Source organism: Ovis aries, chromosome 15 (genome assembly GCF_016772045.2).
Source record: "Ovis aries strain OAR_USU_Benz2616 breed Rambouillet chromosome 15, ARS-UI_Ramb_v3.0, whole genome shotgun sequence".
In the NCBI taxonomy this organism is placed as follows: domain Eukaryota; kingdom Metazoa; phylum Chordata; class Mammalia; order Artiodactyla; family Bovidae; genus Ovis; species Ovis aries.
The window spans coordinates 79,125,796-79,197,884 of NC_056068.1; the positions used below are offsets into that span (position 1 = coordinate 79,125,796).

Below are 72,089 nucleotides of genomic sequence, written 5' to 3' on the forward strand. Positions count from 1 at the left end.
CGTCGTGTCCAACTCTTTGCAACCCCATGGTCTGTAGCCCACCAGGCTCCTCTGTCCATGGAATTTTCCAGGCAAGACTACTGGAATGGGTTGCCATTTCCTTCTCCAAGGGATCTTCCTGACCCAGGGATCAAACCTGGGTCTCCCACATTGCAGGCAGACGCTTTACCATCTGAGCCACAAGGGAAGCCCATTCTTGCGTTTACTGGTGAACTTTTCCATTTTGTAATTTTCTTATTTCTAGTTGTGGCCTTTTCTTCTCCACCTAGAGAAGTTCCTTTAGCATTTGTTGTAAAACTGGTTTGGTGGTGTTGAATTCTTTCAGCTTTTGCTTGTCTGTGAAGCTTTAGAGTTCTCCATCAAATCTGAATGAGAGTCCTGCTGCGTAGAGTATTCCTGGCTATCGGTTTTTCCCTTTCATCACTTTAGGTGCCACTCTCTTCTGGACTGTAGACTTTCTGCTGAAAAGTCAGCTGATAGCCTTGTGGGAGTTCCCTTTTGTGTTATTTGTTGCTTTCCCTTTATCACTTTTAACACTCTCTATCTTTAATTTCTGTCATTTGGATCACAATGTTTCAGCATATCCTTCTGTGGGTTAATCTTGTGTGTGACTCCCTGAGCTGCATGGACTTGAATGGCTATTTCCTTCCCCGGGTTAGGGAATTTTTCACCTATTAACTCTTCAGATGCTTTCTAAGCACTTTCTCTATTCTCTTTAGGGGCTCTTACAATGCAAATACTGGTGCTCTCGGTGTTGTTTCTGAGGCCTCTTAAGCGGCCTGCCTTTCTTTTCATTCTTTTTTCCCTCCAGCAGCGCTGACTGCCACTGAGCTGTCTTCTGGTTCACTGATCTGTTCTTCTGCCTCGTCAAGTCTACTGTTGGTTCCCGATGGTGTATTTTTTCATTTCAGTTACCGTATTCTTTAATTCTGTTTCATTATCTATGTTTTCTAATTCTGTGTTTAAAACTTCTGATGTTTCGTTCTGTGCTTCTGTTCTCTTCCTGAGGTCTCTGATCATTTTTACAATCATTACTGAAGCTCCAACACTTTGGCCACCTGATGCAAAGAACTGACTCATTGGGAAAGACTCTGATACTGGGAAAGATTGAAGTCAGGAGGAGAAGGGGACAATGGAGGATGAGATGGTTGGATGGCATCACCAACTTGATGGACATGAGTTTGAGCAAGCTCTGGGAGATGGTGATGGACAGGGAGGCCTGGCATGCTGCAGTCCATGAGGTCGCAAAGAGTCGGACACGACTGAGCGACTGCACTATCATTACTCTGAATCTTTCTCAGGTAGGTTGCCTATGTTCACATCATTTTGTTTTTCTCCTGGAGTTCAATCTTGTTCCTTCATCTGAAACACATTCCTCTGTCATCTCATTTTGCCTAAATTGCTCTTTGTATATTTATGTGCGTGGTACATTGGTTACATTTCTTGGCCTTGGAGAAGTGGCCCTCTGTGGAAGGCGCCCTATGCTTCCTAACAGTGCACTCCATGCCTGCCACCCAAGGGGTGATCTGCCTGCATCTCTGCGCTCAGTCTATAAGCTGCAGGACTGCAGTCTTCTTGCTTCTGCAAGAAAACTTTTCTTTCCCCTGGTGGGTGAGGCGGTCTGGAGGTTTATGCAGGCTTCCTGGTGGGAGGAGCCACTGACTGCTCCCTGGCGGGTGGAGCTGAGTCTTGGTGCTCTGGTGGTCTAGAGGTGGCTGTAGGCAGAGAGAGTCTTTAAGCAGCCTGTCTGCTCACTGGCGGGCTTCTTAGGTGGCTCAGTGGCAAAGAATCTGCCTGCCAATGCAGGAGACATAGGTTCGATCCCTGTTTCTGGAAGATCTCCTGAAGAAGAAAATAGCAACCCATTCCAGTCCTCTTGCCTAGGAAATCCCATGGGCAGAGAAAGCTGGAAGATAAACCATGGGGTCACAAAAAGTCAAACACAACCTAGCAACTAAACGACAGCCGCTCATGGATGGAGCTGTGTCCTGGCCCAGCTTGTATTTTGGCCTGAGGCATCCCAGCATGGGAGTCTACAGGCTGTCGCGTGGGGCCAGGTCTTGGTGCCAAAATGCCAGCCTCCAGAAGAGCTCACACGGATAAATGCTCCTCAGTACATCCCCACAGGGGGCCACCGCCACCCCCTGCCTCCCCAGGAGACCCTTCAAGGCCATCAAGTAGGTCTGGCCCAGGCTCCTATCACATGCTTCTTTTACCCTGTGTGCTGGAACATGTTAGTCACTCAGTCTTGTCCGACTCTTTGCGACCCATGGACTGTAGCCTGCCAGGCTCCTCTGTCCATGGAATTCTCCAGGCAAGAATATTGGAGCAGAAGGTTGTTCCCTTCTCCAGGAAACTTCCAGACCCAGGAATTGAACCCAGGTCTTCTACACTGCAAACACACTCTTTACCACTGAGCCACCTGGGGAAACCCTTCTTATATTTAGCGTAGCATTTTCAAGGATCCCTGGGGGCTCAGTGATAAAGAATCTGCCTGCTAATGCAGGAGACGTAGGTTGGATCCCTGTTTCAGGAAGATCCCTGGAAAAGGAAAGAGCAGCCCACTACAGTACTCTTGCTTGGGAAATCCCATGGACAGAGGAGTTTGGGAGGCTTCAGTCCATGAGATCGAAAAGAACTGGACATGACTGAGTGAAAGATGGACACTTTTATGCTGGTACACGTGGGATTCTGTGAGTGCTCTTGAAGCAAGAAGTCTCTTTTCCCTCCAATCTCAAGGAACTCCTGCAGTCAGTTCCCACTAGCCTTCAAAGCCAAATGCTCTGGGGGCTCCTCTTCTGAGTGCTGCCCTCCCAGCCTGGGGCAGCCGATGTGGGGCTGAGAATGCTCACTTATGTGGGAAAACCTCTGTAACATAATTGTTCCCCAGTTTGTGGGTCGCACACCCAGAGGAGAGGAGGGTGACAGTTGATCGCATCATGAGTCTGCTCCTCCTACTAGCATCATTTTGGTTCTGTCTTTATGTCTTTAGTTACAGAGGATCTTTTCTGGTAGGTATTGGTCTTTTTCAGCAATGGTTGTTATGCAGATTGCTGTGATTTTGGTGTGCTCATGAGAGAAGGCGACGTGGGATTCTGTGAGTGCTCTTGAAGCGAGAAGTCTCTTTTCCCTCCAATCTCGTGGAAATCCTGCAGTCAGTTCCCACTGGCCTTCAAAGCCAAATGCTTTGAAAGATGTAAATGACCGAGAGTTCAGCATGCATTAAGTTCCTTCTTCATTTACTCATACCCTCTTCCTCATACCATGTAAGTGTGTGTGTGTGTGTGTGTGTGTGTGTGTGCGTGCATGTAAGTAATAATCTAGACCAAAGAAGAGACTCATTAGAAAAGATTGATTCTGAGAGCAAAGAGTTAGGAGCTATATTATTAGGTCACTTAAGGTTCTATGCAGTTACTAAATGAACCTGACTTTGGCATTGACCTTCCTGATTGCCAAAACAAAAAAAGGAAATCAGTCACACGATCCTCAGTGTTCACACACATGCACACACACACACACAATCAGGTCTTCAGGACAAGCAAAACTTCCCCAGGCACTAATCCTGGAAGGGAATTGTTCTTGTAGGGGCACTGATTAATGCCCCAGGCAGTGTCCTTGACAAAGCCTCTGCAACAAATACGACAATGTAAGCCTTGAGGCTGGCTTTCTTTGTCAGTGTTCCTGGGAGAAAACCCAAGGGCACAATGCAGTAAAAACAATTTTCACAGACCAGAAAAACACTGTTTGAACCTATAAAGCCTAAGTCAGCCTAAAAATTAATGTCTAAACTATATTCTTCAAGTTGAGTATATGATATACCTTTCAGGCAATCCTTTATAAATATTACTTCTTAAAAAAAAAAAAATCAGGGAGCTTGAGCTCTCTCTGCAATAGAGGATCAGTTCTCTTTTACTTTATACACATTTCCTTTTGCTTTAACTCGTTTCCTTTAATGTCCAGAATATTTTGCAGGGCCTTTGCCTTCTGCCAGGGCTGTTCCCCTTCCCCCAGTCCCAGACTCTAATCTACAGCCTCTATATACAGCTCACTTTCCCTTTGCAGTACTAGGCAGCTTGGGTGACATGTATCCTCCCACTAGGAACTAAATTAAGACATCAAAATCTTGTCACATCAGGCACCTAATAATCACTAATTGTTTGCTAGCACTGTTCATCTGGGAGGAATTCAAAATTCTGATCCTGAAAGAAAGCTGCCAGTCTCCATTAACAGTCATAGTCAATACAAGCATCTTGGTAGCTAAAAAGGAGAAGCGGGCAGCGGAGGATGAGGCGGCTGGATAGCATCATCGACTCCATGGACGTGAATTTCAGCAAACTCTGGGAAGTGAAAGGCAGAGGAGCCTGACGTGCTACAGTCCACAGGTCACAAAGAGTCAGACACGACTGAGCGAGCGAGCAACAACGAAAGGGCAGAACACTGGTGGGATGAAGGGTCGGTGGGACTTTGCACTGTAAGCTGGCTTTGGTGAAACAGCGTTTAAGGCTTGGGGATCCAGCAGGTGGGGCTTTCCTGGTGGCTCAGATGGTAAAGAATCCTCCTGCAGTACGGGAGACCTGGGTTCAATCCGTGGGTTGGGGAGATCCCCTGGAGAAGGGAATGGCTACCCACTCCAGGATTTAAGGATTGGTGATCCTTCCTAGCAATAGCCTATTGGCCACTGTAACAGAAGATGGGGGGCAGGGTGCTGGGGACAAGCCTACAGCAATGACCTAGCCCACATAATCGGCACCAACCATGCCTGGCCTCTGCCTCCCATTTCCTCATCAGCCTTCTTTTTCATCTTAAGGCTCTTTCCTCTTCTCACTCGCTCATTGTCTTCCTCCTGCAACTAAAATGTAAAAATCTTTAAGTGCAAGGACTTTGCCTATACCATCCCCAGGGCCAAGAACCATGTCTGGCACTTAGTAGATGCTCAGTAAATGTGGGCTAGCTGGTTGAATGAGTAACTGAATAACTTTAAATCTTTCCCAGATGACTTCTTGATGGAAGTTAATCATTTTCCTTCTGTGGGCTTTTGTTTCTTCCTCTTTAAAAAGAGGGGTTGGGGTCAGTGTGGCTGAGACTGTGGGCAGAAAGTCCTCTCCCATTCTGCTATGGCAGGAGGGCTAGCTGGTCATTTGTCTGCCCTGCAATTGGTCATCCATGTGACTAAGTGCCTGCAATGGAACGTGAGTGGAAGTGATGGAGCCCTAAGACAACAAATGTGCTTTCTAGTTGCTCTCTTTCTCGTTTCCTTCCAACTGGAAACCGAGCGTAACCTCCACCCAGTCTCTAACAGGCAGGCAGTAGGCATGCCCAAGTGGATGCCAGAGCTGTCCAGCTCATCTGGACAGAGTCCACCGATCTACCCCACAGGAAAAATGAACCCTTGCATTTGGGGCATTTTTGTGACAGCTGCTTAACTTCCCCCTCTAGTGAATATAGCCTAGATAATCTCTGAAGACTCACTCTATTTCAAAAGGGCTTGATTCGTGATTGACTTCATCACATATAATCAGCCACTTCATTTAAGAAGTCTGTATTCTCAAGGACTATCAGCATGTAAAAAGGATTTACTTAACCCTTGATCTTCATATTGTTCCCCATTTATACAAATTCGTGTTTCTTAGAAACAAACTTTACTGTGCCTCTTTGAAACAACCGCCTATAACAGCCAGACAGAATGAGGGTTGAACGCTTGACTTCTTTACTAACCCCAAAAAGTGCAGTAGCAGTAATCATCAGTCACCATATGATTATATAGTCGCTATATAATTATACAATCACATAATCATTTCACATGCAGACAGCAGACACTACAGGTTCCATCACGGTATAGAGTGTATTCTAGCATCTTAGCACTTCTGCAGTTGCGGCAAGGATACTAAGAATGAGCTATTTTAGATACTAAGATGAGATATTTTAGGTGAGACATAAAGTATTTTTAAATTTAACAGCTATTTATTTTAATGTGTGCTTAATATATCCCCAATTCATGTCAAATGAATCTACTTCCCAATAAGTGGGATAGTATGCTGCTGCTGCTGCTAAGTCACTTCAGTCATGTCCGACTCTGTGTGACCCCATAGATGGCGGCCTACCAGGCTCCCCCGTCCCTGGGATTCTCCAGGCAAGAACACTGGAGTGGGTTGCCACTTCCTTCTCTAATGCATGAAAGTGAAAAGTGAAAGTGAAGTCGCTCAGTTGTGTCCGACTCTTTGTGACCCGATGTACTGCAGCCTTCCAGGCTCCTCCATCCATGGGATTTTCCAGGCAAGAGTACTGGAGTGGGGTGCCATTGCCTTCTCCCAAGTGGGATAGTATAGTTTTCCTTAAAACAAATTTATGTAAGTAACTGATTAACTCAAATGAGATTAATGATGCCTAGCAATCATAGGCAACTTTATGGCTTACAAAATGCATTTTTGCATTAATCTGCTTTAATTTCCAACTGAATGTGTTAAAATGTAGTATTTAAAACAAATGGAAAATAACCCAGAGTTCTATTTTTTAAAAGACCAAGTATGTGTTGTGTTGTTTATGGTACAGTGTTAGTAAAGAGATACTTTATGGGCTTTGGTAATGGAAGAACTGGGCTTCCCCAATGGCCCAGTGGTAAAGAATCTGCCTGCCAATACAGGAGGCACAGGAGACTCAGGTTTGATCTTGAGGTCAGGAGAATCCACTGGAATAGGAAATGGCAACCCACTCCAGCATTCTTGCCTGGAAATTTCCATGGACAGAGTGAGCCTGGCAGGCTACAGTCCATGGGGTCGCAAAGAGATGGCTACAACTGAACGACGGCTCACACATGCACACACCCCTGACATTTCAGACTCCTGTGCGATACTGTTCTTCACAGCACTGGGCTTTCACTGCCAGACGCATCCACAGCTGAGCATCATTTCTGCTTTGGCCAAGCTGCCTCATCCTTTCTGGAGCTATAGGTAACTGCCCTCCACTATTCCCCAGTAGCGTATTGGACACCTTCTGACATGGGGGGCTCGCCTTCTGGTGTCATATCTTTTGCCTTTTCATACTGTTCATGAACATATACACATTATTTATATAAAACAAGTAATTAACAAGGAACTACTGCGCCGCATAGGGACCTCTGCTCAACGCTCTATGGTGACTTGTGTGGGAGAAGAATCTGAAAAAGAAAAGACAGATGTGTGTGTGTGTGTATACATATATAATGAATCACTTTGCTGTACACCTGACACCAATACAACATTGTAAATCAACTATACAACACGTTGGAAAGAGGATACAGTCAAGTATAACTTAAGGTTTTTAGGTTGAAAATTGGAAGACTTGTTCAGTTGCTAAGCCTTGTCCGACTCTTTGCAACCCCGTGGACTGCAGCATGCCAGTCTCCTCTGCCCTCTACTATCACCCAGAGTTTGCTCAAATTCATGTCCACTAAGTCAGTGATGCTCTCTAACCATCTCATCCTCTGCTGCCCGCATTTTCCTTTTGCCTTCAATCTCTCCCAGCATCAGAGTCTTTTCCAATGAGTCGGCTCTCAGCATCAGGTGACCAAAGTATCGGCGCTTCAGAAACAGTCCTTCCAATGAATATTCAGGGTTGATCTCCTTTAGGATGGACTGGTTGGATCTCCTTGCAGACCAAGGGACTCTGAAGAGTCTTCTCCAACACCACAATTTGAAAGCATCAATTCTTCAGCGTCCAGCCTTCTTTATGGTCCAATTCTTATACAAGACTACTGGAAAAACTACAGCTATGAGAAGGTGTTGTTCTTAATCATATATTGTTATCAGAAAGGTCATTTGGTATGATAAAGCTGGGGCCACCATTCTGTAGAATGAAACCCATGTTCCCTGGGATAGCATTTGAAACACTTCACAGCTTTGCTCCAGTGTATCTTTCCAAACTCATCCCAGTGTTCTCCACCCACACGGAGCTCCTGGCTGTCCCTGAGCAAAACCACGCTCCGGTCCTCTGCACATGCTCTAGCTCCCCCACTGGGAGCGATTTTGCTGCCTCTACCGAGTTCCCGCTGAGTCTTGCTCAGATGTCCACTCCACAGGAAACATCAAGTTCAGCTCCCTCTCTGGGCTACTGATCATGTCCCTCTCTGCAGGCGCGAGTCTCTCCTTCTACCACCACCAGGTTACATGACTTCTCTCCCTCAAGTCTGAGGGCTCCCCCCAGAGCAGCGTGTTGGTTAAGGGCTCTGGCTTCGGAATCAGAAGGAATCAGGAATCTGGGTTCAAATTCACCTCCTACACACTCTACGTGGGCCATTTTGACTTTGGGAGAGATAATTAACCTTTCTAACTTTCAGTATTCTCATCTTGATCAGAAAGGCAATACTACTTACCTCTTCAGGCATTTAAAAGGATTAAACAACGTACTGTATATACAGCACCAAGCACAGAACCTGCCCCTTACTAAATGTCCAGTAGCTAGTGATTCTTACAATTATTGTTATTATTCACTCTTTATACCTATCATATCATACAGCACATTGCCAGAATTCAATAAATGTTTGCAGAATGAACTGATTCGGTTCTAATATACTACTCCTCTAAAAATAACATTTTTGAGAAAGAATCTCTAAACCCAGGATATCCTTGGAGAGAGAGCTATTGAGAGAGATATCAGTCTGAGGATTTTGATGGAGGTCTCCAGTGGCTTCCTGTAGACAGTTCACCCAGCCAAGCCCTGTCTGTGGCTCTCGACCACTTGGCATTAATCTGGATGGCCCAGATCTCAGATGAAGGACAACAGTCAGAAAAGCAGAGATGGCTGCACTTTTTATTCACGGTTCTGTGCCAGAATATAGATGATCCTTTTAAAGAGGAATTTTTAGACTCTGTGGGAAGACCTGCCTCATCCCTGCTCCAATTTAAAACAAACAGTGGAACTGGGGAGATGCCAAGGACTCTGACATGGGCCAGGGAGGGAGGGAACATGCTCATTTTCCCTGCAGCCTTGGGTGGAGCAGGCGGTGGGCATGCTTTACACTGGTGACCACCCGGGAGGAACTTTTCTATTCCCATCCCCACTAGCAATCACAATGATGAGGCTGGTTCTCATTCCTCACCCCCAAAGCATACAGAGAACAAACTATGTATTGGGATTAAGAGAATTATTTTTCCTCAGTTGTCTGGAAACATCAACTAACTGTTGGTGTTATTTAAATAATCCTTGCACATGCGTGGTGGTCGCTTCAGATGGGTTCAACTCTCTGAGACTCTATGGACTGCAGCCTGCCAGGCTCCTCTGCCCATGAGGATTCTCCAAGCAAGAACACTGCAGGGGGTTGCCACATCCCCCTCCAGGCAAGCTTTACAACCCAGGGATCAAACCCGTGTCTCCGATGTCTCCTGCTTTGGCAAGCGGGTCCTTTACCACTAGCGCCACCTTGGACGTCCAAATAATTCTTGCATTAGACGTCAACAAAGCCTAGATTTTCAGAAACTTGGATCAAGTTTTAAAAGTGCCCTAGGTGATGATTTCCTTCTGTTACTATCTTTATATTTAAATGTTACCCAGGCAACATTTCTGTAGCTACCATTGCCAGTCTGATAAGAATGGGTTTTCTGGGAAACCCATTTGGAAGCTGATTAATTTTTCAGATGTTTGTTTGCTCTCTCTCTCTTTTTTTTTTTTTTTTTTTTTTGCCAGCAGTTCAGTTAATTGACAGCAAATAGTAACCGTTGTCAAGATAAAAGACCAAAACAGCTGAGCCAGGCAGTTTTTATTTCCTACTAAAATATGACATTACAAGTAGGTTTCATCACGTGTTCTATTTGCTAGCTATAAGTGCATTTTGGTGACAAATTAGTTGCATCAGACTCGACCGTGATCCATCACTGACTAGCTAATAATTGTTTTCTTTGCTTACTTTTCGAGAAAAGCTTTCTGTCTCTCAGGCCAATACTGGGAATCTGTCCACCCATCCACTTGCCATTTCTCCTTCTTGAATAGCTAGAGAGGCCGACAAGTCTCAAAACTAGAAGCCCTAGACTGAAACTGGCCGGAGCCCTTTCTGGCACCAAACCCCTCATAACCTGGCCTTCACTCACCTCTCAAACTCCAGGCCTTGTTTCACCTTCCATCCTTTTCCAGCTGCATCACACTCCTGTAAGTTTCCCAAACACGCCTTGCTTTCTCTTGCTGCCAGCCTTGGTCATGCTGTCTCCTCTGCCCAGGTCACCCTCCTCCTTCCCTTGCCCACGGCGGCTCATCCTTCAAGTCTCAGTTTCAACCTCACACCCTCCTGAAGGCCTTCCTCGCACCCTAGACTGGGTAAAGTGTTCTTGCAGTGTGACTTCAGGGCACCGTGTATTTCTCCCCCTTATGTAGTTAACTATTTCCTTCCTGCACAGCGTCTGCCTTGGATACGCTGCCCCGTTGTTGAGTATATAATGTGTATATGCAAGAAACATTGACCGAGTGAGCAGATGGATGAATGAATCGATTATCCCAAACACCTTCACGTGGTAAAAGAATATTCCCTTCCATGCATGAGTTAGCAAAGGGGTAGTGAGCTTAAGAGACATGCCCAATGTCACTGCAGCATCTTGGCATCAGAACTAGCATTCAGGTCTTCTATTGCCAGTACAGTGCTATTTCCATTATTGAATGGGTCACAAACTAAAATGTCTACTCGGATGATAAGCGAAGTAAAAGCGGTACCAGACCACATGTGGTGGAGGGAGCTGTGACGAATTAAAGGACACGTGCCTCCTTTGAAGGGAGCACTACTGTTTGGATTGGCTCAGTGACACAGGAGACGTGGGTTCAATCCCTGGGTCAGAAAGGTCTCCTGGAGGAGGAAATGGCAAGCCACTCCAGTATTCTTGCCTGGAGAATCCCATGGACAGAGGAGCCTGCTGGGAGTCCATGGAGTCACAAAGAGTTGGACACAATGGAGTGTCTGAATACACACACTATTGGGATATAGCCAATTGTTGCCATGGAACAGGGTCCAGCATAGCCAGAGGTTTTATTTTATTTTATTTTTTTTAAGAATGGGAAATCCAGATCTTTATGTGAAATAGTCTTATTTTCTAGCACTGGCTTAAAAAAATTTAATGTTATGCATCCCAAACAAAACAGTCATGGACAAGGCCAGGCACAGCTATAAGCCCCTTTCTGCCGTCACTACACCCCTCTAGATGGAGCTGCTTCTTCTACACAGCTCAGCCCTTCCCCTGGAGAAAGCTTCCTCTGTTTCAACAGCCAACACTAAGGCAACTCCACAGTCACCTACTGCAGGAAAACTTCCTGAGAATCAAGTCAATAAAAGGCAATTGCCCTTTCCCAGAGAAAGACGCTCAGCTCCCCCATCTCCAATTGCTTTAGCATTGATCAACCCCGGTGGCGTTAAGTTCAGATCCCATGCAGGCTGTGATAACTCTTGCAATCCTCTGAGACAGAAACCCCAAGCTTGCAAGAGGAAAAAACCAATTTCTTTTCACAGGAAGGTCGGAACACAACTTATTTGAAGATATAAGACTGGTGTTTATTTCACGGGGAAAATGGCATTCAGGTTTCCTACTCTTCCTGACTCCATTATGACCAAGGGGCTGTTTACCCAGATTAGACTCAGAAGGGTGGCATTTACCGTCTGGCCTGAACCCTTGCAGCACTGTGATCTCAGGGGAGCGGTAACCTGCTGAGCACCTTCCTGTGCTCATAGAACAGATCGAACAAGAAGAGTTTCCTCCACACGAAGCTGAGTCCGCAGTCAACTGGACTCTGTTGTTCCTGCGGATCTCTCCTGGTTAGAAACACTGAGTGTGACCCAAAGGGAGCCACAAAGATCCAGCAGAGAATTCACTTGCAGAGAGGAAATTCCACGTTCCTGCTCCTGAGCCTGTTCGTCTAGCTTTTTCACCAGGTGCTGTCCTCCTTATTTGAATACTGAGAAGCCGTGGGTACTGCCCATCTTGGCTTCCTCGCCAACTGCTCTGTAAGGTCTCAGAAGCAGTAATTGATGGTTCCTGGGCCCCCACCGGCACCATTCTCTATTCAACAGGGGAAAAAAAATATGTATAAGCATCTACTATGCACAAGTTACTGTACGGAAAAGAGAATAGAAGATAAAGAGAAAATGGCCTTTCATAGAACAAAAGTAATTAGCTTGAAATGTGACAAGAGACGTTCAGACTGGACCTCAAGAAGGACTTCCTAACCAGAGGGAATGAGGTATCAAAAGGGTTAAAAAGAAAGCTCATGATGGAATTCTTTCACAGGGTTTCCAAAATAATAAGTCTGGACATTTCTAGTTACAATTTTGCTTGCTCCTGGAGAAACAAGTCTAGTTGTCCAACCACATGGTTACAAGTTACCTGTCCAAACTAACCCAGACAAAAGGAGCTTAACAGAAGAACAGAGGAGTATCTTACAGAAGCCAAGGGCAGAAGCACCCAAGATACGCAGTCACTCGGGGACCGAAGCAAGTTCTTCATCCTGCCTCTGTCCCTCCCTCTTTTTCTTTCTTTCTTTCTTCCACGTTCTTCTCTTTCTATGTCACTTTTTCACTCTCTTTCACGGTCATTCAATTTGTTTCTAATCTATTCTCCCTGCAAATAAACTTTCTCTTGCTCACACAGGCCCCATGATGATCCAACATTGCTTGCTCAGCCCTCATTTAGACGTGGCTGGAGAAGCGCTGCAACCCGGCGCACTAAGCGGTGGCCAAGAGGAGCTACCACACATCTGAGGTCAGTGACGGCCGGAAGGAGACACCCCGTGTCCGAGGTCAGGGGCGGTGACAGAGAGGATCCACCCCTCGCCCGAGGCCGGGGGCAGCGGCTGGGAGGAGCAACCCGAGGAGCGGTGGCTGCGCAGGCGCAGGAGCAGGAGGGCCTAGAGGAGCTATCCCACGATGAAGGTCAGGAAGGGTGGCAGTAAGGAGATACCCCTCGTCCAAGGTAAGGAGCAACCGTGAAGAGATACCCCACACCCAAGGTAAGAGAAACCTAAGTAAGACGCTAGGTGTTGCAAGAGGGCATCAGAGGGCAGACACACTGAAACCATACTCACAGAAAACTAGTCAGTCTAATCACACTAGGACCAAAGCCTTGTCTAAATCAATGAAACCAAGCCATGCCAGCAGGGCAACCCAAGACGGGTGGGTCGTGATGGAGAAGTCTGACAGAATGAGGTCCACTGGAGAAGGGAATGGCAAACCACTTCAGTATTCTTGCCTTGAGAACCCCAGGATCAGTATGAAAAGGCAAAATGATAGGATACTGAAAGAGGAACTCCCCAGGTCAGTAGGTGCCCAATGTGCTACTGGAGATCAGTGGAGAAATAACTCCAGAAAGAATGAAGGGATGGAGCCAAAGAAAAAACAATACCCAGCTTTGGATGTGACTGGTGATAGAAGCAAGGTCAGATGCTGTAAAGAGCAATATTGCATAGGAACCTGGAATGTCAGGTCCATGAATCAAGGCAAATTGGAAGTGGTCAAACAAGAGATGGCAAGAGTGAACATCTACATTCTAGGAATCAGCGAACTAAAATGGACTGGAATGGGTGAATTTAATTTAGATGACCATTTTATCTACTACTGTGGGCAGGAATCCCTCAGAAGAAATGCAGTAGCCATCATGGTCAACAAAAGAATCCAAAATGCAGTACTTGGATGCAGTCTCATCCAAGATTAGATTGGATGCAATCTCATCCAAAAACAACAGAATTATCTCTGTTCGTCTCCAAGGCAAACCTTTCAATATCACAGTGATCCAAGTCTATGCCTCAACCAGTAATGCTGAAGAAGCTGAAGTTCAATGGTTCTATGAAGAGCTACAAGACCTTTTAGAACAAACACGCGAAAAAGATGTCCTTTTCATTATAGGGGACTGGAATGCAAAAGTAGGAAGGCAAGAAACACCTGGAGTAACAGGCAAATTTGGCCTTGGAATGCAGAATGAAACAGGGCAACGACTATTAGAGTTTTGCCAAGAACATGCACTGGTCATAGCAAACACCCTCTTCCAACAACACAAGAGAAGACTCTACACATGGACATCACCAGATGGTCAACACCAAAATCAGTTGATTATGTTCTTTGCAGCCAAAGATGGAGAAGCTCTATACAGTCAACAAAAACAAGACCAGGAGCTGACTGTGGCTCAGATCATGAACTCCTTATTGCCAAATTCAGACTAATATTGAAAAAAGTAGGAAAAACCGCTAGACCATTCAGGTATGCCCTGAATTAAATCCCTTCTGATTATACAGTGGAAGTGAGAAATAGATTTAAGGGCCTAGATCTGATAGATAGAGTGCCTGATGAACTATGGAATGAGGTTCGTGACATTGTACAGGAGACAGGGATCAAGACCATCCCCATGGAAAAGAAATGCAAAAAAGCACAATGGCTGTCTGGGGAGGCCTTACAAATAGCTGTGAAAAGAAGAGAGGTGAAAATCAAAGGAGAAAAGCAAAGATATAAGCATCTGAATGCAGAGTTCCAGAGAATAGCAAGAAGAGATAAGAAAGCCTTCTTCAGCCATCAATACAAAGAAATAGAGGAAAAGAACAGAATGGGAAAGACTAGAGATCTCTTCAAGAAAGCTAGAGATACCAAGGGAACATTTCATGCAAAGATGGGCTCGATAAAGGACAGAAATGGTCTGGACCTAACAGAAGCAGAAGATATTAAGAAGAGGTGGCAATAATACACAGAAGAACTGTACAAAAAAGGTCTTCATGACCCAGATAATCATGATGGTGTGATCACTAATCTAGAGCCAGACATCTTGGAATGTGAAGTCAAGTGGGCCTTGGAAAGCATCGCTATGAACAAAGCTAGTGGAGGTGATGGAATTCCAGTTGAGCTGTTTCAAATCCTGAAAGATGATGCTGTGAAAGTGTTGCACTCAATATGCCAGCAAATATGGAAAACTCAGCAGTGGCCACAGGACTGGAAAAGGTCAGTTTTCATTCCAATTCCAAAGAAAGGCAGTGCCAAAGAATGCTCAAACTACCACACAATTGCACTCATCTCACATGCTAGTAAAGTAATGCTCAAAATTCTCCGAGCCAGGCTTCAGCAATACATGAACTGTGAACTTCCAGATGTTCAAGCTGGTTTTAGAAAAGGCAGAGGAACCAGAGATTAAATTGCCAACATCCACTGGATCATGGAAAAAGCAAAAGAGTTCCAAAAAAACATCTATTTCTGCTTGATTGACTATGCCAAAGCCTTTGACTGTGTGGATCACAATAAACTGTGGAAAATTCTGAAAGAGATGGGAATACCAGACCATCTGACCTGCCTCTTGAGAAATCTGTATGCAGGTCAGGAAACAGCAGTTAGAACTGGACATGGAACAACAGACTGGTTCCAAATAGGAAAAGGAGTACATCAAGGCTGTATATTGTCACCCTGCTTTTTTAACTTCTATGCAGAGTACATCATGAGAAACGCTGGACTGGAAGCAACACAAGCTGGAATCCAGATTGCTGGGAGAAATATCAATAACCCCAGATATGCAGAGGACACCACCCTTATGGCAGAAAGTGAAGAGGAACTAAAAAGCCTCTTGATGAAAGTGAAAGAGGAGAGTGAAAATGTTGGCCTAAAGCTCAACATTCAGAAAACAAAGATTGTGGCATCCGGTCCCATCACTTCATGGGAAATAGATGGGGAAACAGTGGAAAGAGTGTCAGACTTTATTCTGGGGGACCCCAAAATCACTGCAGATGGTGATTGCAGCCATGAAATTAAAAGACACTTACTCCTTGGAAGAAAAGTTATGACCAACCTAGATAGTATATTCAAAAGCAGAGACATTACTTTGCCGACTAAGGTCCGTCTATCAAGGCTATGGTTTTTCCTGTGGTCATGTGTGGATGTGAGAGTTGGACTATGAAGAAGGCTGAGCGCCGAAGAATTGATGCTTTTGAACTGTGGTGTTGGAGAAGAGTCTTGAGAGTCCCCTGGACTACAAGGAGATCCAACCAGTCCATTCTGAAGGAGATCAGCCCTGGGATTTCTTTGGAAGGAATGATGCTAAAGCTGAAACTCCAGTACTTTGGCCACCTCATGCGAAGAGTTGACTCATTGGAAAAGACTCTGATGCTGGGAGGGATTGGGGTCAGGAGGAGAAGGGGACGACAGAGGATGAGATGGCTGGATGGCATCACGGACTCGATGGACGTGAGTCTGAGTGAACTCCGGGAGTTGGTGATGGACAGGGAGGCCTGGCGCGCTGATTCATGGGGTTGGAAAGAGTCGGACACGACTGAGCGACTGATCTGCACTGAACTGGGGAAGCACTGGACCCCCAGCAAGCTAAACAATCCCCCCTGCAACCCAGTTCCAGAATTTCTGGAGATGGTCTGATCGGACCAGCTCATCCTCTGGGTTGTTTTTCCTGAGTCAGGTGTCCACCCATTGCCCAATCAGCGGGGTTTGGGTAGAAAGGTTACATAGTAAAAATATCGCTATTAGAGTCCATTGCTGCATGTGTGGGAAGCGAGCAGCAAAGCAGAAGGACTATTCTCTAGTTAGAATGTGGGAATTAGTGTGTCCTCCAAATATGTCTACTGCATGATCCTTAGAGCGTCTCCCACCACGAAATTCTCTGCTTGGGGAGTTGTTGTCTTGTTTGGGGGGTTTTTTGTTTTGTTTGGGGTGAGTCTGTTACAGGCCCTTGTGGCCTGTACTCGGCATGGGTGAGGCTCCACCTGTGTACTTCTTTGCAAGCCCCACGCTGCACAAGGGGCTGGTGTCATCCTTCAATTAACAGCAGGGATTTTGTTTCAAATGACCAAAGCCAATAATCAGGAAACTCTCTGAGGGACAGAGCAGTTAGAATCAACCTCAGCTCATATCCAGGCTCTGTATTCAGAGAGAAACAGAGAGAACAAAATAACACCCTGCTGTCATCGGGGAAGCAGAGGGGACAGAAGAGGGGAGCCATAAGCTTGGGGAAGTTAGGCGAGACAAAGATGCAAGAGTTCCAGAAGATTCTGAGACACAGCTGCAACATGATCATCTCACGTGGGAGTTTTCACAATGGCATGACTCTACCCAGCCCACTGCCCTCCTTTCTAGAACAGGAGCACAAGCAAGCAGAAAGAAGTGGGGAGAAGAGGCACTTGGCCCTGCGCCTGGGTTTCTGAAACTGGGCCCCGAGGTGGCGTTTCCTCCTCGAAGTATGGGATGGGAGGGGTGTATTATCTCCAGCCTAAGCCAGGAAGCCCAGCCTCAGCAATTTCCTGGACACCTGCCCTCCGCTAATTAGTACTTTCACTCAGGGTCTCAGCTCAGCCCAAGCTTAACCCTTTCCCTCTCCCCATGAGTTCTGGTGACTCGGGTTTCTCAAATCAATCACACCTGGCAAACATATCTGGAGAATGGGCAATGCTCTGCTCAGATCATGGACTTCAGTCCACCCACAATGACTATAGAGAGAGCTTTCTTTTTCTTTTTTTATTACCTTTTTTAACATTTATTTGGCTGCCTCAGGTCCTAGTTGAGGACTGTGAGCTTAGTTGCTCCAAAGCACGTGAGAACTTAAGTTCCCCTACCAGGGATCAAACTCATACCCCTCAAACTCAAACTCATAATTGCAAGGTGGATGCTTAACCACTGGACCACCCAGGAAGTTCCCAGAAAAAGCTTTCTAAAATGGAAAGGTCGTCTTGGTTTTCTCTGCTCCGGACCCTTCAGTGAATCCCCACTACCGACAGGACATGTGTCTTTGGCCCAGCCTGCAAGACTGCTCAACACAGCCCTGGATCCCCCTCCAGCATCATCTCAACCCTTGCTGCAGGATAGCCCATGCTGTGGCCCTCACTGGACTGTAGGCCTTTCCCTAACTCACAGGGTGCTGTTCCCATCTCTGCACATGGCTACACACTGTCCCTCCTCCCTGGCCCACACCGCTCCTCCTCGGTCACCTGCAGCTAAGCCCGTGCCTCTGCTGCGGTGCCATCTGAACCAGAAGGAAGTTATCTGGGTTGGTGTCCTCCCCTTCCGGTTGAACCATCAACTCCTTAAAGACAGGGACTCTGCGCTGCTCTGAGACGTAACTCTGAGACGTAACCGGGCGGTGCCTGAGCATCCAGGAATGTCTGAAGAAGGGACATCAGGGATCCTGAGAGCAAGGGAGGGAGAGAAGGGGAGCAGCTGGAAAGGGAGAGGCTTCCTGCCCTTTAATGACGCCTACGACCCGCTTAGCCACTGGGCCTGGGGAAGCACAGGCCGCTGGTTATCGGGCAGAGCACAGCGCCTTCCATCTCTCACAGGCTTTAGGGCTTCCAAAGCCCTTTCCCAGATTCATCTGATCCTCAGACTCTGCCTAGGAAGTTACCAGCAGCGATCCCCATTTTACAAAGAGGGAAACGGTAGCTAGGAAAGGGGAAAGACTTGGAAGGCCAGCAATTGGTTTCGAGGCCCAGAGCCAAAGGGCTCCTTCTCTCCAGCGGGACTCCTCCAGGTCGGCAGAGAGCAGCCGTGCGAGGCTCTGGTGGTCCCTCCCAGCCAGGCGGCCCCGGGAGGCCTGCAGGAGGTCTGTCTGCAAGCAGCCGCTCAGGAGGCCCGCGTCCCTGCTCACTGCCCAGCTCCTCCCCAGGCACAAAACCCACTTTATTCCCCTGCGGCCCGCAGGAAGGTCCCGGCTTCCTTGTGGCCTCCGGCCGTGTCCTGCATCTGGGGAGGCAGGGGATAATTCCTCCTTTCTTTCTGGAGCTTACTGCCATCCAGGTATTTATAGACGCTGCCGGCCCTGCTGAGACAGCTTTTCTCTCCCGTTTAAATTTAGCTGCCTTTGTCTTCTTCCCCTGACTTATCTCCCAAGCCTGCCTGGGTTTCCTCCACTGCCTTTGTTCCGCTGGGTGTTTGCTCCACATCTTCTTTCATCTGCTGAGCCGAGCAGTCTCGACAAAGAGATTCTCTGGGGTCTGAATATGACTTCCTCCTCCGCGCGCAGACCTCTCCGCGGTCCGCGCTCTGACCACTTCCCACTTTCTCTCGCACAGACCTCCCCCTCAGCTTCTCTCCATCGTGCCCCCTGCCCGTTTATGGAAGGAGAAAGTGGCCCTGGCTAATGTGCCAACAGCGCCAGAACCAGCGACCTCCCAATCATGTCTCCAGGACTGACGTATTTACACTATTACTACTATATATAAAATGGGTAATCAATGAGAACCTACTGTATAGCACAAGGAACTCCACTCAGCGCTCTATGGTGACCTAAAGGGAAGGCACACGTATGTGGATGACTGATTCACTTTGCTGTACCGCAGAAACTCACTCAACATGGTAAAGCAGCGACATGCCAACCAAATTTAATTTTAAAAAAAGAACTCCTGGTTTCAATGTCCCTGTCTTCAGTCTCAACCCAGAGTCACTTTCTCTTCTGCCTGGCAAGGTATGTCAAAGTTTGGCACATCCCTGTTCTTTTAGGGACTGAACTGATCCTAAGACAATCCTACTTCAGTGCTGGAAAGAGCAACTGCCATTCAGAGAGCGAGGCGCACGGCTTTGCTTCCAAAAACAGTTCATAAATAGAACATAGGTTGAGACTAGGTTCCCAAGTCCAAGTCATACAAGGATCTGCAATTCCAATGGTCCCAGGAGTCCGACAAGAAGCGAAATGAATGAAGCAAGTGTGGCCGCAGATGGTAGGGACCTATGGCAGATAAACTGTGTCCTAAGAAGTTTCAAACTGCATCACCCAGGCCGTCTGATTTTTCCAGAGAAGTCAAAAATCAAAGATTTTAAATAATGGCGATGAATTTGAAATTTGAAAAGCACTTTGCATGTAGGACATGCTGTGCTGTTGTGACCTCTGCACCCCACCCACGCCTTCACACGCCATCCACAAGCCTGGCTCCTCACCTCCTCCCTCGCCACAGCGCACAGACCACATGGCCCTTCCAGGCCCATTTAGCAACTCCCAGAGTCCCCCGCAGATTGGATTCTGAACTGATAACAGCAGAGCTCCGCCTCTAATTCAGGTCCACCTTTCCTCTCTTCTCTCTGCTCACACTTGGCGACAGTGATGTTCATTTTCAAAATCGTCCCCAGAAGGTCTTCTATGGTGCATCAATCCAGATAAGCTAGGTTATGCTGCAACATTAAATAGCATTAAATATCCCCATAGCTTGTAAAGGTAATTTATCCTCTTGGGTAAATCACACCAGTAGCAATCTTCATCCAGCCCAATACCAGACATCTATCAGTTTAGCTTCCCTATCAGTATAAGGTGTCACTGGGTACATTACTCCTGGCTCCCTGAAGGTAATTTTGAACTAAAAATATAGTCATCTTTCCCTGAAAAGAACGATAATTCTCTTTACTGACTTTTCAAGTTAGAAACTAAATCTTGCTCAAGACATTAAAAAAAGCAATGTTACATGAAGAAAATATTTAAATACTTGCTTAGAATAAAAATATAACATCTAGATTCATATAAGATTTTTTCCTTTTTTGAAGCCCTCAAATAAACTATGGATTTGAGTATTTTCTTTTTAGCAACTTTATTAGAATATAATTTGTAGACCATAAACTGTATGTATTTAAAGCATACAACTTGATAACTTTTATACCTATATACACTCCTTTGTGGGCTTCCCTGGTGGCTCAGACAGTAAAAAATCTACCTGCAATGCAGGAGAGCTGGGTCAGGAAGATCCCCTGGAGGAGGGCATAGTAATCCACTCCAGTATTCTTGCCTGGAAGATCTCATAGACAGAGGAACCTGGTAGATTCAGTCCATGGGGTCACACAACTGAAGCGACTTAGCATAGCCTAGCACACATACTCCTTTGGAATCACCCACTATAATTGCTAATGAACGTATTCATCTCCTCCCCTTCCCACAGCTTAAAATCACAAAGGTTCCACGCTCGTCTGTGCTGCAGATCCCTGTGAGTCGTCTGGGGCCTCTCCTCCAAGCCCCTCCCACACCTAGACTGGCAGAGCAGCCGTCACTATGCTCCATCATCCGAAACACCGCCATCATCACGACTGCGGGAAAGCAATGAACTCTGCACCGGCTTTTACTCTCTTCCCCAGAAGGAGTACTCATACCCTTTCTGCTCACATCTCATTTCTCCAAAGAGATTACACGACGATGTATAATTTCAAAGAAAGTGAAGGACTGCCGTTTTTACCAAATGCTTACGGAATGAAGCAGGGCAAAGACTAATAGAGTTTTGCCAAGAAAATGCACTCGTCATAGGAAACACCCTCTTCCAACAACACACAGAAGACTCTACACATGGACATCACCAGATGGTCAACACCGAAATCAGATTGATCATATTCTTTGCAGCCAAAGATGGAAAAGCTCTATACAGTCAACAAAAACAAGACCAGGAGCTGACTGTGGCTCAGATCATGAACTCCTTATTACCAAATTCAGACTGAAATTGAAGAAAGTAGGGAAAACCGCTAGACCATTCAGGTATGACCTAAATCAAATCCCTTCTGATTATACAGTGGAAGCAAGAAATAGATTTAAGGGCCTAGATCTGATAGATAGAGTGCCTGATGAACTATGGAATGAGGTTTGTGACATTGTACAGGAGACAGGGATCAAGATCATCCCCATGGAAAAGAAATGCAAAAAAGCACAATGGCTGTCTGGGGAGGCCTTACAAATACCTGTGAAAAGAAGAGAGGTGAAAAGCAAAGGAGAAAAGGAAAGATATAAACATCTGAATGCAGAGTTCCAAAGAATAGCAAGGAGACAAGAAAGCCTTCTTCAGCAATCAATGCAAAGAAATACATGAAAAGAACAGAATGGAAAAGACTAGAGATCTCTTCAAGAAAATTAGAGATACCAAGGGAACATTTCATGCAAAGATGGGCTCGATAAAGGGCAGAAATGGTCTGGACCTAACAGAAGCAGAAGATACTAAGAAGAGGTGGCAAGAATACACAGAAAAACTGTACAAAAAAGATCTTCACAATCCAGATAATCATGATGGTGGGATCACTAATCTAGAGCCAGACATCTTGGAATGTGAAGTCAAGCGGGCCTTGGAAAGCATCACTATGAACAAAGCTAGTGGAGGTGATGGAATTCCAGTGGAGCTATTTCAAATCCTGAAAGATGATGCTGTGAAAGTGCTGCACTCAATATGCCAGCAAATTTGGAAAACTCAGCAGTGGCCACAGGACTGGAAAAGGTCAGTTTTCATTCCATTTCCAAAGAAAGGCAATGCCAAAGAATGCTCAAACTACCACACAATTGCACTCATCTCACATGCTAGTAAAGTAATGCTCAAAATTCTCCAAGCCAGGCTTCAGCAATACGTCAACCGTGAACTCCCTGATGTTCAAGCTGGTTTTAGAAAAGGCTGAGGAACCAGAGATCAAATTGCCAACATCTACTGGATCATGGACAAAGCAAGAAAGTTCCAGAAAAACATCTATTTCTGCTTTATTGACTAAGCCAAAGCCTTTGACTGTGTGGATCACAATAAACTGTGTGAAATTCTGAAAGAGATGGGAATACCCAGACCACCTGACCTGCCTCTTGAGAAACCTCTATGCAGGTTAGGAAGCAACAGTTAGAACTGGACATGGAACAACAGACTGGTTCCAAATAGGAAAAGGAGTATGTCAAGGCTATATATTGTCACCCTGCTTATTGAACTTCTATGCAGTGTACATCATGAGAAACACTGGGCTGGAAGAAGCACAAGCTGGAATCCAGATTGCTGGGAGAAATATCAATAACCTCAGATATGCAGATGACACCACCCTTATGGCAGAAAGTGAAGAGGAGCTAAAAAGCCTCTTGATGAAAGTGAAAGAGGAAAGCGAAAAAGTTGGCTTAAAGCTCAACACTCAAAAAACGAAAATCATGGCATCTGGTCCCATCACTTGATGAAAGTGAAAGAGGAGAGCGAAAAAGTTGGCTTAAAGCTCAACATTCAGAAAACGAAAATCATGGCATCTGGTCCCATCACTTCCTGGGAAATAGATGGGGAAACAGTGGAAACAGTGTCAGACTTTATTTTTTTGGGCTCCAAAAATCACTGCAGATGGTGGCTGCAGGCATGAAATTAAAAGACACTTACTCCTTGGAAGAAAAGTTATGACCAACCTAGATAGTATATTCAAAAGCAGAGACATTACTTTGCCGACTAAGGTCCGTCTATCAAGGTTATGGTTTTTCCTGTGGTCATGTGTGGATGTGAGAGTTGGACTGTGAAGAAGGCTGAGCGCCGAAGAATTGATGCTTTTGAACTGTGGTGTTGGAGATGACTCTTGAGAGTCCCTTGGACTGCAAGGAGATCCAACCAGTCCATTCTGAAGGAGATCAGCCCTGGGATTTCTTTGGAAGGAATGATGCTAAAGCTGAAACTCCAGTACTTTGGCCACCTCATGTGAAGAGTTGACTCACTGGAAAAGACTCTGATGCTGGGAGGGATTGGGGGCAGGAGGAGAAGGGGACGACCGAGGATGAGATGGCTGGATGGCATCACGGACTTGATGGACATGAGTCTGAGTGACCTCCGGGAGCTGGTGATGGACAGGGAGGCCTGGTGTGCTGCGATTCATGGGGTCGCAAAGAGTCGGACATGACTGAGCGACTGAACTGAACTGAACTAGAAGGTGGGAAGATGGAAGTATTTAGGGAACAGCACTAAGTAACTTCCACACATGATGTTTCCACTCTCAGGGAGTTTTTTAAGTTCTTTTCAAAGGTTCTGAATTCATTCATTCATTCATTTAACAGTAATGACTGAGCAAAGCTCCGAGGCGAGTAATCTGGGCATAGGGCATAAGTCTCTGCTCTCGGAGACTTCCCTGGTGGCCCAGTGGCTAAGACCCTACCTTCCAGTGATAGTAGTGTGGGTTCGATCCCTAATTGGGGAGCTAAGATCCTACACGCATCGAGGCCAAAACACCAAAACATAAAACAGAAGCAAATTGTGCCAATTACTATCTTCCAAACACAGTCCAGGGACTTCCCCGGTGGGTCAGTAGTTGAGCATCCGCCTGCCGATGCAGTGGACATGGGTTCAATCCCTGGTCCAGGAAGATCCCACCAGGCTCAGAGAGGCTAAACCCGTTCTCCACAGCTACTGAGCCTGCACACGCAGAGCCCGTGGTGTGCAGCAAGGGAGTCGCCCCCACCCACCACAGCTGGAGAAAGTTCTCCTGAAGACCCAGTGCAGCCAAAACTAATTATATAGATAAATATGGTCTGCATAAAAAAATTCTTAAAGACTTTTTTTGATGAAAGAACTGCTCTCTACCTTCAAACAGTTGTAACTTGTCTAGGAGACATCTGTAGATCTTGCCAATAACTTGGAAACAAGGGGCACGCACAGAAGGTGCTCCAGCCAACTGTTAACAAAGTACTGAGCACAGAGAAGGCAGTAAACACAGAGAAAGTGGTATCTGAGCAAATCCTTGGAATGGAGAGAGGCAGGAAGGAGCCCCATCCCAAGAATGCCTCCACCCCAAGACCTGTGACCACACAGCAGATCAACGCACTAACCAGGATACACTTCCTAAATAACGAACCCTACATCTGTGCAGAGGATGCAGGCAAGGAGGAGTCACATATGGCAGTCAAAACCACCCCATTCCTAGCTAGCTTCCAGGCCCAGACTGGAACTGATGGCTTAGATTCAGACTTCAGGTCCTGTACTCACTTACTAGACAACCTTGGCAAGTCCTTGAGCCATCTGTGCCTGTTTCCTTATCTGTACAATGGGGTATTAATAGTGCCAACCTCAAAGGTTTGATATTAGAACTGAAGATATGAGTGCTGGTAACGTAACAAGGAAAAGGGGCCTGGGTACCCCCAGCAGGCATCAGAGCAAGCGTGTGCTCTCGGGCCTTGGTTGAGACTGGTCTCGTTTTTCCTTGAAAGGAGGTTTGATCTACATAAAAGCAGAAGGCAGAGGGAAGAAGGCTCTGTGCCCTCAAGGTAGGTCCCCTCAGCACTAGTCTGCGTCTCATCTCTGCCTCATCACCAATGAATGCCTCATAAATCCATGCTCAGATATCCCCACCTGGTACTCTGGGAATGTCTGTCTGAAGTCACATTTCCCTAGGTGTCCCACAGAGAACAAATCCCAAAGATGGACTCAAGATGAAAAAATTTCAAAACTTGTGTCATCTGCTGCATAAGGAAAGCTCCCTCTTAGAGATGAGCAAAGCACAAAGCAAAAACAAAAATCTGCTTTGTTTTATGCAGCCCTGAGTTTTCTGGGTTCAGTTCTGCCCATGATAGCTTTATTTTGCATGCTCCACACTTTGGGAAATATTGTGCAGAGGCAAACGCTATTTCTTATTGATCCACACATCCACAGAAGTGCGGATTATGCTTGGAGTGTAACAGGCAGGAGAGGAGTTGACACGTTGGACTGAATTTCTTATGTAATCTTGGGAGAAATATTTCCTCCCTCAGCTTCAGTCTTGCCATTTTTTTAATGAGGGAATGGGACCAGAGAACGGCTGAGGTCCCTTCTCTCCTCAGTTATGAGCCAAGAGCTCATTAGAGGTTTTTCTCCTTGCTCTCTGCCTAGTCATTATTGAGCCTCGTTACTGCATTCGAGGTGAGAGCAAAAGCGAACCATCAGCCCCCACAAGCAGGAAGCTAACAGGAAAGGGTCAGAGCTGACATCCACCGTCGGCCAGCCCCTGTGCGGAGGGCTTTACAGGGACCATGGCGTCCAGCAGCCACAAGCTGAACAGAGGGGTACCTTTATTAAAACCACTCCCCTTTACTACAGAGATGAAGGGACAAACAGCCTAAGCCATTGTTTACAGTAACTGCCCAGTTGCAGAGATGGAACGTGAACCCAGGTCACGTGACACCAAGTCCCAGACTCTTACCCGTTAGGTGACACTGCTTCCCGGGTCACATGAGATCCAGGAGGCCCGCGGATTCAGTGCAGGCACTCAGCTTCCTGTTAAGGGAGGGCTAAAAGCTTTAAGCTTTGCTTCATTTCTTCAGATTAATTCAACACATTTGTCCATCTCTAGATTCTGGTCCCAAAGTGTCGGGCACGACTGAGCGACTGAGCTGAGCTTTGCCATTCTTCTGACCTCAGCCCTCAGGAAGAACGGGCAGGGAATGGCACTTGCCGTGAATTTGTTTTTATCAATTACCGTTAGAATGGCTTCCCTGGTGGCTCAGCAGTAAAGAATCCACTTGCAGTGAAGGAGACTCAGATTGGATCTCTGGGTCAGGAAGATCCCCCGGAGGAGGAAGGTGTGGCACCCCCCTCCAGTATTCTTGCCAGGAAAATCCCCATGGGTGGAGGAGCCTGGCAGGCTGCAGTCCATGGGGTCACAAAGAGTTGGACACAGCTGAGCGACAAAACCTCCTCCTCCACCACCAGCACCTTTATAGTAATTAGAACAGTAATCATCCACAGTATATCCAGGAAGCAATTTCATATCCATTATTGAGTGTGATTTTTCATGCTAGCTTTCTGAGGAACACAGAGAAAATCAATATCACCACGTTAATTTTACAAGCAAGGAAACGGAAGTTCCAGGAGGTGAAGGAGTTTGCCTAAGACTCCAGACCAACAAGTAAACTGTGAATAGTGGATTTGAACCTGGCCTTTGGGTTTCAGGGGCTCAATACAATCCAGGGCACTTAGCTCCCAAAGTCAACCCCGAGTTGCGGATGGGGAGGAGACAGTCGGGGAGGACGTGGACGTGAACTAAGAGGGATGCTGAAGAGGAGACCCTGAGCTGGAAGGAAGCCCGCGGTGACAGCCGGAGGGAGAAGAGCGTCTCCCCTCTCCCTGGGTGTCGGGCTGGGGCACATTCAGGGTTTACGTGCCCTTCACGAACCTCCTCTTATTCTGCTCCCTTCTCTCTAACCTTCTGTCTCTCAAGTCACTATCCATTCGTCATCTTAGCCACCTCCCAAATCACAGACCTGGAACCGTTTTTTTTCCATTTCCATTTTGCTTTTATTTTAATAAACGTGCAAACATAAGCGCACATGCATGTCATAAAAATAGTCATTTTCCTTTCCCTTTGACAAATACGTCCCTTAAGATGCCTCTCTCTGGTACAGTTTTTTAAAATCTCAAGAACAAACTAACTAACTAACTTTAAATGGCCTTTAAAAGACCTTCTAAAACATGATTTGGAGAAGGAAATGACAGCCCATTCCAGGATTCTTGCCTGGAGAATCCTGTGGACAGAGGAGCCTGGCAGGCTCCAGTCCGTGGGGTCACAAAGAGCTGGGCACAACTGAGCAACTAAACAGCAAAATATGATTTAACAAGCTACATCTAAGTTCCTAAAGAAGAACTGCCCTGTTTCAGACAAAATTTTGAAAAAGCACCTTTTAAATTTCAAGCATCACAATATGCTCTTAAAAGAGCGTATGGTGAAGTATTAAAGCTACCCATGGATCTTCATGCTACCGAATCAGCACCTAGAATGGGCAGTGTCTGTGGTTGTGCATTTACAAAGCTATTTTCCGACTGTGGGCTTCTACTTCTTTTTAAAAATTGATTTTTATTGGAGTATAGTTGCTTTGCAATATTATGTTAGCTTCTACTGTGCAGCAAAGTGAATCGGCCATCCATGTACACATAGACCCCCTCCCTTTGGGGCCTCCTTCCCGTTAAGACCTGGGGCCATTTATGTTTCACCCACAAATATTCCCTGGGTGCCTCCACTGTGCCTGGCCACCATGACTGGGCATTACGGAGATACGTACGAATCACTGAACTCCAGGGAAGGCGCTGACTTCAGGCTCAGGAAAGACCTGAAGAGGTGGTGTGTTTGATCTGAGTCTGGAGGGTATATAGGAGCCCTACAGAAGGATGACATGCCCCAGGATGAAGCCTGGACAAAGAGTCTTCTAGACTGAGCAGACGGCGACTTGGACTGAGATGTGATGCGCAGAAGGGAAGTGTCAAGAGCTGAGGCCCAAAAGGAGGGACAGCAGATCTTGATGCATCTTGAAGTTCAGCTGAAGACATTGACCTTGGCCTTTCAGGCTGTGAGGGAGTTATGACTGTGCACAGCTACCCCTTTTGCCAGGGATGGTTTTGAACCTATTCCTTTTGGCTCGTTCTTCTCATAGGAAGTCCTCTAGAGAACCCAGGGGTGAATCCAGAAATTCTTCTCGCAATTAGAAAAGAATATGAAGATCAAAGCAGAGAGAAAACAATCACTCCCTTTGATCGAAAAGGTAAGCGTAGCTTAAGGTGCACTGTGCCCTGGGGTCAGGATGCCAACAGGAGTGGGCAGAAGTCTCCACATCTTGCCTGGAGCCCCAAGGGCTGGTTGAGGCAGGTCCTCTGGGTAGACCTGTCCCCTCACCTAGCACGACTTCTGTGCACAGGAAGCAACATGAGTGTTCATCTCCCGAGTAAGTGATGAAAAGCGCAGTGAGTGATGGTGTTGGTCATCCCAGGACGTGACTGACACCTTGACCTAATCTTCCTGAGTAAGTGAAGAAAAGCGCAATGAGTGAGGATGTTGGCCATCCCAGGACGTGACTGACACCTTGACCTTGTCTCCCGAGTAAGTGATGAAAAGCACAGTGAGTGAGGGTGTTGGCCATCCCAGGACGTGACTGACGACCTCACCACCCTCTTCAGCCCTGGAGGAGAGGCTGAGCTGAGTGCTATTCACAGACCTGACTCCGGGAGGCAGTGGTGGCCCGTGGTCCACCTACGCCCGGACACCGCTGACCAGGGAGCTGGGGACAAAGGAGGGACATGGATCCAGATACCCAAGTGCGGGAGAAAGCAGAAGGAAGTTTCAACAACAAATCTGCTGCGATTTGCTCTTAATATAAGAGACACTCCTCCAGCAAATGCCCCTGGCTTATCAATCCAGTCCTCTGAGCCTGGGGACAACACAACACGAGCAGAAGCTTAGGCGCTCTCTCTGTCCCTGCTCCTTCCTGGGCTTGCACTTATACCACTGACCCCCTGGCCCGAAGCTGCTCCCCGAGTTCGCTTTCCCTTCCTCTCTCTTTGCAGGATGCTCAGGCTGTCTTTCTTGCCCCATGCAAGCATCTTGTCTGGGCCTGTGTCCACGCTGCTCTCTTCAAAAGGAGCAGCCTTTTTCAAAAGACCCCACCTCCATCTCTGATTTAATTCTAATGTCATCAATACCATGAAGCCTCCCCTGACCACCACCCCAAGCCAGAAATCCCCCGTTGTTTTCTCTCTCTCTCCCATTCTCTGCAGGAAGAGAACACTCTGCTCCTCTCTGCCACCTGCCACTATCTGCCCGATGTGGCATTTGTATTGGTCGTCTGTATTGATCGTGTGGGCAGAAACTCTATCCTCATGTTTCTGTGAAGCATCTTGAGGATGAACCCTGCTCACAGTCGCCTCACAGGATAAAGGTTAAATCTGACCAGAGGACAGTCCAGGGATGTTCCTGCTTGTCAGGTAAGCTTTGGTTTTCTAATCTACAGAAGGCTTAAGATAGAGGGCTAGATCAACTGGGAACTGATTAACTAAATTATGGTATATCTATGCTACGGAAAAGGACAAAGCTTTTAAAATGAATGAGAAAGTCTGTATGTGCTAGCATGGAAAGGTGTTCAAGATGTATACTAAAAAAAAAAAAAGCAAAAATAAAAGGCAAACCACAGGATAACTGAATGCCTTCATTTATTTAGCAGAGAAACAACATTTTGTACAAACATATGACCTCACATGCACAGAACAGCTATGGAGGGATATTCAAGCAATGCTAGCCGTAGACAAAGCAGGGGAAAAGGACCAGGTGATAAAGAGAAATGCCTTCTCTTGGCGATTTAAATCCTAGGGTATTTTTACTTTTGCAATTCATGCATTCATGCAGTAAATACTTGTTTAAGGCACAGTTCTAAGCACTGGAGTACCTAGAGATTATAAAAAGACCTTTAGGAACATCCCTGGTGGTCCAGTGGTTAGGACTCTGCGCTTCCACTGCAGGGGTCACAGGTTCAGTCCCTGGTCGGGAACTGAAATCCTTCATGCTCCATGGTGTGGCAAAAATAATAATAATACCAAAGAAACTTTAACCTTTCTATTAGTATAATCATTAAACTAGATTAATTTCAAAGTGGGGTGAGATTTTCCACCTTGTCCCACATGCTGACAACAATGATAAATGTGGGCAAAATACGTGAGCGAAATATCCTCAGGCGTTATATACGACAGGGAGCACAGGCCTCTCATTCCTGAGAGGGGGGCCCAGCTCTACTCTCAGATGACACACACCTCCGTGCTTTGGTGCAGAGGGGTGGGGTCCCAAAACAGTGATAATCTCACCATGCTAAGAATTGCTTCTGGGCAGCTGAAGCAATTAGAAGGTGTAGGGTTGTATAGCTATGCTGGGGGAGTAGCCCAGACATTGTGTGGAGACACATGGAAGGTTCTTGGTGGTGGACGGGGCTGTGTATGCACAGAGCAAGACTCTACAAGGCTGAGCAAAGACTGATGACACGCTCAGAGCTCAATGGGAAGAAACTTGCTGAAACCTCAGGCATTCAATCAAGATCCAAAAAAAGCCTTGGAAATAAGGATCCTGCCTTAGAGAGAAGTTCACAAGTGACACGTTGCTGTTGTTCAATTGCTAAGTCGTGTCTGACTCTTTGTGACCTCATGGACTATAGCACACCAGGCTCCTCTGTCCTCCACGATCCTCTACAGTTTGCTCAGATTTACATCCATCGAGTCAGTGACGCCATCCAACCATCTCATGCTCCGCTGCCCCCTCTCCTTTTACCTCCAATCTTTCCCAGCATTAAGGTCTTTTCCGATGAGTTGGTTCTTCATATCAGGTGGCCAAATATTGGAGCTTCAGCTCAGCAACAATCCTTCCAATGAATATTCAGGGCTGATTTCCTTTAGGATAACCCACCATATAAAAGAATGAAATCAAGACTGGCAGGACCAAAGAAATTTACTAGTAACTCAACCAACTTTTAGAACAAAAATCAACATCCATAAGAGAGAACATGACAAACTCAATATAATGTATCATCCAAAGTAGTCAGTATACCATAAAAACTTACAGGCAGGATGGGGGAGCAGTCTATTCAAACAGACCTTAAAATGATGCAGATGCTGAGATTAGCAGACAAGCACTTAAAGCAGCTGTTATAAATATGTCCAAGGACTTAAGGGAAAAGATGGTCATAGTGAGTGGAATGCTAGGAATCACAGTGGAAGAATAAAAAAAATGTTAAAAATAGAAACTGTAGGAAAGAAAAGCACAGTTCAGTACCTGGAAACTTAAAGCTCACTGGAATAGAGAAAAGAAAAAAAATCGTTAGGGACAGAATCCCAGTGACCTGTGAGATGATATGAAGCAGACATATACATATAGGTTTCCCAGCTGGTGCTAGTGGTAAAGAATCTGCCTGCCAACTCAGGAGAAAGGGATTTGATCCCTGGGTCAGGAAGATTGCCTGAAGTAGGAACCGGCAACCCACTCTAGTACTCTTGCCTGGAGAATTCCATGGACAGAGGAGCCTGGTGGGCTACAGTCCATGGTGTCGCAAGAGTTGGACACGACTGAGTGACTGAGCAGACACTTACATGTAACTGAAGTCCCAGAAGGGGGAAGAGAAAATGGGCAGGGAAAGAAGGTTTGAAGACATGATCACCAATGTTTCCCGAGCTCAGTGTCTTCAGCTGGCTTCTGTTGTTGCTGCTGCAGCTGCCGCTGTGTCGCTAAGTCGTGTCCAGCTCTTTTGCAGCCCCATGGACTGCAGCTGGTCAGGCGCCTCTGTCGGTGGAATTTCCCAGGCGAGAATACGGCAGTGGATTGCCATTTCCTTCTCCAGGGGATCTTCTCAATCCAGGAATCGAACCCATGTCTCCTGCACTGGCTGGCAGATTCTTTACCATCTAAGCCATCAGGAAGCCCCTAAAATTAGCTTATAGATCCAAAGGATTCCGCAATCCCCAAACAGGATCGATACAAAGAGGACCATAGCTAGACAAACTGTTGAACTGCTAAAAATCAAAGATAAAAAGAATATCTTAAACAGAGCCAAAGGGAAAATACAAATACCAGTTGGCTGCTCATAGTAAATAAGAGAGGCAAGACGACAAGGGAACAATGACTTTAAAATACAGAAAGAAAAATAAGTCTGCCTAAATGGCATATTCAGTAAAAATATCCTTCAAAACTTAGAGTGAAAGAAAGTTATTTTTAGGCGAACATAATGTGAGAGAATTCACTGACAGCAGGCTTGCACTATGAGAAATGCTGCAGGAGGCTCTCGTTCTTCAGGCTGAAGAAAAATGACACCAGACGGAAATCTGGGTCCATGAGGGCAGGATAATTACATTTTACGGTGTGGTAAATTACATACATGCATTTAATGTATATGTCCATACCAGCACAGAAGATGGGTTGGGGTAATTGGTATTTTACCATAGTAAGATTCTTACATTTTCCATGAATCAGTGCAATGTTACTTTAAGGTAAGCTTGATAAATTTAGGATACTTGTATTGCCTAGAGTGATGCAAAAAATACATAGAGCTATATTTAAAAAGCCAACAGAGAAATTAAAATGAACGGCTAAAACAAAACAAAACAAAAATAGATGACTAACCCAAAGAAAGTAGGCAGAAGCAAAGAGAGGGAAAATATACCGATGGGACAAATAGAAAGCAAATACCAAGAAGGTAAATTCAAAACCAACTGTATCATTCATTGCTCTAAATGTAAATGGACTAAATCTTCTGATTAGACAGGAGGTGGGATTTTGGTATGGCAGATGAGGAGGTTAGCAAATCATCTCCCCGCAAAAGCAAGTATAACACAAGAAACCAAACTGTCTAAAAAACTATTTCTGGGCACCAGAAATCAACCAAAGCCATAGAATGAATTCATCAAAAACTTTTAAACTTGAGTTAAAAGATCGGAAGTCTGTGGTGTTCCTGCCTGGGGTACTTTTCATCCTCCCCCACAACCCAGGAGCTTAGCTGCCAGAGCCAGCAGGCTTGGCTTGCAATAGGAAGTCCAAACCCATGCCCACCAGCAACGTCAGTAAAACCAGCCATCTTGGTGGCACATGAAGGGGAAAGCCCAGTGGTTCTACTACCCAGAGATTGTAGTCCTGGGTTGGTGCAAAGCCACAGAGCAGAGAACTGACCAGAAATTTAACAAAGGGATTCAGGAAATAAAACAGCCCTAAGGAGGCACGGTAAATCCTCCACACATCCCTGGCTGACCAGGAGACTGCGGACGCATGCAGAAAAGACACAGGACGGCTTAACTGAGAGCAAAGAGCCAGGAGAGACTTGGAACCCACCTGACCTTTGGCAAGTTTCCCAGCAGAAGAGTGTGGGAGCCTTACTGGCTTGAGGGGCTCAGTAGACCAAATAATGCCCCCAATCCCACAAAGATGTCCACATCCTAATCCTGAAAGCTGTGACTGGTACCTTACAGAGCAAAAGGGACTTTGCCAATGTGAGTAAAGGTAAGGACCTTGAGATGGAGAAAGTATATTGAATTATCTAGGTCGGTTTTATGTACTTAACATGACTCCTTAAAAGCAGAGGACATTTTCCAGGTGGGTCAAAGAGATGACGTGCGATTAGGACCTGACTCTCCATGCTGGTTTTGAAATGGAGGAAGCACTCTTGCCAGGAAAATCCCGTGGAGGGAGGAGCCTGGCAGGCTACAGTCCACGGGGTTGCAAAGAGTCGGACACGGCTAAGCGACTTCACTCATTCACAGGCTATGAGCCAAAAGATGCCATTGCCCCCAGAAACTGAAAAAGACAGCAAATGGATTCTTCTTCCCCGGAATCTCCAGGAAGAAATGCCAGCTTGTCAACACTGTGATTTTAGCCACACTAGAAAACCAGCTGAGAGGCTTGCCCGGGTGTCTAGAGGATAAGACTCCAGGCTCCAATGCAGGGGCCCCAAGCTCAATCACTGGTTGAAGGACTCAGACCCCACGTGCTAACTACTGAGCACACACACTTTCTAGAGCCTGCGTGCCCCTAGAGAAGCCCACTTCCCACAAGGAAAGTGCAGCCGAAATTAGTAACTTTTTAAAAAAAGAAAACCAGCTGAGCAAAACTGGTGAGAGGACGGGGCTCGACCACTAAGCTATGAAGAAACATAGACACTAGAAATACAGTGAAAACCAAGGCACAGTCTCGAATCTGATGAAGTTTGTTTCTAGTGGAATTGGACACAAGTAGGCTGTGGCTCAACTGTTAAGGAATCTGCCTGCAATACCGGAGACCCTGGTTTGATTCCTGGGTTGGGAAGATCCGCTGGAGAAGGCATAGGCTACCCACTCCGGTATTCCTGGGCTTTCCTTGTGGCTCAACTGGTAAAGAATCCGCCTGCAATGCGGGAGGCCTGGGTTTGATCCCTGGGTTGGGAAGATCCACAGGAGAAGGGAAAGGCTACCCACTCCAGTATTCTGGCCTGGAGAATCCCATGGACTTGTATAGTCCATGGGGGTTGCAAAGAGTCAGACACAACTGAGCAACTTTCACTTTGAGTTTTCAAAGCAAAAATAACAACAACAGTAATCAGATCATGATAAGAACAATGCAGAGATGTAAAGTACAGCAATGTAGTAGAAAGATTAGGTGTGGAATCTGGACTAAGGCAGTGATGTTTAAATTAAAATCTGAATTACGAGAAGAGACAACCACGAGAAGACCGCAGAGAACAGTGGCGTAGGTAGAAGTAACAGTGCAAAGGCCCTGGGGCAGAAACAAGCTTGGTTTACTGGATAAAGGTCCCTATGGCTGGAGATGGTGCGGGCACCGGGGAGAGCAGTATAATGTGTGATTAGAGAAAGAGGACGCAGTGCTCCATAAACCCGAGTAAGAAGTCAGCATCCATGAGACAAGGCACTGCAGGACGCCAAGTCAGCTCGTGACAAGACTCTGACGTACGTGTCCGAAGCGCGCTCTCATGTCAGCGAGGAGATCAGAGCACGGGCCGGCAAGAACAGAGGCAAGGCGATGACCTGGGAGTCACAGCCACAGTCCAGGAGAGCAGGGTGGCGGTGCTTCAGATAGGCTAGTGGCCAGTCAGGTGGGACAAGTGGACACATTTGGGACCGGTTTTGGAAGGAGAGCTGATCTGGTGGTGGACTGGGTTTAGGACGGGGGAAGAGACAGAGGAGTCCAGGATGAGACTCCTGAGTTTGGAGACCGAGTTTGAGTGGATGACAGTGCTGTCTCCCAAAGAGTGGGGGCAGGATAAAGCTGCTCAGGGAAAGGAGACAGAGAAGAGGGCATGGAACCAGGGCTCACCTGTCTTAGCTCTATGAGAGTCTAGAAATTTATCAAACTTCTTAAACTATGTGCCAAGTCTAATCAACGATATGAAGATGACTGAGCCAGAGTTCCTGTATTCCAGGAATTCACAAGTCTAGTAGGGGAGAAGAAGAAGAATTCAAGAAAAACCATAAGCACTTTTTCAAAAAGAAATATGAAGGTGAGAGAGGGGATCCAACAGGCTGGCAGGGCACAGACGTCCAGGAAGACTCCATTGAGTCCGGGGGCTGTGAATTCAAATTCTAAGTGTGGATGGATTTGAACAAGCATCAGTGGTGTGTGAGTAGATTCTAGGCAGGGAGGAAAAATTTTCAGTGAGGTTCTCTAGAAATATTGGAAGAAGGCTGAGCAGATGAGGGTGATGAAGATTCAGTGTGTGTTAGGCGAGAGTGATGGAGGATCCTGGAAAAGTAGGTTAAAATCAAACTGTGAGAGATTTCAAGGGCAGGCTGGAGCTACTGGCTTTATCCTGTGGCCGAAAGTGGAGGTCAGAGATACAGAGGACTGGTCAGCAGAAGTGATCCACTTGGAGCTGTGCATTAAGGTCACCATGGTAACAGTGTTTGAAAGGTGCTGGTGATGGATGGTAGAGAGAGGGGCAGGGAGGAAGAGACACGGCAGGAAGCACGTTCCGAGGTTATCCTCCAGTCCAGGTGAGGGGTCGGGCCAATCCGAAGGACAGCTTCAGGAATGAAAATGAAGGGAGGGATGAGGCATGACAGAGACTGACAGCCGGGTCTGGCGCTCGATTAGATGTGGGGAAAGAAGTCCAAGATAACTCTGAGATTGAGCATGAGCGTCTGGGAGAATCGCGGTGCCATGAACCAAGATAACAGGTGGGGAAGAGAAACAGGAGGCGGCAGGGAAAAACAGGGAGCCAGGGAGATGATGGGCTTAATTCGGGTTAAGTTACATACGTCACTGTGACATCAAGGTCCCGGGAGAAAAGACTGGGCAGTGTGTGGATACTGGTGCCTGTCCGCCAGGGATAGGTCTGAGGAGCTTGATGTGTATCAGGAGCTGAGCCAAATCCTTCATACAATTCTCTCATTTCCTCTCCCGTGACAGCGCAGGGAGGCGCCGACTATTATTATTCCCACTTTATAAATGAGGAAGTTAGAAGTTCAGGGGAGTTCAGCCACTAGCTCAAAGTAACTTATGAATGAAATGGTGAAGTCAAGACTTGAATCCATGCACTCGAGTGCCACCCTGCAGGCTAAGTCCAGGGGTCCAAGGGGGTCCAGGCCCCCCCCCCCGTTAACTCTGCTCAAATGCCTGTGGAGCTTTAAGATTCAGTGGACCTTAGAGACCTCATTCTCCCAGCTCACAGATAAAAGCGACTGAAGCACAGAGAGAGAAACCCATTCACCCGAGGTCGCCATGAGGTTCCAGCCGGCTCTCTGCTGGCTGGGGCCTCCTTGCCTCTCCAGCCTCACCATGTCCCTCTCCCTCCCCAGCCAAGCGCATCCCATCCCAGCACTTGCTGTCCGCTCTGCCCAGCGCTGCCCTTGCCAGCGCCCCACTTCCCCTCCTTCTTGCTGGAGAGCCCAGCTGTCCATCCCCTGGTCACAGGCACCTGCTCGGCCCCACTGACCGGATGGAAGCCCTGCTGTCCACTCCCTGTCGCGGTCCGCCATCCCGTTTTCTCACGGCGGTTACGGTTCTCTCCAAGCATCTCATTTATCTACTTGATGGCTAATACGCCATCCGCATCTGCCGAAGACACAGCCGTCTTGACCCTATGCCCAGAGCTTGGAGCAGAACGCAGCCGGGTGAGCGCCGCGGATGAAGCAAGGGGAGGATGGAGGGAGAGAGAGGAGGAAGAAGGCCCTGAAAACACAGGCACAGACATCAGTGCCAGCCCTGGCCGTAGCCCTCCTGCGGAGAGAGCAGGCAGGCGGGCGCTCGTCCACTGCCCTCGCTGATGACGGGCCGGACCGGGCCTCCCTTGCACCCTGCCTCCTCCATCACCAGACTTGTCCGCCAGAGACCGAGAGTCGTGCCCGGAGGGACGTGGGCTCGCTTTCAGAATGCTGAGGAAAAGGTCACCGCAGTGCGGATGGGCCCGGCCCCCGGAGGGCAGAGCCCCGTGGGGCAAGTCTCTGAGCGTGCCTGCTCCCCTGCTAGGGATGACCTGCCCCTTCCTATCTCCTTCTTATCTCCCCCTCCTCCTCCCCTTGAGGCCCATGCCCGCATTCCTCACAGGCCCTCTACCCTCCGTGGTATCGCCTCTTCTCCCCCCTCCATCGGAGCTCCCAGAGGGCCTCCCCACCATCTCCCCGGTCCCCTTATCTTCCCTGCTCCCAGCCCAGCCCTATCTGCTGGCTTTCAGCTCTGGGCCCATATCAGATGCCCTCTCCACCGCTGCCTCCTTATCTGCTGGGCCCCTCGCCCGCACGCACTCTTATTTTTTCCTCTTCTTGATGGAGACCCGGGGTAAACAGCCGAAGCCCAGAGCCTGGCATTTCAGGCTCCGACAGATGGGCTGAGGGCGGGAGTGACAGGCACTCAGAGTCGTGGAGTGGGGAGGACCGCCGGGAGCACAAGCCCTGAATTCACAGACTAATCAGGCCCTGGGCTTCAGAAAGGGCCTGGGTTCAGATTCTGCCTCTGGGGCCGGACGCGTTCATCCACCACGTGGGCAAATGGCTTTAATGGCCGAAAATCTCGTCTGCAAACCTAAAGCAATTTAAATTTAAAGCTTAAAAACACTCCCTCTGGTTGCTGTATGGCACAGGGGCTCAGCTCTGTGCTTGGTGATGACCCAGAGGGTGGGATGGGGGTGGGGGAATCTGAGAAGGAGCCAACATCCGTGTACATATAGCTGACTCCCTTCATTGTACAGCAAAAACCAACCCAACAGTGCCAAGCACTCATACCTCAACAGAAATGAATGGACACAGCAAATTCCCACCGGCTCTCTGTTTCACACGTGGCAACATATATGTTTGCATGCTACTGTGTCAATTCGTCGCACCCTCTCCTTCCCACACTGTGCCCACAAGTCTGTCCTGTATGTCTGCACGTGTGACACGGGGAGCTCAAACCATTGCGCCGTGACGACCTAGAGGGGGGAGGTGGGGAGGGAGGTGGGAGGGAGGTGGGAGGGAGGTGGGAGGGAGGTGGGAGGAGGGCTCAAGAGGGAGGGCACACGTGTATTCCTATGGCTGACTCACATTGATGTCTGGCAGAAACCAACACAACAGCATAAAGCAATTATCCTCTAGTCTAAAACTTTTTTAATAAATAAAACGCCCCCCCCCGCCCCACCCAGGATTCCTGGGGGCCAAGGAGAGTGCATGACAAAAGGTGCAACGCGTTCCAGAAGCTCTGCGTTGTTCGGCATCACTGCAGCCACGTAGTTCAGTCGCAGTAGCTCAGTCATGTCTGGCTCTTTGCGACCCCAAGGACTGTAGCCCACCAGGCTCCTCTGTCCATGGGAGATTTCCCAGGCAGGAACACTGGAGTGGTTGCCACGTCCTTCTCCGGGGGAATCTTCCTGATTCAGGGGATCAAACTTGCATCTCCTGCTTGGCAGGTGGATCCTTCACCACTGAGCCACCAGGGGTCCTGGAGGCACCTGTATTAACCCCTATGACTAACCCCCGTGCACTGGTGTATGTCCTAGCAACCCTCTGTGACTGCTGACAGGCTCCAGGGAACGGAGACCCAGAGAGGTGGACTGACTTGCCCAAGGTCACAAAGCCTGCCCCCAGTTGACCTGCAGGGAACCGCCACACACACCTCCCATGCAGCAAAGCAGCTCTCAGTGCTGCCGGAGAGACCTCCCACCATTGGGGCCCCGCCATTGTCCACCGTGGCTTTAAATTCCAAAGCCAAATGAAGCCTGTGACCCCCTTGCCCTCGCCTGGGACCTCCGCCTGGCTCCCAGGACAAAAGGAGAAGGGTAGAGCTGAGTCTCCACTAAAGCAGAGGGGGCCCCGCCTTCTCCCACCGGGACCTCAGGAAATGACTTCAGCTGGCCCACTTGGCCAGTCCTCCGGTGTGAATCATTTTCTCACACCCAAGGACACCTCGTCCCCACCTCCTGAGCCCCGCTCTTCCTGGCTGTGATTAAGGGTGTCACTGGGTGGAGCTGTGGAAAGTGACGCCCAGAGCCCTTCACACGCCTGCTGCGGGAGGCGGTGGGGGCGGCAAGCTCCGCGGAGAGCCAGCTGCGCCAGCCCGGTGGGAACGGCAGCCCAGGAAGGTGTGTGTCTTTGCACCGCATGGCGAAGCCGCAGCAGGCGGCGGGCGCAGCCGACCGCACTTCCCGGGCCAGTCTCGGGCTGCTGGAGAGAAGGGTCCTTAGGGACCACCCACTGCCTCCAGACACCTCACCTTTCGGATGCGGAAACTCAGGCCAGCAGGGGGATGGGTCTTGCCCGGAATCACTCAGCTTGCAGCCGCCGGGATGAGAAACTGGCTTTCTGCCTCCAGTTTCCCCCGGGAATGTGGGGGATGCCCAGACTCCCCCCTCCCCATCCTCACCTATATTTAGGAGAGTAGTTCTTCACTCTGGTGGCTTGTCCTCCCAGGAGACATTTAACAACGTCAGGAGACATTTCTGGTTGTCTCCACTTAAGAAGGGTGATTAGATGGCAAGAGTGCAGCCAAACTCCTATAACGCATAAGACAGCCTCCCACAGCAGAACCTGTCGGCTCAAAATGTCCACCATGCCAACGTTGAGAACCCCTGATTCATCTTTGGTTTAAGCACTCCACAGGGGCTAGTGACTACCAAGTATAACAAATGCCCTTTGTAAAAGTCCAATGCCTCCGCCTCCAGGAAGGCAGCCCTGGTTTCTCAGGCCGGGAATCATCTCTCCCCCTCTCAACTCCAGCAGCACTTTACCAACACCACATAGAAGAGTCCATCTTGTATCAGAGCTGGCAGGCAGTATGATCTGATGTAAAGTTTGTGGGCTCTGGTGTCTAAAGCTCTGAGTTCATATCCTGGCTACTCTCCTTCCTAGCTGTGCAGCTTAGAATAAGTCACCTAACTACTGTAAGCCTCAGTTTCTTCATCTGTAAAATGGGAGAGGAGTGGGAATAGTGGCTGTCTAATGGGGGTATTGCGAACAATTACTGACTCCATGTGAAGCATTAACACCACCCCCAGCATGTGGTTAGTGGGCAGCGAAAGTTAGTGATGATAATTATCACATAAGAATTAATCTTCCCCCCATCTAAACCAGGATCTCTGTCAAGGAAAGACCCTATAAATAACATGAATTTACTGTATAGCACAGAGAATTGCATTCACTATCTTTTAATAAACTATAATGGAAAATAATTTTTAAAAAGAATATAGATGTATACATTTATATGTATAACAGAATCACTTTGCTGTATACTTGAAACCAATACAATGTTATAAATCAACTTTATTGCAATAAAGAAAGAAAGAAAGGGAAAAGCCATAAAGATTTTTTTATAAAAAGAAAGAAAAGATTCTATACCCCCACCCCGCTGTGACTTTTACCTAACGCATGACTCTGTATATTACAGTATTTTTTTTTTTTTGGCTGCACCACCTGTCTTGCAAGATCTCAGTTCCCTGACCAAAGACTGAACCCAGGCCCCAGCAGTGAAAGCCCCAAGTCCCAACCATTGGAACACCAGAAATTCCCATAAATTGCAGCATTAAAAAAAAAAAATCTGAAAACCCTGTCACCTGCTTTACTTCTAGAGAAAGGCAAGGGAGAAGAAATATTCACTGGAGTTTGAGGGGCAGCTATATTGGAAGCAACAGAAGCAACATTTTATGCTCTAAGATTACTCTGATCCATAAGGAAATGCTGAAATTTCCTTGTTTGGAGATTTAAGAGTGTAATTTTCCCCTGAAGCAAGGTCATCCACTTTGGCTGGGATAAAAGAATAAAGAGCAACAAACTCAGCAGCACCAGATGGGGTTTAACACAGAAAATAGGGTCAGGTTTCTCCTTTCAAATGCCAAATTTTACATTAAAATATAAATTACAGTATTTTTTAAAAGAATGGCTCCAGCAATGATACTGAAGCACCCTAGATCTTAGTCATTGCCCATGACAGGTGATGTCCCTCAAGCCCAGCCTTGCTCAGCGCCTGTAAGAAGCTTGATTCACTATTTCACGCAGACACACATAAACACACACACACACACACACACACACACACGAAGGACACCTCCTGGTACAACGCCCACCCTGTCTGATCACCAGGACACCAGCACTCTCTGAGCATTCTTAGATAAGGAGAGAAAACCCTACAGCAAAGCTTCTCAGCCTCTTCTCAACTATTGACAATTTGGGCTCAGTAACTCTATGACGGGGGGGGGGGGGGGGGGGGGGGCTGTCCTGTGTGATGTAGGACAGTGGTCCCCAGCCCTTGCGGCGTCAGGGACTGGCTTCCTGGAAGACAATGCTCCCGTGGATGGGTGGCAGGACAGGGAGCCGGAAAGGGATGGTCTTGGGATGATTCAAGTGTGTTACGTCCATTGCGCACTTTCCTTCTGCTTCTGTTACATGGTGACATGTAGCGAAATAATCACCCAGCTCTCCACAATGCAGAATCAGTGGGAGCCCTGAGCTTGTTTTCCTGCAACTAGACCGTCCCATCTGGGGCTGATGGGAGACATGGGGAGCGGCTGTAAATACAGATGAAGCTTCGAGGATTCGCTCGCCAGCTACTCACCTCCTGCTGTGCGGCCCGGTTCCTAACAGACCAGAACCAGGGCTTGGCAGCCACTGATGGGGGGTATTTAGCAGTACCCTTGGCCTTGGGCTTTCCTTCTGGCTCCGCTGGTAAAGAATCCATCTGCAATGGGAGAGACCTGGGTTTGATCCCTGGGTTGGGAAGATCCCTTGGAGAAGGGAAAGGCTACCCACTCCAGTATTCTGGCCTGGATAATTCCATGGTGTACGTCCACGGACTCGAAAAGTCAGACACGACTGAGCAACTTTCACTTGGCCTCTACTCACTCAATGCCCTTAGCACCACGCCCTCCCCTCTGTTGTAACAGTAACAACAAAAATTTCTCCAGACACTGTGAAACGTTTCCCAGCGAGCAAAATTCCCCCCATTTGAGAATCACTGCTCCAGGCCATACACACTCAGTGGGGGCCATACCTATCACCCTCCAGGAGCAAAAGGTGGTTCTCAGGGGATAAAAGAAAATCTTATCCTTTTTAGGAATAAAACATAGATGAACACGCAGTGCTGCAGTCAGGGAAACACACTCAGGACAAGGCAGATGGTGGAGCGCAGTTCATCACACCTGCAGGCCCAAGGCAGCCTCCTGTTCCCCAAGGACCCCGACCGGTTTTTGTGAAAACCTTTTATATCCTAAGCGTATGTGCCCAAACCCACCTCCCCAAACTCCCTGAAACTAGTCTGAACAAAGGAAGAGAAACATACAATCAAAGTCAACCCGTGATTCATATGCCTTAAGCCTAGGGAGTTAACACTGGACAGTTATCAATAGGCCTGTGGTCATACCCCAATAAGCATAATGGAATGTATGATTCTATTCAGTCACACAGATAATTAGGGTATTGTTTTATGCAATGGACAGTCTAGGTATGAGCCCTGGGGCTCCTCCTTCTGGGGCCCTGGTTTTCCGGTTGGTGTGTGGTTTCCATAGTTACTGGGAGTATAGCTCACAGTCCACAGTCTGGCTGGAGATAGAGTCTTGCTTTCAAGATGGAGCCTGTTCTGTTTCCTCCTTCATTCGTACACAAACAGCTCTGCATAACATTTGTGGTGATAAAATTCACGGAAGGAGGGAATTAGGATGAAAAATGTCCAAAACTATTCCTGAAAGAGCAGTAACAAAAAAAGATTGAGAAACATTGATCTAGGCAATTCATCCTTTATAGAAAGTTATTCAACTGAACCACCCGTGTGTGGTTAAATGCCTAACAGTAGTGATACCAGCTCTGTGCTCAGCCCCCTGAGTCCATCAGCTCGGGGAAGCCACACTCTGAGCCCCAGAGTCTGTGCTTTGGCGTCTGCAGTTCACAGGACAAAGCTCTGAAGCCTAGAAACGTCCTCTGAGAGGGTCTGGGAAGCACAGACCCTAAGAGACTCTAAGAGAAGACAGGACCAAGACTCAAAGGCAGGCCTGTCCAACCCCAAAGAGCTCGATGGTTCCACGGCCCCTGGTTCAGCAGCGCCCAGCCAGGCCTTAGGACCACAGCGAAGTCTTCAGCACTTTGAAAACACTAGACTGGCTGATAATCAGAACTGACTTCTCTGACCCAGTCGCCTGCATTCACTAGCTCACTCCTGTTGCTGTTCAGTCACTCAGTCGTGTCCGACTCTTTGCGACCCCTTGGACTGCAGCACGCCAGGTTTGCCTGTCTTCCACCATCTCCCTGAGTTTGCTCAAACTCATGTCCATTGAGTCAGTGATGCCATCCAGCCATCTCATCCTCTGTCGTCCCCTTCTCCTCCTGCCCCCAATCCCTCCCAGCATCAGGGTCGTTTCCAGTGAGTCAGCTCTTTGCATCAAGTGGCCAAAGTATTGGAGTTTCAGCTTCAGCATCAGTCCCTCCAATGAACACCCAGGACTGGTCTCCTTTAGGATGGACTGGTTGGATCTCCTTGCAGTCCAAGGGACTCTCAAGAGTCTTCTCCAACACCACAGCTCAAAAGCATCAATTCTTCGGTGCTTAGTGCTCCTCCGAGCAACCCTGGAGGGAGATTCTGTTATGGAGAGGCCGAGTTACCCGCCCAAGGCCACACCACCAGCAGGCGGAGCTGGGACTAGAATCCTGGCACCATGGACCCTGTGACCCGCCATGCTGTGGGCCTCCCTCCCTTATCTCCCCACCCTCCACACAGGCACCCAGGAACCCAGAGAACTTTGGAATTCTGCAAAAATCATGTCAGCCTGGAGGAGATGTGTGTGTATACAGCAGTGTGTTTTGTATTGACGTTGTTATAGGTGGGAAGATGGTATTTTTTTTTTTTAAGAATACCTTTAATCTAGGCCCTTTCCCTGCAGAATTTTGCACTATTAATATTTGGGATATATCCTCTCAGAAAATTTTCACGTGTAAATGCAGATAGGAGGCACAACTAATCTCCCCCAAATGATGTGCTACGCAGATTTTAGAAGATATGTCCTTATAGGTGATGCACATGGCAATGCAGCTGAAACTAATACAACATTGTAAAGCGATTAATCTTCAATTAAAAACAAATTTTTAAAATAATAATAGTGTGCTGTGTTTAGTCGTTCAGTCATGTCCGACTCTTTGCAACCCCGTGGACTGTAGACCACGAGGCTCCTCTGTCCGTGGGATTCTCCAGGCAAGAATACTGGAGTGGGTTGCCAGGCCCTCCTGCAGGGGATCTTCCCAATCCAGGGATCGAACCCGGGTCTCCTGCATTGCAGGCGGATTCTTTACCATCTGAGCCCCCAGGGATAAAGGGAAGAAGGAAAAGGTACTAGGGTCAGCGTGTTTGTAGTTCCGGTCACCAGCGGTTGGTGAGGGGCCTCGGCCAGTCTGTCCATCACACTTTGGTCAGGAAGGCAGGATGAAGGGAGTGCAACCTGGGAAGGGAGGATGGGCTGAGGAGAGGGGAGAGGAAGGAGGAAAAATGAGCGAAGAGGGGCGACAGGTCCAAGGCAGGAAGGGGAAGATTAGAGCAAGAAGCAGGAGGAGAAGCAGGCGCTCGGTGGCGGAGCAGCACCGCGGAGCTATTTTTATGAACGAAGTGCTGCTGATTTGCATATTCAGCATCGCTGTGCATCCTGAGGTCAGAAGGCCCCAGCTCCTGCGAGGAGGAGGGGGAATTCATCAGGGCCGCCTTCTGGAAGGCTCCTCAAGCACTCTGCGCCCAGCTCTCCCGCACTGCAGGAAAAGCGAGGGGAAGGGAAGAGCCAGCTCCTCCTCCAGCGGGGGTGCCCGCCTCCCCACTGCTTCTCCCTGGGTGTCTGGCTCCAGGTCCCCAGCCCCGAGAGGGAGGGAAGTGGGTCCCGGGCTGGGGGAGGGGCTCAGGCTGGTAAGACACAGCCCCAGGAATCAAGGCAGGAGAAGAGCTCACACCTCAGAAGAGGGCGGAGTCAGAAGGTGTTGTAGAAGAGAGACTGTCCAGGCCTGTCAGTCACCGTTGTCTCTGACTGCAAGAGAGGAAGGAAAGCAGGAAGGGAGACAAGGAGGGAGGGAGGCAGGGGAGGAACGAGGTTGGTTTTCAGGCGCGCTCATGCACGTGCCACTGCGCTATCCTTCAGCCGCCCTGTGAGATGGATACTCAGAGGGTCCCCGTTTGTACTGAACAGATGAAGCGTGACTTAGCTCAGTTACTTGCCCATAGTCACACATTAGAGGCAGAACTGTTTTGAACCCAGAGCTCTCTGTGTCCGTAGGGCACACTCCCAACTATTAGGTTGGCCAAAAAGTTCCTTTGGGTTTTCCCATAAGCTCTGACGGACGTCCAAATGAACTTTTTGGCCAACCCAATAGTACACTAAAGTGACCAAACACACACACACACACCCGGGAAGAAAGGAGAGTCTGAGCGCGCGAGATGGGAACCGGAACGAGAGGCTCTCAGGCTCCGCGCTGTCTCCCTGACTCCCTTCTTTCCCGCTGGCCTGGAGTAGTCCAGTCTGGGAGTTTCTTAGAGCTCCTCTACCCCCGCCCCAGACCTTTGCTTACATGAAGTCTTCACGTGTCACGGCAAGAACTCTGATCCCAGCTCCACGCGACCTCTTGTTTCAAGTCCCACCATCAACTCCTTAATTTCACTTCCGTGTTTCTCTATAGACAAGACGCTGTACGCCCAGCCCGTGGACTGGTTCCCCTTGGGACGTCCCTCAGAGGGACACCCTTGGTCCACTGCTGGAGCCTGGAGTAACAAGCACGGGGAGTCCAGACAGGAAGATCAGATGCCACAGGCTCACCAGGAGGGGTAGAGAGGGTGGCGGGGGGCGGGGCAATGAGGGCGTCTTCAGAGGTTCACCCTTAAAGGCAATGGCCCCTGCTCAGGGCATCCTTTGCTGAAAGCGGGAATACACGGTCTGAGCTCAAGTTTGTCTGAAGGGGCCAATAAGCAGTGGGGTTAGAAGTTTAACAGGAACAGCGCTCTAGAACCCTTGCCAAAAAAATATCTCCTCTGCCTGCCTGCCAGCCTGGTGCCTGAAGATCTACCCTTAAGGATTCCTGCGGCACCTGGGACAGGTCACTTAGAATCCTTCTGCATGGAAAGCATAAAAGGCAACCCTAGACGTTTTGCCCCAGTGAGAGGTAGGACAGGGTATCAGCTGACTGCATCCATGCACGTGAGTGTTAGAGCAGAGCCTGCTGGGCATCTCCCCAGCATCCATCCTCCCCTTCTATAAGCAGATGTCTTATCTGGGCTCCAGGCCACCCAGCTAAAAGCCGTCTTTCCCAATCTTCCCTGCAGCTGGCTGCAGCCAACTGCTCGGATTGAGGCCAATACGACCATGAGCAGAAGCTGTGGTCAGGCCCTTAAATGGAAGAAGCTTGCTCTGCCTTCCCTTGGCTCCTGCGGCCGCAGTGATGCACTTGGTACCGGAAGCTGAACCAGCCATGTTAGTCACAAGATGGAACATGCATCTTGACAAAGGCAGAGCAACAGGGTGGAAAGTGCCAGGTGTCCAGGGCCACGGGCCCACTGGGTCAGCCTTGGACTGCAGGTGCCGCGCTGTTACAGGGGTGAGATGGTGTCCAGGGCCACGGGCCCACTGGGTCAGCCTTGGACTGCAGGTGCCGCGCTATTACAGGGGTGAGATGGTGTCCAGGGCCACGGGGTCACTGGGTCAGCCTTGGACTGCTGGTGCCTGCGCTGTTACAGGGGTGAGATGGTGTCCAGGGCCACGGGGTCACTGGGTCAGCCTTGGACTGCAGGTGCCGCGCTATTACAGGGGTGAGATGGTGTCCAGGGCCACGGGGTCACTGGGTCAGCCTTGGACTGCTGGTGCCTGCGCTGTTACAGGGGTGAGATGGTGTCCAGGGCCACGGGCCCCCTGGGTCAGCCTTGGACTGCAGGTGCCGCGCTGTTACGGGGGTGAGACAGTGTCCAGGGTCACGGGCCCACTGGGTCAGCTTTGGACTGCAGGTGCCCGCATTGTTACTTGGGGAAACATAAGCTTCCTTTTTTCACCACTCAGCATCATTGGCTGTTAGCATATCACTCCAGGTCTTTCCTGGCCTCAGTTAGAAGGTCCTTTGTGCCCAGTGCCAGGCCATCTGGTAAACACAGTTTGGGGCCTTTCCCAGGGCTGGTGAGGAAAGACTGGGGCCTTGTAACCTGGGCACAGCTCCGATCTCCACTCGGAAGCCCACCCACTAAGACCTCTGCTTCCTCTGCTGGGGAGACGTGTTTCCTGATCCCTAAATCAGGACATGGTCTGACAAAGGCTTGGGAGGCTTCTCTGGGATCAAGAAACATTCTAAGTGATACAGACCAGATGATAAAATGCTGGTATTTATGGGATATTTCACACAAATACAAGAACACTAGGAAAATTTTTTTCCAAACTTTAAGCTTTTTACTTTGTAGTGGGGTATAGCCAATTAATAATGTGGTGAGTTTCAGGTGGACCGCAACGGGACTCAGCCATACACATACACGCATCCTTTCTCCCCCAAACTCCCTGCCCATCGAGGCTGCCACATAGCACTCAGCAGAGCTCCCTGGCCATAGGCCTTTGTTGGTTATCCCTTTTAAATATAGTAGTGTGCACACGACCACAGGTTGGTTCTCCTAGTCTGTGAGTCTCTTTCTGATTTGTAAAAAAGTTTATTTGTAACATTCCTTTCTAGATGTCACATATAGGAGACGTCATACGATATTTCTCCTTCTCTGTCTGACTTAGTTCACTCAGCATGACATCTCTAGGCCCACCCATGCTGCTGAAAATGGCATGATTTCATTCTTTTTAACGGCTGAGTAACCTTCCGCTGTATGTATACACCACACCTTCTTTATTCATCCGTCTGCCGATGGACGTTTAGGTTGCTTCCGTGTTTTTGCTATTGTAAACGGTGTTGCAATGGACGCTGGGGTGCTTGTATCCTTTCAGATCCCGTTTCTCTCTGGATATATGCCCAGGAGAGAACACTAGGAATTTTAGATGTCAGTTTACATTTAAAAATCCAAGACGGAAAAAAAAATTAAAAAATAAAATAAATAAAAATCCAAGACGGGGACTGCCCTGATGATCCAGTGGTTAAGACGTCACCTTCTAATGCAGGGAGTGGGTTCGATCCCTGGTGGAGGAGCTGGGATCCCACAGAAGCAATACTGTAACAAATTCAGTGAAGGCTTTAAAAATGGTTCACATCAAAAAATCTTTAAAAAAAAAAAAAAAGGATTTACAGTGTTCTGTGTAGGAAAGACCTATTCCCAGGCCCAGTCTTTCCTTCTTGTCTTTCACCCACCACCTAACATATTTCAGGCACTTGTCTTGACGGTGTTCAGTTTACAAGCTCTCGTGTAAATAAATCAAAGCAGGAAGCAGCCCCGTGGAAGAAAGTATGGGGGACCCCGGCTTCAACTTGCCCATGAGCTGTCTGGATCAGCCTCCAGCGACAGGTTCTCCAGCCACCTTCATGCCCCCAGCCAAAGCCTAAATATTTCCCAGGGAAGACGACATATCTGTTTAGCTGGGATCAGACACATGTCCATCCTTGGCTTTTCCTCAGAGTGGAGAAAGAAGTAGCTGGCTTTCCTCGGCTTCCCTGGGGAAAGAAGACGAGCACTGGGATTCATTTTCCCATCAGGATCCACACATATAAGGATAGAGAGTTATGATACCAAGAAGATTTGGGAAACAATCTTGGAGAAAGCGGTGGACGCCAAGTGGCCAAGAAATGGAAAAGCACCCGCTAGGTCCACCTCATCCTCTCGAGAACCAAAATAAAATTAAATGAAACAAGAACAGAAAAATAAAACCCTGGAGAGAAGCTGTGGAGCCAAGGGAATTTCCTTTCTCCGGAGACATTACCACCGGTGGCATAATTCGATTTTCTAGCAATGCCTGTGATTTAATAAAGAAGAAGTCAACACCGTTAGGAGCACAAGTCACAGCGGATAACCTCACTGACATCCTTTGGAGGATCACTCGGAAGGAAGGGTCGGTGGTAAATCCCCAGGTGTCAGAGCCGAGACGGGGAAAGGCCCACCCAGGGAACAGCACTGGACACAGAACCCTGTCTGTGCTGTTCTCCAGACTCTACGCTCCCTGGCAAGTTTCCACAGTGCCCTCTCTTCCACCTGGACCTGGTGGGATCTCTCTAGGAGCCTAGTTTATCTCGTTACACACCTGAATGCCACTCAGTTGTTCTTGTAGACAGAAGGGACCATGTTTCCTGTCATTTCCATCTGGCCACCTGCTGTGTTTCTCAGTAATGCCTCCTAAAAAGATCCTTCTCCAGTATCCCCTGTGAATTTAGCAGAATAAAGAGGAAAACTATAGCTCCTCTGGCTCCGACTGGCTTTCCATCAAGGGATACTTGCGTGATGTGCCCCAGCGTAGGGAAGCTAGGCAGATCTGGGAGAGAATAGGAAAGATAAGAATTTCTTATTATTATACCTAAAGGGATTGTTCCCACGCACCGACCACTGTTCTATCATTTTAGAGGGACTATCTCACTTCATCTTCTCCAAAATCCTCTGAGTTAGGGAACATTATTATCCCCATTTACAGATAAGAAAACTATGATACATGAGTAATTTAAGCAGTGTCACTCAGCAGGAAGATTGCAGAGGGCCTGAGTCCAGAACAAGCTTGCTGCTCCTCTGCAAAATCGCCACTGGAAAATGCTGGTGCCTCTGATATCTCACAAATCCTTGCTTCAGACAGACTTGAGTGTAATCCGCCACCCCTCGTCTGGTGGCAAAGGGAGGGAGTCCACAGTTTGAGAGGACGAGGGGAGGGGAAATGACAGCCTCGCTCTCCTGAGGACAGATGACCCCAGCACATGAACGGGGCAGTTTGGGCAGCCGCTGGCACTTGTGGAGAGCCCACAACCAGAGACTTCAGACACCGTGGCTCTGAACACTGACCAGGGCCAGGCAGGAGGCAAGCAGTCAGGGCAACAGGAACGTTTGAAACCAGCATAGACCGATAATTGATTTATAGATGCATGAAAAATACAGAAATGGGGATAATTAGTAAGTGGCAGATACGTAAGTGGGCTTCCCTGGTGGCTGAGCGGTAAAGAATCCACCACCTGCAATGAAGGAGCCACAAGAGACGCAGGTTTGATCCCTGGGTCGGGAAGATCCCCTGGAGGAGGGCATGGCAACCTACTCCAGTATTCATGCCTGGAGAATCCCAGGGACAGAGAAGCCTGGTGGGCTGAGGCCATGGGGTCGCACAGAGTCAGACACGACTGATTCAACCTAGCACGCTCAGACACAACAGACACATCAGCACATGGATGACACATAGATGAACACACACACACACAATTATAGACGATAGATGCATAAGCAGATAGGTAAATGGATACGAAAGTTGATAGGTGATAGGCATGATAGTAGATATGTAATCTATAGGCGGTAGATACATAAGCAGGCAGATAATTGATATATAGATATACGATAAATACAGAAATTGGTATAATTGGTAGGCAGTGGATATGTAAGTAGATAGATGATAGATAGATACACAGATAAACAGATACACAATTGATAGAGGACAGATAAATAGATGATAAGCACAAAAGAGGACAGATGATAGACAGATACACAGACAAATACACAGACGACAGGCAATTAGACCAGCGTGCTGCATCAGAGCTTTAGCCGCAGACGCAGGGCCACCAGGGAAGCGTTGAGCACGCGGATGGCGCGGGCTGGTGCAGTGTTGCCAAGCACCGGGCCCATACAGAGGACGGGCCAGGCTGACAACATACCTGCCCGGGTCAGGATTACCTCTGGAGCTTGGATGGGGCTGAGCCTGTGGACAGGGGCACGGGTGACTGCAGCCAAGGAGGGCTTGCGGCATGAGATTCCCCGTCTGTGCCCAGCGTGGGGCTCCAGGCACCCCCTGGGCTCTCAGACCGGCATTGCTATCATCACTCACGTTTACTGACCGTTTCCTCTGTGCATGGTCCCGCATGCCACGCAGCTGCCTCTGCGTCAAGCTGCAGCGACAGGCGCAGGCTGTGCATGTCATTCTAGGCTCTCAGATCGCAAGCAACAAAGCCCGTTTCCTTCTCCCACTGTCTCTCCCTCTCCTCACCCCAAAGTCCTTGGAGGCCACATGTTTCAGAAAACCAGGGTTTAAAATGGCCCAACTTCCTTCGGACTGTAAGAACCTAAGAGGCAGAGAACAGTTCAGAGCTTTCTGACTTTCTCCTCCCAGGTTACAGTCTTCACATTTGGCTCAAATAAAATTCTGCACTTCTTTCATTGAAAAAAAAGGACGAAAGAAGGAAACTTTTATTGCATTAAGCCACTGGGGGTTCAGGATTAATTTGTCATTGCAGCTTCGCCTGACTAATACACTACTCATGACCTCATAGATTTGTTGTGAGAAGCAAGTTTATGCATGTAGAGAATTTATCATCTTGCCAGCAGTTTAGTAAGCACTCCATAAGGGCCAGTGATTGTTCATATCACTCTTAAATGACAGAATATGATATTGATCTCCAGAGGACTTCAGCTGTTACTGATGTTAGCATGTATTGCCCCAGAAAAACATCCACGCAGCTCCTGTTCATAACAGCACAGAGCTGGGGCTGGATTTGTATTTGCCAAAGGTTTTATTGGTTTTATTAAGAATTATACAGAAACCGTGGACTCTCAGAGTTGGAAAGGATCTTAAAGGTCACCCTGTCTCTCCTTCACCTGAGGCTTAACTCCCTTCCCCAACCTCCCTATTGAAGACTAAGACCCCATGAGCCTTATCTGAACACACAAAGAGTGCTCACTGCTGGGAAGTTCTTCCTGTGCCTGTCTGAATCTATCTCCAGTAGCCTGTGCCCTGGCCAGTAAACCCTCCCAGCCCATCCAATGACCTGAGGACCATTCACCCAATTCACCTGGCACACAGTGACATCCCACCTTGCACCTGGCCTCACTGCTTACCATGACCTCAGTTACTCACTCTCTCTGAGCTTCCAGTGTCTCGTGTAAAAAGTGAGAGTATAAGAGCATCTCATTTTTTGAGTTTCTGTGAGGATTAAACAAGGCAATATATACAGAGCCTGGCACATGGTGAGTGTTCAGTAAAAATTCGCCTTGATTGTCACTGTTGTGGTTGCAAAGTATTTGGCGAAAACGGAAGTTGAGTCAGTATTTACAGGTCTGATGAGGACTCCAAAAGAGAAGGGATGGGGTTTCACGGAAACACTGAATGAATTTGAACTGGGTTGAATTATTCCACTGATGCTAAAGCTGAAACTCCAATACTTGGGCCACTCGATGTGAAGAGCTGACTCACTGGAAAAGAACCTGATGCTGGGAAAGACTGAAGGTGGGAGGAGAAGGGGACGACAGAGGATGAGATGGTTGGATGGCATCACCGACTCAGTGGACATGAGTTTGAGCAAGCTCCTGGAGTTGGTGATGGACAGGGAGGCCTGGCGTGCTGCAGCCCATGGGGTCGCAAAGAGTCGGACACGGCTGAGCAAGTGAACTGAACTGAATTCCGTATGAAGAGAAATGCCATTGATTATTCACAGACCCTCAGAAAGGCTTGGGGGAAAAAACAAGCCAAGAAAGCCACAACACAAAGCTAGCTGGTCTCCCTGAAGAGACCCCAAACACACAAGATGGGAGAGCTGTCTGTGCAGGGAGCAGCAGGATGGGGTCGTCGGCATCTGAGCCAGAAGAAACTCAGGTTTCAGTGCCGAGGGCGATCCAAGAGCAGGAGGCGGTGGTGGCCGGCTCCGAGAGCTTGAAGGGGACGGGCAGGACCAGCCCTGTGGACAGAAAACAGACGAGGCGGAAGGACCCTTGGCACCGGCCGGGCATCCCCTTCCGGCTCCCTGACAAGGAAGTCAGCATGGGTGAGGGATACAGGACAAGCAGGGCGATAGAAACCAGGTCCCCTGCGTGCTGTCTGCAAACTGGGCTCCCGCTTCTGGACCACTGCTCCCCCGCGTGCCAACAGGGGAGAAAGCCTGGGCTTGGGGGTGGGCGGTTCCCGAGTGATGAAACCACCAGCCCTGCCCCACTCAGGGAGGGCACACGGAGGAGGCGGTCAGCGCACTCCCAGCCAGCGCCCCTCCCGAGCCTGATCGCTGCTGCTCTGTGTTTCTCAGGACACCTTCTCTCAGAGGAGAGCGCAGGAGGAAGGCTTTTCCTCCCCAGCGTGGGCTGCTGCTGGCGGGTTCTTCCTGGCCGCAGCCCGGGGGCGGGCAGCCCGCTGGCGGGTGGGTGGGCGGCGGGAGGCAGCTCCTCGTCTGAGTCACGGACGGTACCCCCATCCCCGCTTCTCTGCCGACGAGACCAACAGCCCTGGCTCTCCCTGGGAGACTCAGAGGATCCTGCTAAATTCTGTTTAAAACAAGGGTTGGTTGGTTGGTTTTTGTTTTTGGTTTTGTTTTCCTGTTTGGGATTTTGTGTTAATGATCAGAAGGGAAACACTCTTTTATTCTTAAGGAGCTAAATCGCTAAATTGCTCAGAAGAAACTCCCTGCCCTCCGCAAGGATGCTGAATGGGTTAGGAGGGAAGAGGGGTTGTGGGATGGAGAAAGCCCACTCCGGGGCCATACTGACCGTAAGCTGGCCCTGCTTTCCGCTGTCAGTTCCAACATTCAGGCCAGGCTGATAGCAGTGACAGGTAGCCACAGTCCCCAGCAGGTGACCCCATGACCCCGCCGCTCCAGCAGAGTAGGGACACAGAAAAAGCCGTCCCTTGAGTCTGATTCCCGACTCCCTTACGTAGAGTCTGTGTGACCTTCGATGAACTACACCACCTCTCTGAGCCTCCGTTTTTTTCATCTGCAAAGTGGAACCGATCATAATGACATAATAGGATTCCAGGGAAGAGTAAAGAGGATGAACACGTATTAGAAAGCTTAACGCGGTGCTGAGCCCGTCGGAAACACTCCAAACTCGCAGCTGGTAAAGTCTCTGTCTATCTTGAATACGAGATTGGCCCTTTTCAAAGGACATGAGGGGCCCAGATGTGTGTCACTCTCCGGAGTGTTGATGGCTCAGCTCCTAGAATTCTGGAGACCAGCCCTTGGGAAAATGACAGGCACTCACCTCTGTCTCTCTCCATGCTGTTAATTCCTTGGGATGGGATGGTGGGGGGAGGAGGGAGTCTCAAGAGGGATGGGATGTATGTAAACATACGGCGGATTCACTTTGTTGTATAGCAGAAATTAACACAACATTGCAAATCAATTATACGCCAATAAAAATAAATAAAACAACTGTTATTTTTTTTTAATGACTCCTCTCTCAGATTGCTTTTTATTTCCTTTATTAAAACAGTACCAAAGGTTGGGGCGTGCGCGCTAAGTCGCTTCAGTCATGTCTGACTCTTTGCGACCCTATGGACTGTAATCCATCAGGCCCCTCTGTCCATGGGATTCTCCAGGCAAGAATACTGGAGTGGGCTGCCATGCCCTCCTCAGGGGATCTTCCCGAACCAGGGATCGATCGGACTTCTCTTTATGTCTCCTGCACTGGCAGGAAGGTTCTTTACCACTAGCGCCACCTGGGAAGCCCATCAAAAGGGGGTAGAGACCCCCAAATAGGTGGGCTGCAGAGTGTGGTCTGGCAGATGCCTTTGCTTCCTGATGGAGCAGAGGATGTAGGAAATAAAGCACCGTGAGACGTGTGTGTGTGTGTGTGTGTGTGTGTGTGTGTGTGTGACCAGGCTCCTATGACCCGGTGAACAACGCTCGCAGCATCTCAGCTGACATTTGCAAACAGAGCTAAATTGAGAGGTGCCACCTCCTCTAGCAAGGTCAAAAGACTCACGCCTGCTAACCCAGAGAGGTGGGAATTGCAAGCAGCAAACAAAGTCACACTGCCACTTGGAAAGCTGCCAACTGCTACAATCAGGGTAAAAATAATTGGAAAAATAAGTCAGGTGTGAATCAGATGCCGCGGCACCCAGCAGAGGCACCATCTCTTCCTCCAGGCGCCTCCTGCTCTGCCTTCTAGGATGTGTTTCCTGCCGTGGGCTCTTCATGCTGCCAGCATCCCCCACCCCTTCCTGGGCTGCTCCTTCCTTTCCCATGCCCTTGGGTTTGGCCCTGGGCACCCTGCTACTCCCCTCTAGTGCTGGAGTCCCTGGAGGGTTCAACCTTCCCTGAGATTCATCTCCATCCCACCCAAACCTCACTGCCTCTGACCACCAAGCTAGAACCTCTAGCCAGAGCCCTCCCTGCCCCCTGCTTCCCTCTCCCCGTGGCTCACAGGCCACCTCCTCCTGCATATTCCTGAATAAGTGACTCATTCATCAACAAATAATGATTGACTACCTGCTTCACGCCAGGCCTTGACCTAGGTGATAGGGAGAGAAAAGTAAAACTTCCGTACTACTGGATACACAGAAAGGAAATTTTAGAGAAATGTTTAACTATTAAAATTGTGGGAAATATTATAAAGAATACTGCATGGCCTAACATGAACAAAATTAAGGGTTGAGGAAGGGGGAATGTCTAGCTTTTATAATGGGAGGCCACTCTGATCTGGTAGTGCTGAAGCTAACAGCTAAGGGTGAGCAGGAGCTGGGTGTGCAAAGAGTGGGGAGAGACCATTCCAGAAAAATGAAATAGCACAAGAAAGGCTCTCAACAGTTTCTTTACAAAATAATTTGATTTGTGTGGAACATGAAATGGAGGGTCTCCAATTTGCTGACTACCGAGCAGAAGTTAAAAGCAGACAGACAGTTAAAAGCAGACAGAGAGTAACACGGTAACAAAAAAATATGCATAAGCCAGTCATCCAAATAATTACGTAAATTGTACCAGCCCTGACATTTATCACCAGCCCTTCCCTTGGAGGTAAGTAAGTAGGAAAATAATGAGAAGAAAGTTATTTGGTAATTACCCAGCATGAATTATGACTCTGAGAGGCTATTTCCAGGGGGTACTTTAGTGTAATTTAGTTTAGCATTATCGGAGTTCAATTTAGAATGACATCATTGGTGCAGAAAAAGCTCTAAAACCAGACTCAAAAGAACAGGAGTTCCATCCTGACATTTCTAGTTGAGTGATTATAGATCCTAACCTTGATATAACTGCCTTCTCTATGATGTGGGAATAATCATTCCTATTTTACCTACCTCCTGGAAGAGCTGGAAGAGTCAAATAAGACGACGGATGTAGAAATGCTTTGCAAACTGTGAAGCGTGGCCCATGGGAAGGGTCATCCTTCACGCCCTTCAGTGAGGTTCAAAGACCCCTTTTTGTCACCACTGACAAAAGGAAAGCTAGCTCCAACTGGTGTAAGGAAAGAAAAATTTACTGGCCACAGTAAGGAAAAAAATCTAAGGTTGATGAGCTGGAAGTAGGGTTTGATCCCATCTTTCTTCACCTCAGCTCCTCGCTTCTCCAATCTGGCTAGCTTGGGCTCTCCACGGTGGTCAATGACTGCTCTAGACTTACAGCCCCCCTCCCCAGGTTCAAATCCAGCAGGAAAGAGAGAATGCCTCTCAACAATTCAAGGAAAGTTATGAAAAAGATGTGGAGCGTATATACAGTGGAATGCTGCTCAGCCATGAAATTGAGGCGAACGTGGATGGAACTAGAGATTATAACAGTGAAGTGCGTCAAACAGAGAAAGGCAGATATCACGTGATATTGCTTATATGCGGAATCTAAAGATATCGTGCAAATGAACTTATTTATGAAACAGAGGTAGAGGAACCGATGTAGAAAACAGACTTACGGTCACCAGGAGGCAGGGGATAAACGGGAGACCGGGATCGACATATGCGGCTATGTGCATTCACGCTCAGCTGTTCCCGATTCTTTGCGACCCCGTGGACTGCAGCCCGCCAGGCTCCTCCATCCGTGATTTTCTCCAGGCAAGAACACTGGAGTGGGTTGCCATTTCCTCCTCCAGGGGGTCTTCCCAACCCAGGGATTGAATCCTCATCTCCTGCATCGGCAGGTGGATTCTTTACCACTGAGCCACCTGGGAAGCCCAGTACACACTACTATATATAAGACAGATAACTAAAAAGAAAATCCCACTCAACACTCTGTAATGACCTTTATGGGAAAGGAATCTTAAAAAGAGAGGATATATGTATATGTATAACTGATTCCCTTTGTCGTACAGCAGAAACTAACATAACATTGTAAGTCAACTGTACGCCAAAAAAATATTTTAAAGGGAAGTTACAAGCCTCACTGGCCCTAATGTGGCTGTAGGACCACCCCTGCACTGACCGCTGCATCCAGGGACTGAGACCCTCCAAGAGCCATGTCTGAGCCACATGCCCGACCCTCAAGCGAGAAGCAAGTGGACCAGAACAGGGGGGAGGACAGATTTATAGAAAAAATCAAGAAAGGAAGTTGGACAGCAAGACAGTAGATGCCCACTCTCACCCCATATCCTAGAGCCCTTCACAGAAAACTCCCAGGTCAGTCTTCAGCGTCTCTGGACCAACCGTGACTAAAGAATGTCGTGATAACAGAAGTGGAGAACGAAACTCAGCCCTGCTTAAGAATCAGGCCCTACGCTGAGGCTGTTTTTTCATTTAGCTGCCTTTTTCACGTTCAATACAGAGTCACAGTCATTTCTTCCACAAATGGTTAAGTTATTCTGTGATCTGATTGATGGCCTCTCTCTACTTTCTTGATTTCCTCCTCTGGAAATCCTATGAGCTTATCAACGTTTCTCGTCTGCCTCTTCAGTTTACTTTCTGCTCCTTTGTAACTTTTGCTCGACGTTCTGGAATATTTTTTTAAATTTGCTGAAGTGTGGATGACTCCCAGTGTTGTGCTGGCCTCTGCTGTGCCGCCAAGTGATTCAGTTACACAGGTGTATACACTCTTGTTCATGCTCTCCAATATTTACTCAGGGCGATCCTATGGGTCATAAATCTCTCCTTTGTCTTCTTTCTGTTGTGAGACTTCATGGACGCTCTTGTAACTATCATTCACTGTCCCATTTTTGGAATGACATTATGACACTTTTCTATGGAACATTCTTATGAGTCTCTCTGAAGATACTAACTAGATTTTTAGAGGATTTTATTTCTTCTGCTTTACCTGTTTCATATGGTTTTTAGTTGTTCTTTACCATCTTGAGAATGATCTTGGTGCATTTTTATTCTGTTTATTTGCTTTCCTGTTAGCTGGTATTTTTTGTTTAACTGCTTCTAAAAGGCAATGGCAATAAGGAGTTCACGATCTGAGCCACAGTCAGCTCCTGGTCTTGTTTTTGTTGACTGCATAGAGCTTCTCCATCTTTGGCTGCAAAGAATATATCAATCTGATTTCAGTGTTGACCATCTGGTGATGTCCGTGTGTAGAGTCTTCTCTTGTGTTGCTGGAAGAGGGTGTTTGCTATGACTAGTGCATTTTCTTGGCAAAACTCTATTAGTCTTTGCCCTGCTTCATTCTGCAGTCCAAGGCCAAATTTGCCTGTTACTCCAGGTGTTTCTTGACTTTCTACTTTTGCATTCCAGTCCCCATAAGGAAAAAGACATCTTTTGGGGGTGTTAGTTCTACAAGGTCTTGTAGGTCTTCATAAAACCTTTCAACTTCAGCTTCTTCAGCGTTACTGGTTGGGGCATAGACTTGGATAACTGTGATATTGAATGGTTTGCCTTGGAGACGAACAGAGATCATTCTGTCGTTTTTGAGATTGCATCCAAGTACTGCATTTTGGACTCTTTTGTTGACCATGATGGCTACTCCATTTCTTCTGAGGGATTCCTGCCCGTAGTAGTAGATATAATGGTCATCTGAGTTAAATTCACCCATTCCAGTCCATTTTAGTTCACTGATTGCTAGAATCTCAACGTTCACCCTTGCCATCTCTTGTTTGACCACTTCCAATTTTCCTTGATTCATGGACCTGACATTCCAGGTTGCTATGCAATATTGCTCTTTACAGCATCGGACCTTGCTTCTATCACCAGTCACATCCACAGCTGGGTATTGTTTTTGCTTTGGCACCATCCCTTCTTTCTTTCTGGAGTTATTTCTCCACTGATCTCCAGTAGCATATTGGGCACCTACTGACCTGTGGAGTTCCTCATTCAGTATCCTATCATTTTGCCTTTTCATACTGTTCATGGGGTTCTCAAGGCAAGAATACTGAAGTGGTTTTCCATTCCCTTCTCCAGTGGACCACATTATGTCAGACCTCTCCACCATGACCCGCCCATCTTGGGTTGCCCTGTGGGCATGGCTTGGTTTCATTGAGTTAGACAAGGCTGTGGTCCTAGTGTGATTAGACTGACTAGCTTTCTGTGAGTATGGTTTCAGTGTGTCTGCCCTCTGATGCCCTCTTGCAACATCTACCATCTTACTTGGGTTTCTCTTACCTTGGGCATGGGTATCTCTTCACGGCTGCTCCAACAAAGCCCAGCTGCTGCTCCTTACCTTGGACGAAGGGTATCTCCTCACCACCACCCTTCCTGACCTTCAACATGGGATAGCTCCTCTAGGCTCTCCTGCGCCATCACAGCCACCGCTCCTTGGACGTGGGTTGATCTCCCCAGCCGCTGCCCCTGGCCTCAGGCACGGGGTGGCTCCTCCCGGCCCCTGACCCTGGCCTCGTACGTGGGATGGCTCCTCCAGACCATTGCCCCTGACCTCTGACGTAGGGTAGCTCCTCTCAGCAGCCGCAGCTGCTTGCGCTGAGTGCACCGGCCAGCGCAGCCGCTTGCGCTGATCATGAACTCCTTATTGCCAAATTCAGACTGAAATTGAAGAAAGTAGGGAAAACCGCTAGACCATTCAGGTATGACCTAAATCAAATCACTTATGATTATACAGCGGAAGTGAGAAATAGATTTAAGGGCCTAGATCTGATAGATAGAATGCCTGATGAACTATGGAATGAGGTTCGTGACATTGTACAGGAGACAGGGATCAAGACCATCCCCATGGGAAAGAAATGCAAAAAAGCACAATGGCTGTCTGGGGAGGCCTTACAAATAGCTGTGAAAAGAAGAGAAGCGAAAAGCAAAGGAGAAAAGGAAAGATATAAGCATCTGAATGCAGAGTTCCAAAGAATAGCAAGAAGAGGTAAGAAAGCCTTCTTCAGCAATCAATGCAAAAAAAATAGAGGAAAACAACAGAATGGGAAAGACTAGAGATCTCTTCAAGAAAACTAGAGATACCAAGGGCACATTTCATGCAAAGATGGGCTCAAAAAAGGACAGAAATGGTCTGGACCTAACAGAAGCAGAAGATATTAAGAAGAGGTGGCAAGAATACACAGAAGAACTGTACCAAAAAGATCTTCATGACCCAGATAATCACAATGGTGTGATCACTCATCTAGAGCCAGACATCCTGGAATGTGAAGTCAAGTGGGCCTTAGAAAGCATCACTATGAACAAAGCTAGTGGAGGTGATGGAATTCCAATTGAGCTGTTTCAAATTCTGAAAGATGATGCTGTGAAAGTGCTGCACTCAATATGCCAGCAAATTTGGAAAACTCAGCAGTGGCCACAGGACTGGAAAAGGTCCGTTTTCATTCCAATCCCAAAGAAAGGAAATGCCAAAGAATGCTCAAACTACCAAACAATTGCACTCATCTCACATGCTAGTAAAGTAATGCTCAAAATTCTCCAAGCCAGGCTTCAGCAATATGTGAACCGTGAACTTCCTGATGTTCAAGCTGGTTTTAGAAAGGCAAAGGAACCAGAGATCAAATTGCCAACATCCACTGGATCATGGAAAAAGCAAGAGAGTTCCAGAAAACATCTATTTCTGCTTTATTGACTATGCCAATACCTTTGACTGTGTGGATCACAATAAACTGTGGAAAATTCTGAAAGAGATGGGAATACCAGATCACCTGACCTGCCTCTTGAGAAATCTGTATGCAGGTCATGAAGCAACAGTTAGAACTGGACATGGAACAACAGACTGGTTCCAAATAGGAAAAGGAGTGCATCAAGGCTGTATATTGTCACCCTGCTTATTTAACTTCTATGCAGAGTACATCATGAGAAACGCTGGACTGGAAGAAACACAAGGTGGAATCAAGATTGCCAGGAGAAATATCAATAACCTCAGATATGCAGATGACACCACCCTTATGGCAGAAAGTGAAGAGGAACTAAAAAGCCTCTTGATGAAAGTGAAAGTGGAGAGTGAAAAAGTTTGCTAAAGCTCAACATTCAGAAAATGAAGATCATGGCATCCAGTCCCATCACTTCATGGGAAATAGATGGGGAAACAGTGGAAACAGTATCAGACTTTATTTTTGGGGGCTCCAAAGTCACTGCAGATGGTGACTGCAGCCATAAAATTAAAAGACGCTTACTCCTTGGAAGAAAAGTTATGACCAACCTAGATAGCATATTCAAAAGCAGAGACATTACTTTGCCGACTAAGGTCCATCTAGTCAAGGCTATGGTTTTCCAATAGTCATGTATGGATATGAGAGTTGGACTGTGAAGAAGGCTGAGCGCTGAAGAATTGATGCTTTTGAACTGTGGTATTGGAGAAGACTCTTGAGAGTCCCTTGGACTGCAAGGAGATCAAAGCAGTCCATTCCGAAGGAGATCAGCCCTGGGACTTCTTTGGAAGGAACGATGCTGAAGCTGAAACTCCAGTACTTTGGCCACCTCATGCGAAGAATTGACTCATTGGTAAAGACTCTGATGCTGGGAGGGTTTGGGGGCAGAATGAGAAGGGGACGACCCAGGATGAGATGGCTGGATGGCATCACTGACTGGATGGACGTGAGTCTGAGTGAACTCCGGGAGTTGGTGATGAACAGGGAGGCCTGGCGTGCTGTGATTCATGGGGTCGCAAAGAGTCGGACACGACTGAGTAACTGAACTGAACTGAACTGAACTGAACTGAAAAGGCAATGGCACCCCACTCCAGTACTCTTGCCTGGAAAATCCCATGGATGAAGGAGCCTGGTAGGCTGCAGTCCATGGGGTCACAAAGAGTCAGACACGACTGAGCGACTTCACTTTCACTTTTCACTTTCATGCATTGGAGAAGGAAATGGCAACCCACTCCAGTGTTCTTGCCTGAAGAATCCCAGGGATGGTGGAGCTGGTGGGCTGCCGTCTATGGGGTTGCACAGAGTCAGACGGGACTAAAGCGACTTAGCAGCAGCAGCAGCAGCATTACTGAATATAAGTCTCAGTTCAGGTAAAGAAAAAAAAAAAATCCTACAGAAACTCAGTGTGGAGCCTTCTCTGAAATCCCAAGAGCCCAACCTGCTCCCGACCATCTCATATTTCCTTTCATAGCCAGTTTGCTTCCCTCTCCTCCAGGCTGAGTCCTGCCAGCCAGGAGCTGACTGCTGCAAGGACCCATGTTGTAAGTTTCATCCACTTCTCCTACAAGCATGGATTCCGTCCATTAATCAGCAATGTTGATTCTATGTCTCTTTTGGTGCTGACTTCTCTCCTGCCTCATAGCTTTCTTGCAGGCATTTGAATTCTCCAGGTGGTTCAGTGGTAAAGAGTCTGCCTACCGATGCAGGAGCCACAGGAGACATGAGTTTGATCCCTGGGTCGGGAAGATCCCCTGAAGAAGGAAATCGCAACCCACTGCAGTATTCTTGCCTGGAAAATTCCATGGACAGAGGAGCCTGGAGGGCCACAGTCCATGGCATCGCCAAGAGTTGGTCACAACAGGGCACACATCCATGCATGGGAATATAAAAGGTATGATAGAGCATTAACACATGATGACTGTGCTTTGGGGGCTTTTGGGGGGTGATTGAGGGTGTGTGGTGGGAGAGGGTGGGTCTTGAGGAAAGCTTCATAGGGGAGAATTGAACTGGGTCTTAAGTAATAATTAAGAATTTGCTAGAGCAAGAGGAGAGAAGATCATTCCAGGCATGAATCTTTAGATCCAAAGCTATTTTGATCTCTCTTTACAAAAAAAGAAAACTCTTTTCTCAACCCAGAATTTGCAAACCAGTGGCCCACAGATAGATCAGGCTGACAGATGTGTTCAGTTTGGCCCATGCAGCATTCTGTAGAATTTAGTTGCCAACATTTAAAAATGGTGAGATTTTACATAAGGATCTGGGTTTCCAGCTGCTCTTAAAAACTCAGGAGTTCTGGCAGCCCTGGACCTGAGTCCCCACGGGGACAGAAATTGACTGAGTTGAGTGGTACCTGCCCTCTTAAGATACAACCTGCTGACCTCCTGGTTCTCCCAAGTCATCGCCTGGCCCTGTTGGTATTTGAGTTTGTGACCCTGTCTCAACCCAATCAACTGACCATTGACTCTTTAGACCATCTCCTGTTATTATTATTATCATTATGTCATATTACTGGAGAAGGAAACGGCAACCCATTCCACTATTCTTGCCTGGAAATTTCCATGGACAGAGGAGCCTGGCAGGCTACCATCCATGGAGTCTCAAAGAGTCAAACACAGTGGAGCACACGCACGTGGCATTATTATCTCACACCATAGTCAACAGTCTAATCCGTTTACATTCCTACTTAAAAGTCTGCATTGATTCTCCAAATCAACAGAACAAAATCTGAATACCCAAGGCAGACGAGGTTGACCTCTACTTTGTCCACCAAAGTCCAAGCCCCGAATCCTCCACTCTGAATTTTTACCATTTCCTCAGCCCACTCTTTCCCACCACTACATTCTCTTCACACGTGTTGTCCCTCTCAACTGCATTTCTGGGAGAGCTCTCCACTGGTCAAATTCCCCTCCACCTTCAACGTCCAGCCAAGAGGTCCCTTCCCCTCTGTAGACCACCCTAAAAGTGAAAGTGAAAGCATTAGTCACTCAGTCGTGTCCAGCTCTTTGCAACCCCATGGACTGTAGCCCGTCTGGCTCCTCTGTGCATGGGATTCTCCAGGCAAGAATACTGGAGCGGGTTGCCTTTCCCTCCTCCAGGGAATCTTCCCATCCCAGGGATCAAACCTGGGTGCTCTGCCTTGCAGGCAGATCCTTTGCCATCTGAGCCACCAGGGAAACCCAGACCACACTGCCTCCTCTAGCTAAAGCCATCTCTCCTCCTCAGGGTACCTTAGCAGCGCTGTGCTCCCACCTCAGCTCTGCCATCTGCCATGTTCTTCTCTGATTATCTGTTTACAGGCCTGCCTCCTCCACGCCCACCCAGACTGAGATCCTTGAAAGCAGAAACCCTGTCTGATTCATCTTTGTAGATTCAGTGCCTTTCTGTGTACCTTGGCAGATATCAGATACTCAATAAATTCTTCTTAAATGAATGAAGAAAGAAACAAACACACCGGGAATGAATTGGCATGTGGCCATGGAATGTCACGCCTCAGCAATTGTAATGAAAGAAACCCTTTCCACTGAAGCTCTTCTGTCTACTCTACCACAAGGAGTGCCCTTCTCTGGAGGCTGGTAGAAACCGTAGATTCTGAAAGATCTCAGGTGGGTTATCAGAGGAAGCGAGGAGGAGGGTCAGATCCCTGGGGTGCAGATGCAGAATTACAGAGCCAGAGAAGTCCTCAATGCTGGTCTGAATTTCTGGCCCCTGGCAGCCACATGCACTGAGGTTCTTGAAGTAGTGGCTCAAGCCCTAATGCCAACTCTCATCCTGGCAGAGAGTAACTTCACAGCTGACACCCCTCAGAGGAAAGGTCAGGACAGGTTATTCCCTTCTCATTCAGTTCCAGCCACACGTCGCCTACCACTAGCTTTTCCCTGAAAACATCAAGCATCCTCCGGCCAGGACCTTTGCACATTCTGTTCCCTCCACCTGGAATTCTCTCTTGTGTCTTTACAGGACCAACTCCTTTACTTTATTCAGATGTAAGAGCACATTTGGGGGTTTCCAGGTAGCACTAGTGGTAAAGAATCCACTAAAGAAGCAACGCAGGAGACATAAGAGACGTGGGTTCAATCCCTGGGTCAGGAAGATCCCCTGAGGATCCCAGTATTCTTGCCTGGAGAATCCCATGGACAGAAGAGCCTGACAGGCTACAGTCCCTGAGGTCACAAAGAGTTGGACATGACTGAAAGGACTGAGCATGCATGAGAGAGCACGTTTAATCTGATTAGAGAAACCTTCCCTGGTCAGCAAATAAAACTGTAAACCGTCCTTCCCGCCTTGTCACTCCTGATCCTCTGCACTGCTTCAAGGGAGAGCTTGTAGGAACCAGAGCGCTAGGGACCAGATCGAGCCAGGACCTCGAGTCCTCAAGACTCTCCCCTCTCCTCTTCACCTCTTATGCTGGACTTGTTCTACTGAGCTCTGTTCTTTTCTTCCTTTACATGGAGGGTCAGTCATGAGTCACACCCTTCATGCTCATAACTGAAAAGGGAAGGGATCTTTCCACTCATGTTGGCGAGGATAATCTCAAAGAAATAACGTTTGGCCTGGTTCGGGTCACATGCTAATCCCTAAGCCACCACCACTGCAAGAGGATGTGTGTTTTTGTTGGTCTGGTCTGGGTCCGGCCCCGGCCCCAGGATTGGCGCTGACAGCGTCTGTTTGGTTCATCCCCCAACCTGTCACTATGGCCAGAGGGAGAAAACCTCAGACCTGTTGAGACTTGGAGCCGGGAGCCTTGGAGCAGACTTGGAGCCAGGAGAGGAGCGAGCTCCATCTGAACCATGTGGTTAAGGATGGGTAAGTGGAAAATCAAGGTGTGATTGCTCCCGTGATGGAGGAGACAGGCATTGGGTAGATGTGTGTATCAGACATGTGACTGTGGCTTTAGCATCCTCAAAGCACTTGCTCTCAGCCTTTATTTACTCCACTGGCCCCTCACACCAGTTCTGTACAATCACTCAAGTATTATGAATTACCCCGAGGTGAGCCTCAAAATACTGAACAACCAGTATGATGTGAGCACCGCCCAAGAAGAAGGGACATACCTTAGTCATTTGGAGAGAGGGTGGGGGTCTCCTCACTACCCTGGGGAAGTGGGGACTGATGGCATAGACTCGGTGACTTATGAGCAACAGGAATTATTTCTCACAGTCCCAGAGGCTGGAAGTCCAAGCGCAGAGTGCCAGCATGGTCAGGTTCTGGTGAAAGTCTCCTTCCAGGCTGCAGCCTGCCAACTTCTCAGTGTATCCTCCCAGAGCAGCAAGAGTGCTAACTCGTCTCTGGCCTCTTCTTCCAGTTCCAGTTTGGTTGCTCAGTCATGTCCGACTCTTTGCAACCCCAGGGATTGCAGCACACCAAGCCTCCCTGTCTATCACCAACTCCTGGAGCTTGCTCACGCTCATGGCCATCGAGTCGGTGATGCCATCCAACCATCTCATCCTCTGTCACCCCTTCTCCTGCCTTCAATCTTTCCTAGCATCAGGGTCTTTTCCAATGAGTCAGTTCTCATCAGGTGGTCAAAGGATTGGTGTTTCAGCTTTAGCATCAGTCCTTCCAGTGAATATTCAGGACTTATTTCCTTTAGGATGGACTGGTTGGATCGCCTTGCAGTCCAAGGGACTCTCAAGGGTCTTCCCCAACACCACAGTTCAAAAGTATCAATTCTAATAAGAGCACTAATATCATTTATGAGGGCTCCATCCTCATGATGTAATTACCTCCCAAATCCTTTCCTCCAAATGACATCACATTAGAGGGTTAAGATTTCAACATATCATTAGGGGAGAGGGGACACAGACATATAGTCCACAACAAGACTCTAGCTATGAACCGTGGGGATACCCATTCTGGCGAACAAGGGTGAAACAATAGCCCAGTTACCTTTACTTCGAGGGCTTCCCAGGTGGTGCTACGGGTAAAGAAACTGCCTGCCAAAGCAGAAGATATAAGAGACAGGGTTCACTCCCTGGGTCAGGAAGATCCCCCGGAGAAGGAAATGGCAACCCACTCCAGTATGCTTGCCTGGAGAATCCCATGGACAGAGGAGCCTGGCGGGCTACAATCCATGGGGTCCAAAAAGGGTCTTAGCACGCATCTTCATTTCACCTTCATGCTGAAAACAAGAGAGATGTTTGGCTTTGTGCCTAGACAGATGGCAAATCAGGGCCAAGAACTCGAGACCCCTGGCACCAACTCTAGGCTTCTTCCACTGTCCTAAACTACCCCCTGTCCTCAACCATCAGGAGGGGGAAGTGAGACAGGATGGAGGAAGCCCGAGAAAAGTTGCTATTATGATCCCAGCAGAGTGGAGAAAGCAGCCAGCATGCCACAGCACACAAGGAGGGCTGCTTAGTGGGTGCCACAAAAACCTGGAAAGCAGTGCCTGCCAGACAGCAAGGATGGGGCGCGGCCAACGGGATGGGAGTCTGCAGCCAGGACGGCAGATGCCGGGAGGGCTGCAGCTATTCTGGGCTTCAAGCTGTACCTGCTCCCTCACCCAGGCCCTGCCAGTCCCACTACCCCAGGGGAGAGGGGAGACCCCCACCCTCCCTCCAGCTCCTTACAGATGGAGTGTCCGAGACCTGAGACTTCAGAGGCAGAAAGCCAGGCCAAAGGGAATCAGCCCCTCACAAAACAAACATGATTCAGTATCATCTCACAGCATGGTAAATGCTTAGTCATCGTCCTTATTAGAACTCTAAATCCGCCCAGTCTACTTGGAACTCATCTGGTCCGAATGTCCCACGCTACTAGTTTAAAAACTGAGGGGACTTCTCTGGGAGTCCAGTGGTTAAGAATCCGCCTGTCAATGAAGGGGGTCACGGATTTGACCCCTGATCGGGGGATATTCCACATGCCAAGGGACAAGGAAGCCCGTGGGCCACAACTACTGAAGCCTTCACACCCTGGAGCCCAACTCTGCCACAAGCGGAGCCACAGCCGCTTGAGAGCAGCCCTCAAGACAAAGCCCACGCGCAGCAACAAAGATCCCAGCGAAAAATAATTAATTAAACTTGTTGAAAAAAGAAAGACGTGGAGGCCCAAGACGAGACTATGGCCGTGCCCCAAATTTGAAGCAAATCTGAAGGAGAATTGGGCATGGCCTAATACCTCTACTTGGGACTCCCTCACCCTGGGGTGCCCAAGATGGGGAGAGCATCCAATTCTCATCCTTGGGGTCGTCCTCCTTCCACTTCATGGGGCCAGCTGGGCTGACCTTAAGGCCCCCATCCCCCCAGTAAGGGCTGTGCAGCGCTGACGGCCTGAATTCCGGCCCCATCCTCTCCCACGTCCCCAGGCGCCATCTTGAGGCGCGCACGGCGCAGGCGCGGCCCCGCCCCCTCTCTCTCCTTCCGGGACTCAGCGCGGGAGCCCGCCCGCAGCGCCGGCCCCGCAGCTCCACCGCCATGTGGCCCCTCTCGGCTCTCTGGGCCAAAGGCACCACCTGAGCGGAAACGTCAGAGCCCCACATGTCTCTCCTGGAAAGAGAAAAGCAAGAAGAAAGGGTGAGAAAGCAACCCTCCTCGTCTGCCTCTGGCAGAGGTCTTCTTTCCGTTGGCTCCACCTTCTCGGCCTGCGCGGGCAGCCGCGGGCGTGTCGCGTGGCTCTGTCGTGTCCCGTGTTCAGTTCTGTGGTTCGGCGCGCAGGCTCTGGAATATTAGGTATACCACTGACTAGGTGTGTAACCTGGACAATTTACCTCACCCGTCTGTTTTCTCATCCGAAAAATGAGACTATGGGGGAGGATCACCTCTAAGGGTTGGGAGGTTTTCACGATGTAAAGGGTTTGTCTCTGTGCCTAGGATAGAGTCAGCCCTGGGTGCTTTTTCGGGGTCAGATGACATCGATACCCACACAACCCGGCATGAAGGAGGCCGGTCACTGTGGCCACCACCGCCTTCCCAGCTCCTCTAAGACCATCCCAAGCCCTGCGTATGCCAGGAGGCCTTCTCAGATTTCTCTCATCTCCCATTAATTTCTCTTTCCAGAAACATCAGTTTAGTGATGAGTTAAAGAAATATCATGTTTAATTATTCTGAGTTGGTGTCGGTCTTGTCTCCACATCTAAAACCCTGAACGCCTATCAGGCAAGACCAGTGGGTTTTCTTCTCTCCCTGGCAGTGCAAAGCCCATGCCCAGGGATATAGGGGTTCTGGGAAGGTTAGCAATTAGATGAGTAAACAGCTAGGTAGCTTTCATGGGAATGGAGTAAAGCCGTCTGTATGGATCTCATCTCTCGCTCCTGTGATCTGTAAGGCACAGCACATTCCTGAGGTCCTGGGCCAGACCTAGAAATCTGTCCTGTGAAAGATCCAGCATGTCTCATCCATGACCCAAAGAAGACAGAATTAGCATCACATGGAGAAAGCACTGGGCAGCTTATGAAATGGCCTTAGCAATTCGCTGATAGAGGAAGCACCTTTTTTCATCTCTCCAGAGGGATGCTGAGGATCTGAGGGCTTGGCAGAACGACCCTCCCTCATGCTGCTGGTAAGAGGCAATCCAGAGATCTCTGCTCAGCGCTGCTGGCCCTAGCCCTTGAACCTTTTCCTCTCAACCAGCTGCCTCATAGGGAAGTCACACTAGCATCTCTCCTACTTGGCCACAGTGGACTCCACAACCCCTCCCCCTTAACCAGACAGGAGCTGCCAGGGGTGGCTTTGCTCATTGTATGTTTCCCTAAGGCCCACTCCATTGGAATATTTAAGAAAACCCAACACGGTATGAAAAGAACATCCCTGTGACTGGCACTGGGACATATTGCTGCCTGATCCCTCCCAGTCCCAGGGCTCACACCTCCAGAACAGGCTTAGAGCAGACCCAGGGGAGGGGAGGTGCGTCTGGAAGTTGGTTCCCCCTCACAGCCATTAACCCAAAAAATGAGCCTCTGCTCCACTGTATTGATGCTACAGGGATGCTCCATGCTGATCCCATGGAACACCATCCACCTTCCATAGAGAAGAGGATTCAGGAAGCCAGTGTGTGCTTGGGCTTTGGAAAGAGAGTGACCAGGTTGCAGTTCTTTCTCTGCTGCTCTAGGAGCTATGAAACTTTGGGCAGGTTACTCAATTTCTTTGCTCTTTCGTTTTCTTCTGGCTGGAAGAGGGGGCTATCATACTTCTGTTTCAGGTTATTTGGGGGATTTTCAAAGCAGGCATTTGGGAAGCACTGAACATGGAATGAGTGTTTAATGACTGATGGGCACCAGCTCTTCCACCCACGAGCTAAGCTACCTTCAACAAATTACCTAATTCATACGGGCCTCAGGCTTCCCTGGTGGCTCAGTGGTAGAGAATCTGCCTGCCAGTGCAAGAGATGCTGGTTTGATCCCTGGATCAGGAAGATCCCCTGGAGAAGGAAATGGCAACCCACTCCAGTATTCTTGCCTGGAGAATCCCATGGACAGAGGAGCCTGGAGGGCTACAGTCCACTGGGTGGCTAATAGTTGGACACGACTTAATGACTAAACAACAACTACCACAATCTGGACATCAGGGATTTTAGTCTGTCAAATTGTGATTTGATAGGGAAAAAAAAAAAAAAGGAAAGCAAACACCTCCTTCACAAGGCTGCCAGAAGAACAAGATAAGAACATCCATGGAAAGCTCTTAACCGAGTGCCTGGTGCATCGTAAGTGGTCAATTTCAGTTGTGTATTGCCATCCCCAGGGACAGAGAACTGACAATCACAGAGCTATAGCTCTGGGCAGGGTCTTCTGGGGCTAAGCCAGATACTCTGGGCAAGAGGGAAAATGGTGATGAAAAAAAAATTGTCAATGGTGGCTTCCCTGACAGAAGCAAGAATAAATCATTCCAAATATGGCAGTTTTTCTGTGCCTGAAACAAGAGATCAGTGTTATACCTTTTCCGGGTGGACAGATACGACAGAGCAAGAGGGCATAGGTGGACGGGACCTCACTGCAGTACCAGGGTATTTCCAGATGACACCTTGCTCATCAAGACTCATCCCATAACTAGGTCTTCTTTCCCAGAGCCTGGGAAGGAAGCTGGCAGCTTCTCCCAATCCAAGAGCCTCATCACTTCTTCCTTCATCACAGCAGCTCCGCTTTTCCAGAGAAGCTCAGGGCAGGATCTGGGCTCCCTCCCACCCATCCTCTTCTGAGAATTCTAAACGATGCCTGGGAGAAGGCGTCTGCCCCGAATGTGTGGGTCAGAGGAGTGAGTCAGAGTCAGCTGCCGGTTCACAGGCGCGGCTCTGTGGTCTGGCTGTGGAGTCCAGCCTGCTAAGCGCATCTGGACAGTATCAGAATCACGAAAGGAGGAGATCTGCGACGGGCTCAGGGCCAGCAGACACTCCCAAAGGAAGGAATATGTAGGGAACCAGCCGGGCAGGGGGGATGATCTTCAAAATGAATGATTTTATATTGGTTTCTTTTTTTTTTTCACATGTCTCTACAGAGAAGAAGATAGTGCTGTTGTTTAGTCGTGTCCGATTCTTTGGAACCCCATGGACTGCAGCCCACCAGGCTCCTCAGTCCATGGGATTCTCTAGGCAAGAACACTGGAGTGGGTTGCCATTTCCTTCTCCAGGGGGTCTTCCCAGACCAGAGATCAAACCCATGTCTCCTGCATTGGCAGGTGGATTCTTTATCACTTAGCCACCTGGGAAGCGCAGAGAAGACAGAGGGGTAAGCTATCAAGTCAAAGGAAATTTCTAAGCAGAGCGTTTTCTATAGGTCACGACAGTGCCATCGTGCACCATCAAAGAAGTCATAAACGGCTGGACACCTTGAGCTGTCATTACTGCGGAGTAGTTTTTATAAGCCCACTGTGTGCATCTCACTGCCCTCCTGACTCAGATTCAGACTCAGGAGCAATAACATCCTCCTCATTGTTGTCTCTCAGTTCATTAAAATCTGTATTTCAAATGTGAAGTTAGTTATCTCACCTGAGAGAGGCAAGGGCTATAAAAGCATCTGAGGAGTAAAACGACACCGCAGAATGTTAACAATAAATAGCTTGTAGAA

General features: G+C 48.2%; 1 long non-coding RNA gene across 1 annotated transcript; it reads right to left on the minus strand.

The window, feature by feature from the left end:
• Window positions 1–29,569: 29,569 nt before the first annotated feature.
• Window positions 29,570–34,226, minus strand: LOC132657843 (uncharacterized). The gene is made up of 2 exons (XR_009596559.1): window positions 33,462–34,226; window positions 29,570–30,807 (listed from the first exon to the last, which is right to left on the minus strand). It is a non-coding gene; the product is annotated as an uncharacterized LOC132657843 (long non-coding RNA).
• Window positions 34,227–72,089: the final 37,863 nt, after the last annotated feature.